The sequence below is a fragment of the Mus caroli genome, unplaced genomic scaffold (assembly GCF_978045245.1).
Source record: "Mus caroli unplaced genomic scaffold, Mus_caroli_1 scaffold_14, whole genome shotgun sequence".
NCBI lineage: Eukaryota > Metazoa > Chordata > Mammalia > Rodentia > Muridae > Mus > Mus caroli.
In genome coordinates, this window is record NW_028227269.1 from 26,504,620 (window position 1) to 26,562,944 (window position 58,325).

The 58,325-nt window shown below is 47.1% G+C and overlaps 2 protein-coding genes across 3 annotated transcripts; both read right to left on the bottom strand.

The window, feature by feature from the left end:
- Positions 1-2,094: 2,094 nt before the first annotated feature.
- Positions 2,095-31,512, bottom strand: Colec11 (collectin subfamily member 11). 2 transcript variants are annotated; one of them, XM_021179058.3, is made up of 7 exons: positions 31,317-31,512; positions 25,421-25,576; positions 21,053-21,124; positions 7,023-7,094; positions 3,914-3,967; positions 3,167-3,262; positions 2,095-2,992 (listed from the first exon to the last, which is right to left on the bottom strand). In XM_021179058.3, the coding sequence occupies exons 2-7, from the start codon at positions 25,551-25,553 to the stop codon at positions 2,583-2,585; spliced, it is 837 nt and encodes a 278-aa protein (XP_021034717.1). In that variant the 5' UTR covers positions 25,554-25,576; positions 31,317-31,512; the 3' UTR covers positions 2,095-2,582. The 2 variants fall into 2 exon arrangements, with proteins under 2 accessions (XP_021034717.1, XP_021034718.1); XM_021179059.3 differs by having other exon boundaries at positions 2,095-2,974; positions 31,317-31,510.
- Positions 31,513-39,590: 8,078 nt separating this feature from the next.
- Positions 39,591-44,838, bottom strand: Rps7 (ribosomal protein S7). Its single transcript, XM_021178999.3, has 7 exons — positions 44,741-44,838; positions 44,465-44,548; positions 44,309-44,380; positions 42,904-43,047; positions 42,465-42,529; positions 40,125-40,275; positions 39,591-39,701 (listed from the first exon to the last, which is right to left on the bottom strand). The coding sequence occupies exons 2-7, from the start codon at positions 44,537-44,539 to the stop codon at positions 39,624-39,626; spliced, it is 585 nt and encodes a 194-aa protein (XP_021034658.1). The 5' UTR covers positions 44,540-44,548; positions 44,741-44,838; the 3' UTR covers positions 39,591-39,623.
- Positions 44,839-58,325: the final 13,487 nt, after the last annotated feature.

Sequence of the window (58,325 nt, forward strand, 5' to 3'; positions counted from 1 at the left end):
CTTGGCCAGCCTTAATAGGAAAGAAGGTGCCTAGTCTTACTGCAACTTGATAGCCACGGCTGTCTCGTATGCTTGGGAGGCCTGTCCTTTTCCGAAGAGAAAGGAGGAGTAGATGGGGTAGGAAGAGTAGGGGAGATGACAGGGAGGGGTTGGGAGGAGAGGGGTGAGGGGAAAGTGCAGTGGGGATGGAATAGATGATAGATAGGTAGGTAGGTAGATAGAAGATAGATAGATAGATAGATAGATAGATAGATAGATAGATAGATAGATAGGTAATAGATAGAAGATAGATAGATGGATAGATACATACATACATGATAGATAGATAGATAGATACATAGATACATAGATAGATACATAGATACATAGATGATAGATACATAGATGATAGATAGATAGATACATAGATAGATACATAGATGATAGATAGATACATAGATACATAGATGATAGATAGATAGATAGATAGATAGATAGATAGATAGATAGATAGATAGATAGAAGATAGGTAGGTAGGTAGATAGATAGGTAGATGATAGATAGATGAATAATTAGGCCTATAAAAGTCTGAGGTGCCCCCTTCCAAGCCACCATGTCAGCCCTCTCAGCATCATCATTGCCGACAGGAAGCACAAGACTCCTGGAGACAAAGGACTTCATTGTTCACAGCCACACTCCATCTCTATGAGACTCAAGTAAAGCACGTAGAACTAGCACTCACGGCACCAATATTCAGGGGGGTTGACTCTAGGGACCTGGACCCACTGTAATGAGCAACAGCACGCCTACCCTTTCCCCTAGAAGCAGACGACTCCTTTAGGACACAGCAGTGGGAATGCACTCACGGGCTCCCAGCATCATTTCTTCTGTGCCTGTAAGGTGAGATACAAGGGAGACACCAATTTCATCTTCCAAGTTGGCTTGCTATACAAACATCCTTCATGGAGCAGTCTAAGTCTGCATGGATCAGGCAAAGCCTGTGTAAGGCCCTGGGTTCAGGAGCAGGTAAAGCCTGTGTAAGGCCCTATCATCCAGGAAGCCCCCCACCACCACCTGCCCACACATGCCAACAGAAGAAAATTATCCAGCTTGGCTGTGCTTTTAATCCCAGCACTTGAAAGACAGAGGCAGGGGGATCTCTGAGAGTTTGAGGTCAGCCTGGTGTGCAGAGCAAGTTCCAGGATGGCCAGGGCTACACCAAGAAATCCTGTCTTGAGAAATCCTTTCATGAAAAAAAAAAAAAAACTCAGAGAGAGAGAAGAGAAGAGAAGAGAAGAGAAGAGAAGAGAAGAGAAGAGAAGAGAAGAGAAGAGAAGAGAAAGAAGGGGAGGGGGAGGGGGGAGGGGAGGGGGAGGGGGAGGGGGAGGGGGGAGGGGGGAGGGGGAGAGGTGAGAAGAGAAGAGAAGAGAAGAGAAGAGAAGAGAAGAGAAGAGAAGAGAAGAGAAGAGAAGAGAAGAGAAGAAGAAAGAGAAGAGAATTATACAGAGCGTAGAGCAGCAAGGACCTCCCTAGAAGATTCAAAGAAAGACTAGCTCCCTCCAGGAGCCTATCACCATAATTCACTCTATTCTCCATCCCAAGTTGGGTCCCATGTGATGATTTATTTTCTCTGGGAAGTGAGGGGTTAGTTGTTGTTTGTTTGGTTGTTTGTTTACTAAAACTTCTGACATATAAAAGGCGGAAGCGAAGGTTATTACTCAAGCTCCCCAGAGCTTCAAGGCCAGGTCAGGATGGGTGTGGCTTTGGTCTCTAGGGCTCCATCTGGCCCCTCCCCTTACTGCTCTGATCACTGCTAGTGCCATGTTGAGCCATGCCTTAGAGAGACCTGCACCTAGCAAAGACTGTGGTGGCCTCTGCTCCCCATCAGCCAGTGAGAAGCCAAGGCTCTCCACTCTATAATTTGAGAGGCGTGGAACCCTACTAAATCAACGGTGTGACCCAACTCTCGCTGTGACAGACTGGCTAAGCTTCACATGAATCCCTATTCTACAGACTCCTGGTCTAGATCACTGTATGTCAGGGTGATTTACTTTATCCACATCAATAGATAACACAGCTAATGAAGGAGCTAGAACAAAAACAGCACACATTCCATAGCAGAAATCAGAGGATTTATTTGTTTTCCTGAAATATGGATGTGAAGCAGAACAGCAGTCTTCCTACCCGGATAATAGTGAAAGGAATCTATGTGATAGCGTAACCTATAGAAACATTGGTCACCACCTGGGCAGTCTTTGTGTACTTTATAGGGTGGGCGGCAACTCCTGCCCCTATAGCCAGTTTGATGACTGCTGCAACATTTACTATGCTGGACCAAGACAAGAGCTTCACAGCATCCTTCCGAGTGGTTAGCCATAATGAACGTCTGACAAAGGTGATAATACGCCACCTATTCAGAACAGCACCGGAAGAAAGGTTTCTTCCCCTCCTACGGTTCAAACAGCCCTTCCAACTGTCAATGAGGCCCGGCACTTCCATGCAGAGAGGAACCCGCAGACATGGCGACTGGTGCTCAGGGTTAGTTTGTGGCCGCTGGTGTCTATAAAAGGTGGGGTTCAGATGGCCATCTCCCCTGTCGGCTCTCACAAGTTCTCTTTGTCAAACTCGCACATGAAGTACATGGTAATGTGGCAGGCCACATCATTCCAGCCACCTGAGGCCACCATCTCCACACAGTCCTCCTCATCATAGGCGTTGTTGGGCTCTCCACTGCGCCACTTGTTGAAGGTCTGCATGGGGGAGCGGTCCGAGTACACGAAAGCACCTTCTTTCTCCAGGTCATTGATACCGATGAAGACCCGGGCCAGGCCAGCCTGTGCCAGGTATGAAGCCATCAGGCCATTGGCTGCCTCGTCTTTGGGCATGCTCAGTGTGCCGCCTCGGGCTTGGCAGGACAGCTGGGCATCTGCATACCGCTTCTCCTCCTTCACCAGCAGGTAGATCTTGCTCTCAGTCTCACGCACACCAGCAACAGCTGCAGGGGAGGGCAGTGCTGAAAGCCAGCACTTGCATTTCTATAAACAAACTCAACGCACTCCACCACACCACAGCCACAGGCACGGCAGCGGTGGGCGCTGAGCAGCAGAACATGGAAGCCACTGCTGTCCAGCTGGGGAGAAGGGGGGAGGGGCGGAGTAGGGAAGGGAAAGACCCCAATCCAACGTACCATTTTTTATGAATTTTAGCTCAGTTGTCAGTTGAGTGACCTGGTTGTCCATCTCCCCAATAGCCTTCCTCAGCTGACTGCACTCACATGGAATGCCTAGGAGAAATAACCTGTTATGTTATAGTTTTGGAAAAGAAGGATGTACACACACACACACACACACACCAGATGCATATTCTTCTGAGAGAAGGATCAGGAGACGAGTGTCACAACCTTTAGGGCAGGTACACCTGAGCCTGCCACACCGAATGATGCCTTACAGATCAATTCCAACCCTGAAAAGGTGTGCTTGTGTTTGGGTATTTTGCCTGCATTATGTCTGTGCACCACGTGTGTCTACAGTAACCCAGAGGCCAAAAGAGGGCATCTGATCCCCTGGAACTGAAGTTACAAAGTATTGTGGTTGCTAGAAATCGAAGCCAGGTACTTTAGACAAGCAGCCAGTGCTCTTAATCTCTGGACCGTCAATCACCCCAGCCCCACAGTTTATGTTTGTTTGTTTTATTTTGTTTGTTTTGGTTTTGCGGGGAGGTTTTTTTTTGGGGGGGGGGGGGTCGAGACAGGCTTTCTCTGTATAGCCCTGGCTGTCCTGAAACTCACTTTGAGGACCAGGCTGGCCTCGAACTCAGAAATCCGCCTGCCTCTGCCTCCCAAGTGCTGGGCTTAAAGGCGTGCACCACCACGCCCAGCCACAGTTTATGTTTTTAAAGTATAAACTTAATAGATTTTAAGTCCTTTATGTCGTACCAGGTTCTCCACTGGGGCCAGGGGGTCCGATATCACCAGAATCTCCTTTTTCACCTAGAAGCAAAAAGAAAAATTAAAGTTAGCATTTGGAAGGGGGGCAGGTATCCCTTGAATTAGAATGTGTCAAGTTAAAAATTGTATTTACTGAAGCTGAGGGTGTGGCTCAGTATATATTTATTCAGTATGCATGTCTGAGACTCTGGGTTCAATTCCCATCACTCTCCATCACCATACTCTGTAGACAGCTCTCCCTGCTCTTTATGAATATGGGCATTTGCATTTTGTGGGATTTGGGGGAGCAGCCAATGCCATAAAGGAAGTCAGCTCTGACTCCTCCCCTCGGGGAGTGCTTTACAGGCAACACTGTGTGATTAATTAACACCAGGAGCAGATGAGAGTAGGCCAGCTTTATGTCTCTTAGCACAACAGGAAAATCCAGATGAACATAAAATGGGAGTATGGTAAGCTTGTGGATAGTCAGGACCAGAAAGTTCTCTTTGTCAAACTCACACACTGATCATCCCAAGCTGTAACCCAAGTTCCTCTGAATCCACTCCAGATAGTAGAGTATCACAAAAGGGCATAAACACCAGGACTCCTGACTAGCCTCTTTGTAGGTAGGTGAAGCATCTCTTAACCCTAGCCATCAATCTCAACACACACACACACACAAACACACACACACAGGTATAGAAAACAATGAGAGCAATGGAGCTATCCAGCCACTATAAGATCAAGCCACATGAGTGTGCGCACGTGTGTGCGTGCGTGTGTGTGTGCGTGCATGCACGCACACACACATGCCTATATCAGTCATTTTAGAACCACTAACATACAGAACTATCTCCATGAAGAACTCCACATCTTTAGATTCACGGTCCATGGGCATAGGAAGGAAGCATTTAGGCAGCCCCCCTGCCCATCTCACTCCTCTGTGTTCTGTCAGGAGCTTGAAGACCATCAGACTCTCAGCCTGACCAGGACTCAAGAGGGCAGCCCTACCCAGAAACAAAGCCAATCAACTAATCAAAGCCAAATCAAGGTGGTCCTGGTCCACATATGAGACTTGGAGATGTGCCCAGCACACATGCTGTGTGGAAAAGAATACGTATCCCTTCTGTATTCCTCTTGCTCATTATAGCACTGTCCACAGCAGCCAATGGGGACAGATGGCCTGAATGCCCACAGCCTGGGAGACTGTAGCACAGAACACAGTCTTCTGAGCAAATCACCCACCCTCTTCATCATACCAGTTGTGCCTACTTGCAAGATGCTATCAGATCATGACTAATGGGGGAGTGGGGAGGGTCATTGGACCCTGCCAGCCATTTATATATAGTTCTTCCCTGACTTCATGTGACCTTGGGGTCTCAGGAGTACCAGAAAATGTAAGCTAGCAAAGGTTAACTTTTCATAGAAGTTGGGGGGGACTTCATCACTGTGACTCTCCAGTGTTACTGCTTTGGGGTCCCCCACAGTTCTGCAAGTAACCTTGTCCTATAAACCAAATAAATCCAGTTATCCTCTAGGTTGGACTTTGGTAGGATGGTACGTTGGTTTGCTGTTGGGACCTTAGGAGGAAGGGATAGACATTATTTATGTCTCCTCAGGGAAAGAATTCTCAGAATACTTAGAAAAACAAAAATATGGTTTATCTATGAAGTAGGTGTTATTCAGTGTTAAAATAAGGGAATTTGACAACTGCTACACGATGGATTCGGACAGCATTGTACTAAGAGAAACAAAATGACCACAAAGGGCAAAGCCCATTGTACAATATGGAGGATGGGCAAATTCAGAGACAAAAAGCAGAGTCTGGGTTGTCAGAGCTGGGGAGGAGGGAAGGAGTTACTGCTTAATGGTGCAGTGTCTCCGTGGGGCGATAAAAGGCTTTTGGAAGCAACGGGCACAGTTGCATCACATTCCGAATGTGTTGGCACCACTGAACTGTGCAGCTGGAACAGTTGAAATGGCAGTTTTTATGAGACTTATCCTTTATCTTGATTCTGTAAAGGTTTTGTAGCCTGCAAGTTCCTCAATACTCCATGCTTATCAGGAAGATATCCCTCAGCACACCGACTTGTCCATGATGTCTGATAGCAGGTCCTTCCCAGAGAAGGGACAGCCGAGTGCCCACCTCCCAACACTCTAGGTCAACGGTCTCTTTCTGAAAAGTCAGCACAGGGCTGCAGCAGATCCATGGTGTGGGTCACAACAATCCACCCAAAGCAGCTCACAGCTCAGACTTCAGACCAAGACTTCTTAGGGCCAAGGGTCAACCTGCTCCAGTCCGAGAACCCAGTGGACAGAGCTGAGAAGACCACAGCCAAATTCCTTTATTGCCTCTGATTGCCAGCAGAGCTCTTCACCAGCTATTGGCCACCAAAGCTCAGTCTTCTCCTGGCCAATCCACAACAGGACCCCAGGCCGACCTCAATGAGATCACACAGGAAGCTACATGACCGTTTTGTCCCCCTAGGGTCCCAGTGCTCAGAACATGTCTGCTGACTAAAATGCAGACCAAAGGACATAAAACAGGACAGACAGCATTCAGCTATCTGTTAACTCCCTTGTACCTGATATCCTGGCCACAGGGAGGGAGTCCTAACCTGCCAAAGTCACAGGAGTCACATGCAGCATCAGGTGCTGCCGGACACTGGAGTTTCCTATCTCAGACTTGCTGGTGCCACCTTATGCCCTGTTCAAGCTGAGAGTCATTCTACAGTCTCAAAAGACTGGCAAAATGAACCTAGGAAGTGGGATGAATTCATGACCCAACCTGTGGAGTGAATTCCTGACCACATGAGTCTCTCATCATTTCATCGTGCTTCCTAGGGGAGGAAAAGCTGAAGATTTGAGATCTGAGTCCAGCATCCAGGAGGTTAAATAGTCTGCCCTGTAAGTGCTGCAGGCTGGTATGACTCCACCCACCCTGATGCTCACAGAGCCAGAAACCCCTTTGGTTTCCCTGGAGTGAGAATCCTGTGACAGAGTTTATCAGGGTGACACATGAAAACAAGAGCCCCAGGCAAAGAGGCACAGCCAGTGGCTGTTCTCAGACATCCTGAGCCTAGTGGGGAATATAGGGAGAGATGTGTGTCACAAATACCTTTTGCGCCAATGGGACCAATTTTTCCATGGCGGCCCACAGTGCCTTTCTGTCCTTTGTCCCCCATGTCTCCTGTAGAAAAGAATAAGGTCAAAGTTGATTGATGCACTATTGATCTTACATGCCCCTTCATATCTCTCTCTCTCTCTCTCTCTCTCTCTTTCACACACACACACACACACACACACACACACACACGCCTCTCCCCTTCTCCATTACAAATGCACAGGCAATCTGCCACACCTCCTCATCTCTATCAGATAGTGTGCACATGTGATCTGGCATGCCTACTCCTCCACATCATATATGCGCAGATGATCTTATGTGCTTCCTCCTCACCATCACACATATGCACACACGCACACAAGAAGAGACATCACAAAATACAGGCTCTTCAAGGGCACACATATTACAGTCACAGGATGACTCCTCACAGATAGCCTGCTGGTTTTGTTTCCAAAGGAGAAGATAAGTCACTCAGGTGGCAGAAAGGAGGCAAGCAGCACTCCTGAGTCACTCAGTTAAAGCCAACTCTCCTCTGAGCCTGGTCAGGAAGAGCAGGTCCCTGCCCTGTATCCTAGTTCAATTGTGTCTTCCAAGCTTGTTCTCACACCCAAACTAAAAGCATCCTGGGCTGGATGCTCTTGGGAACAACAAAGCCCTAGGCACCTCTGGTTGCGTTTGAAGGTGGCTCTGCAGGAGACAGATACCACAGGAAGATGCTACTAGAATGTTCTCTACATGCCTCAAGACTGCTTCCTGTCAGCAAGGATTCGCTCCAGTCGCACAAGGCCTCCATCCCTTCTGCTACCCCTCATCCATTGCAAGATGGAGCAGTAGCTGGCCTTACCTGGTCCCAGAGAACACTAATCACTGGACTAAAGCTACACATCTAAGACCAGCTATTCTCTCCCAGCTCCACCACAAACCAAGGCAGAAGACATTTCTCAATGCTGTGTCCTTCCCTGAGTACCCTTGCTTCCTCTGTGGTGCCCTCATAACCTTCTGGGACTCTCACTGGTGAGACACCAAAGCACAAGTAGAAAGCAAGCACACAGCGAAGCGCTGAGGAAGAGACAGGCACCAACTTCACCATGGAAAGGTTCATGGGTAGTCAAGATGCCGTGATCTTTTAATCTTCTGTTGCCCCTAGGGTCACAAAGACAAATGGAAGCTCTCTCAAGACAGACAGGAGGGAGAGCTGTGCTGTGTGCTGATGAAGCACCTGATAGCCCAGCACTTCCCAGAGGGCCTGCTCATACAGAGTGGGTAGAGTGTTCCCTCAGTATAGATCAGAGGGAGTCCAGAGGACAGAGCACTGGCTCCATTAAGCCACAGCTGACTAGAAAACACACCATCCATGGGAAGAGCATGAGAACAAAGTCCTTGCCTGCAGAGCACATCCATGCACACAGATTCTCCTTTACCGCTTCTAAAACCGATTCGTTGCACAGAGGCAGTTCCAAGATTAAGTGACTCGACCAGGTTGGACTCTGAAAGTCCAGCAGAACCATATCAAGAGCCATGATCTGCTGATTTGAAAACCATTCTACTCTCCTGATGCCAGGAGGTGATGGGTAAAGTCTCTGTGGGTGGAAGAGCAGAACAAGCCACTGATCCAGCAGGGTACAGGGGACAATCCAGCAATTGCAACCTAGGGAAGAGGTACAACTGATACATAGGAAAGAGGCCCTGAGGTGGCCCAGGACAGGGGCCCTGACCCATCTGGAGGCTGTGGAGGGGATTTGAGAGGCTATAATGCATCCATGAAGCAGTGGAGCCCACTAGAGAGTCAGGAGGAGGGGGGAGAGAGAGATTCTTGCTTGGGAAACCTGGCCGTGATTGAGAAAAGGACAAGGCAAGCACAGAGGCCAGCCGGTGGCTACCTAGACAGCATCTAGGAGACTGAAAAGAATCTTCCTAACTGGCAAGTGTCTGGGAGTTGACAGCACCTCAGTGTTGGGATATGAGGTGAGGTCAAGTCTTCCAGCCTGGGTACTCAGGTGCAGAGTGGGTCATCCTAAAACCAGGAAAGCCAGAGAGGGTATCCTGTGACCTCTCTGTGGAAGAAAGGCAGTGGGTGTAACATGGGGGCAGAATACGGCTTGACGCTGGTAAAGAAGGAATATAGAGGGATCAGAGGGCACCAGAAAAGATGGGAGGCAGGCTCAGTAGCAACTCCGTGAAGCCCTACAGGGGGCACGGGGAGGGCATTCAGAAGGGAGAAAGGCTGAGACCAGGGAAGGCAACAGCAGATCCATCAGGATATCAGTCAGCGCCTTGATCAATGAGTTAAAGAACAGGAAAAGAAGGGGAGACTTTAGCAATTGTGCCCAATCTCTGACATCAGTGTAGTTCATGCTAGACCATGCAATTGGGTTTTTAAGGAAATCACACACACACACACACACACACACACACAAACACACAAAAATAGCTAACGTTTTAATGAAGTCTTTGGCTGCATGGAGCATGGACGCTACAGATTGGACATGTCAGAATGACCCACTGAAGCCCCACCGTGGAGGTGGGGACAGAGCAGCTCCCCACATGCAGGAGCTTACCCATCTGCCACCTGGGGACTCTTGCCCCACCCCAACCCCACTTCACTGCTCTTGTGTATAAAGAACAGACAGGTTTGTCATCCCAATACACAGGCTTGCCACATGTCTAGACAGACAGAGCCTGGGAAGATGGATCCTAGAAAGTGAAAACCAAAGATCTTACCCTGGAAAGACCACCTCCCACTAAATGCCCCAAACCTTGGGAGATCTGTTGCCTACTACCACAAGGCTGGCGGGATTGAGGCTTCCAAGTGTGCATGCTGAATCTGTTGTGTGCTGTGTAGGGAAGGGTGGGAAGGGATCCAGAGGTCTCTGGACCACTGTGGGGCTGCTTCCCTTTAAAGAGTCTAACTGGTTCAAGGCTGTGGTAGAGGAAAAGTTATACCACGCCTTTGTCTTCTCAGCCTTCCAGCCACATAAGGGATAAGAAAGTTGGGTCCCTGAGGTAACAGGCAGACAGGAATAAAGAGGCTCAAAAATCCCTGGAGGAGAAACACCTGCATCTCAAAAGCCCCAGGGTGATTTTTTTTTCTTTCCAGCAACCCCCCCCCACCTTAACATAACAATCAATTAGCACTCTATTGTCCAATTCAGTCCACCGACTGAGTGCGTGCAGCAGAGTCCAGCATGAGTCCGGCTCTCATAAATCAGCCACAACCTGAGGCTGATTTGAGAACACTTGGCTTCAGCCCATCCCTAACCCTCACAGCCCAACAGGAGCAGGGATTCAAAGCTGTTGCTGACACTTGGCTCCTGATACCAGCTGGCACCACACTCAGCTCCTGTCCTTGGAGAAGTGCACGTGCCAAGCCCCTACCATCAGGGAACACAGGAACTAAGAGCAAGTGTGGAGAATGGGGCACGGTGGAGCCAGCAGCAACTCAGCACAGAGGATGTGAAGGGCACAGTGAGGCAGAGTCTGGAGCCCTAGAAAGCAAACACTGCCAGCTGGCCTGGGTAGGCAGCAGCTTGCAGCCTTTAGGGGGCCCCTTGGGCCCCTGAGTGCTGGACAATGCACATAGCATTGATGCCATTGGTTTAAGATGTGCGGAGGTCTGGGGAGAAGAGGAGTGAGACAGCCCTAAGTCTGCACATCCTCTCTGACCTTACAGAGCTGAGTAACCCCGGACAAGTTGTTTAATCTCTCTGAGTCTTTGTTTCCACCTCTGTAAACCTGGAGTCTGGGGCTGGGGTATAGATTAGTTGAGAGAGCACTGGCTAACATGCTCAATGCTCCAAATTCAATCCCCAGTATGGTGTAAACTGGCATAGTAGCACATGCTTGTACTCCTAGCATTCGGGAGATACGTGTAAGAAACCCAGCAGTCCAAGGTCATTCTAGACTATATATAACTTCAGGACCAGCCTGAACTACATGAAACCCAGCCTCAGAAAAATAAAAATGTAAACTGGATATGGTGGCCCACATCTTTAATCCCAGCACTTGGGAAGCAGAGGCAGATAAAACCCTGTGAGTTCAAGACCAGCCTGGGTCTTCATAGTTAAGATTCAAGTTAGCCAGAGCTATAGAATGAGATAGAATGAGACCCTACCCCAAAATATATACAAGAGGTTGGAGCGATGATTTAGTGGTTAAGAGCACTGGTTGCTTTTACAGAAGACCTGGGTTCAGTTCTCAGAATCCACATGGCAGCTCACAGCCATCTATAACTCCAGTTCCAAGGAATCTGATATTTTCTTCTGGAAACAAGCACACATATGGAATGTAGTGTGTGTGTGTGTGTGTGTGTGTGTGTGTGTGTGTGTGTGTGTGTATTCAAGAAAAATACTTAAATACATAAATTAACTCTTTTGTAAAATAAGAAGCTGAATCCTGTGGTAAAGGATTTTGAAAAGAAAACACCCACAAATAAGTCATTTGTCCTCTCCCCCAGTGACCACCCCAATGCCTGACAGCCTTGCTCAGTGGCTCTATGCCACCACAGAGCTTGGCTCAGTGGCCCCTGTGCTGGGTCTACACCTATGAAACAGAGTTGGCAGCATGCCTCTAGTTGGATGCTAGAGAAGCAGGCACACCACCCAGAACTGCACCTGGCACATAGCAGGTGGGATACACATGTCCCCAGCAACAACCATTCATCATCACATGCAGAGTCACTCATGTGTCTGGATGTGTGGCAGCCTCTATAGACAGCCCCAAGGGCCAGGTGCACATGCACCTGCAGGTTAACACAGTCCCAAGTGATTGATGGATACCAAAGCCAGCTAGGACGGGCTTAGACATGGCTTCTTTCAGTCTGCCTGAGATTCCACCACCACTCACCACCCAATCCTTGAAGGCAGAAGGAACAAGTGAGGGGCTACAGTGAGGTGTATGGCAACCCCAGGTAAGGTCTGTTCCCTTCTCCATCCTTAAGGAACAAATGCAGACAATTCTCGTATGCCGTGCCAGGATAGTACATTCAAATGGGTGACTAAGTCCAATGCTGTGTATATATATTCGTGTGTATGCATGCATATATATATATACACACACATATATATATATACTTACACACACACATATATATGTGTGTATATATATATACATACATACACACATACATACATACATATACACACATACACATATACATACTACATACACATTTGGCTAGGCTGACTATGCATCCTCAGCACTGGACTTACACATTGGCACCACTGTGCCTGACTTTTTCACATGGGTTCTGGGCCTGAACTCAGACCCTCGAGCTTGCATTGCAAGTGCTTTGCTGACTGAGCCACATCCCAGCCCCTCACTTCCACCTTTTGATGAGCTAAGCAGTCATTCTAAAAAGTCTGTGCTGAAGTCCTGCTCTGCAGGACCTGAGAATAGAATCTTTAAAGAGGCCCATGGGTATTCACTGAGGTCAGACCCTGATCCAACAGTGCCAGTGGCATTCGAAGAGGAAACACTGGGTATGCACAGAAGACAGGCTGCATGGGGACTCAGGGGAAAGAAAGGGCAGCTGTCTGCAAGCCATGGAGAAAACAGCCCTGCCCTATCTAGACCTTGGATTTCCAGTCTCCAACACTCAATGAAACAAATCACCATAGTTCAAGTCCTAGTCGGTGGCTCTCCACAGCAGTATTAGTGTAGAGAAAATATCTTGTTTCTGTAAGGATGTGACACCTGTCAACTATAAATCTTTAGTGTATAGGCAAGAAATAGAAGGTGGAAGGCAGGCGGGATTCTGGGATAGTGCCAGGCAGTAGATTTACCCGGAAGATGTGATGAGACAGACACATGGTACCTGAGCTCAGGGAACAAGCCACAAGCCAGTGGGTAGATTAGAATAAGTGGATTATTTTACGTTATGGTCTAGTCATAGAAGAGCCTAGCTATATGGCCAAGGTAGTTGTAAATGTATTTTGAATCTGAGTCTTATTTCTGGGAACACGGGGCAGGTAGAACAACCTAACTTCTACAACAAGATGACTGACCCAGTTGTCTTTTGCTTCAACACAGAAGCAAGTTACAAAATGGAGGTGACTTCCACAGGTCACACAGTGAACCAATGAATACCATTGTCCCGTGATTCCAAGCACAAACTACATGCAAACAGATCCAAGTCCCAGGTCTCCATTCACAAGAGTTCTGGCTGGCTTGGAACTCACTGTGTAGACCAGGCTGGCCTTGAACTCATGGGGATTTACCTGCCTCTGCCTCCTACGTGCTGGGATTAAAGATGTGAGCTGCCACATCCAGCTTCACTTTCACACAGAATTGGATAAGTTGTAATCATCCTTAAACCTGTTTTCTCACCTGTAAATGATGTCCTATATGTCCCCACAACCCCAGGTCACTAGATAAGGAAGCCAGAGTGACATGCATAGATCATAGACAGGTACCAAATGACTGGATTCTACCAAACCAATGTCACCTGACTACATCAGGGCTCCAAATGTGCCTCAGCTCTTGTACAGGGGACTTTACCCAAGTCTGCCTCTGTGGTGGTACCCACAGGGTACCCCCAAGCTTACTCCCCACTGGCCCAGGAAGTACTGGAGGGTACACTTCTAAGAACCAGGGCTGAAGGTCTTGTGCAGACTCATAGTCTTCTAGGCCTATAGGAAAGCAAGCAACGGCCTCTTGAGGTCGTGCTGTAACCGTTGAGTATGAGGGCCATTGGCCAGTGACAGTCAGACAACCCTACCTTTCCTGTCTAAGCACTTCATTCCTTCTGTCCCAGCCTGACCACTAGGCCCCAATCATGGCACCTCAAGTATGAGAAGACTGGGTACACTCACAAGAGGGCCTCTGTGAGACAGTCTGGGCTAGGCAGACAGAGCCATCGCCTCCCTGAGAACATCTCTGGGCCTACCCCAGTCCTTCTCTGACCCTCCAGAACGAGAGCAGCCGCTGAGAGTAGAACATCTGCTAGGGTCGGGTCTGGAGCTGAGCAATCCAAACATACATACACACAGCATACACACATGTATATTAGACACAGGTGCACACACATGAACATGCATACTATAAACACATCAATGTATACACACTGTCCTACTTTACTTTGTCAACTTGACACAACCTAGAGTCCTCTGAGAGGAAAGCCTCAACTGTGAAATTGCCTAGATGAGACTGGCCTACGGACCTGTCTGTGAGGCATTGTCTTGATTTGTTCATTGATGCATGTGAACCCAGCCCACTGTGGGCAGAACCATGCATAGGCAGGTGGTTCTGGGCTATATAAGAAAGCCAACTAAGCATCCGTCTGTGAGTAAATGGGAGAACAAGCCAAAATACAGAATTTCTCCCATGTCCCTGCCTCCAGGTTTCTGGTTTGAGTTCCTACCCTGACTTCCTCAATGATGAACTGTAACCTGTGTGCTGAAATAAACTCTTTCTCCTCTAAGTTACTGTTGGTCAAAATGTTTTAGCACAGCAAGAGAAACAAAACTAACTAGAACACACATATACAAATATGTATACACAGAGTATACATATGCACCACACATAAGCTTGACTGTACAACTAGATGCTTCATAATCATACATACATGTAATGCATGTATACAAACATGCATATATACAAACACCTCAAACCTATTCACATATGTATATGTAAATATGTGTGTGCACATATATAAAATACATATAAGTCAATTCATTCACATACATATGTGTTCATACAAAGATATAGTGTGCTATATACCATACATACACACAAATGTACATGTGAATTCAAGCATATATACATAGAACATTTGTACACATATACATATGTGCACTTATATGTGGACACAAAAACACATGACACTTTATATATGCATACTTACATTCAGGCATAGAAACATACAAATAGTAATTTTTGTGTGGGCATGCATGTCCACATATAAGCACATACTGTACATATAATACATATGCATGTGTATGAATATATATGTTATACATGTGTGCAAGCACATGTGTATAGGCATACAGTTGATCCTCACACACCCCAGAACAGTGAAGTTATTTAGCACTGAGTTAGTTTACCCAAAGAAGCAGAGGGGACTGTTTGCTACCTGACCCTCTACCATCATAACTTCACATGGGATCAGTCGCTGTTGCTGCTGATGCTGATGCTGATGCTGATGCTGATGCTGATGCTGATGCTGCTAGGACTATACTAGCATTTGGGAGTGTTGAGGAAAAAGAAGGGATGAAAACCTCTGTGACATCTAGACTATCTGCCCATCCTCCATTTGGTCACAGGCTTGTTTTAGCTCCATGGGCAAAGTGGTGTCCCAGTTACAAAGCTAAACTTCCTGCAGGAGGAGATTCCCACAAAAGCTTGCACTTCCTTCCTACTTCCGGGAAGGTCTTCTGGCTGCTCCACAAGACCACAGGACATTAAGCTTTATGCAATATACACACTAGGTCAGCTGTGCCGAGACATGTTTAGAGCCTGTGCCTTTAAGCGGAGAAGCTCACTGAGACACTCAGGATGCCAGGAGCCATTGTGACTTGCCGTCCTTACAGCCCATTACTCTAACGAGAAGTGGGGTGGCTCCCATTTGTCCTCCAGACACGCAGGAGGATAGGAGCGGGCGGGCAGCTCACAGCAGGTGCGTGATTCTTATTAATTTTAATGAAGATATCAGCGCCCTTTGAAGTAGAGATGGGGCAAAGGGGGCACTTGCAATTCAGCCTCCTCAGCGATTTTTATGAAGGATGGCGTGTGCGCCACAGCTCATGACAGCCCAGCGCTGGCACAGCTGCCCTCCACTGCCTGTGCCAGGAGGGGCCTCAGCCTCTATGGCAGGGGAACGCGGTGGCCACCCGCTCTTCTCACAGCATAAGTCTGGGAACCAGACAGAAAAATCTGGGACAGCACACACATATCAAGTCACATCAGCAGAGCCACTCTGCGCCTGCCACACAGCACGCTACTCAAAAATGCAGATACTGTTCTTGTCTCAATAAAGGGCAGATGACAGCAGGCAATTCTGCTGGCACCACTCTGCCTGGCTTTGTTTCAGAAAACTGGATTCACCAGCAGGCTTTCCCTTGGCAGGGGGCTGCTCACTCTGCAAGTCAGCCACTTCCTCCAGACCAGCCCACTGGGTGGGCACAAGTTACATCTGGTGAAAGCTGAGCTGTCCAGCCCAGAGTGGGGAGCCCACCGCCCTGGGAAATGCCGCCTGCAGCAGCAGCACCTAGGCCTATTAGTACAAGCTAACCTCAGTGCCTTCCACAGGTTGTGGGGGGGGGCCCACAGGGGGTACACATAGACAGGGCCCTCAGCCAGAGCTGAGATTACCCAAGGAGTTCAAAGAGACTTAAAGATATTAAATCTCAAGATATATTTCAAACATCTGAAAAGGGCTTTCAGGGTACCAGTGTTAGGTTGAGCCCCAGGCACACAAAATTTAGGGCAATGTAGATCCGTCCTCATTGCCCACATGCTGCAGGAGTGTCAAGGAATAAGAAGAAATGGTGACATGCTGCTCAACTGCAGCACTCACTGAGCACCCGTCACAGCATGTTTTGAAGGTACCAGTCACTAACAGGTCCACCTCCTGGGATCTCCAGTGGATCTTGTTTCTATAAGATCAGGCTATATAAGTAGTGGTGGGTGACAGAAGAGCGGCTTCAAACTCTGCCAGTGTGAGAGATGACAGACTTTAACCTCTAAGTGTGAGTGGAAATAAATCCATTCTAGAGTTGCTTTGGTCAGAGTGTCCTCTGTCATGACAACAGAAAAGGAAGCAGCCAGTACACTGGGTGTGGTGCTGCCCACCCTTTACCGCAGCACTCAGAAGGCTGAAGCAGGAGAATGATTTCAAAGCCACCCTCGGTTGCATAGCAAGTTCATGCCCAGCCTGTGATACATGAAAGCCTGTCTCAAAGAAGAGAGTCAGAAAATTCCACGTTAACAATCAGACCCCAGTAGCCTGTGATGCTCACACACACCTAGAGCCTATGCATCTCACCCCACATGGCCCAAATCAAGAACAATGACTCCTGCTGTAACATTTACTTAAGATAACAAGGTGCCTGCTTGTCTATCCAAATATAAGCCCACTCTTGGACACAAGGTTAAACCATGTAGCTCCCCTTAACCTGTATAAAAAAGTCTTTCTTAGGGTCTCTTCCCTCCCATCTCCTCCCATTCCATCCCATCGCTTCCCTTCTCTCCTCCCCTCCCCTCCCCTCCCCTCCCCTCCCCTCCCCTCCCCTCCTCTCCCCCTCCCCTTCTCTGAGTTCAGCCCCTGCATCTGTCTCCTGCAGTGCATTTCTTCATTAAACCTTCTTGCATCTGTTCTGATCTGGTCAATGCTTTTACCCCCATGCCTTCAGCTGCCCTTCATTTCTGGCACAATACTACAGTTATTATCACAGTTTGGAATATGCTGCTTTGGTTGAAGTGTCATGTGTTGTATTTTGTTTTGGTTTTATTTTCAATGGGAGGGGGGGTTGGTTTTGTTTTGTTATGGTTTGTTCTAGAGACAGTATCTCACTATGTAGCCCAGGTTGGCCTCAAACTCACCACCCTCCTGCCTCAGTCTCCTGAGTGCTGGATGGTAGGCATGCATAACCACATTGACTGTATGTGGAACACAGCAAGAAAAAAAAAATACAATAAATGTGAAGGAAGAAAGAGAGGAAGTGAAATTCCTTGGGGAGGCAGAGCACAGTACTAACATGACAGGAGCAAGCAGGGAGCACAGGCTTGCGGTTCTATGTAGGCCTCTTCAGGGGGACGCTGAGGAAGAGGCACATGCCTGGACCCTATATGCAGGTCCTAGGGAAGCAAAACGCCAGGAGTCTTAATCCCCAAGAATCCTCAAATCAATAGGAAAGCAAGGTCTCAAAGCCACACGTTAGAGAGATTGTCCACACCTCCAGGAGGTAATGGGGAAGAGCTGGACCATCCCCAACAAATGGGTCGAGAGGCCCCAGCAGGAGCCACCCACAGCACATACCATGCAGATGTCTGTAAAGCATGCAACCTTATGGAGAAGGCAGCTCACGCCTCACCTTGTGGGCCTGAAAGCTAGCCAGGCTGAAAGGTAGGGAGCAGCAAGGCCAAGCCCAGCTACAGATATGGGTCATGTTTGCAGTTGTGAGACAGAGGGCTCTGGGCAGCCTTGGGACTGCTTTAAGGAACAGAACTGTTGGTGCTGCATCTACCCAGGGCAGGGGAAACCTACCACCTTCTGGACCTGGATTTCTCCACAACCCAGCAATAGTTGGAATTAAAGCATGGTGAAACAGAGCTTTCTAGAAGGAGTCCAGCTGTACCTCCTAGCACCGTGGCAGAGATATGAGGACACAGCCCAGGAGGCCTGGAGTTACTCATGATCTCCCTGCCTGTGCATTACCACATCCACCCAAACTTGCAAATGCACACTCAGTCTAATGAGCAATGCAAGATCAGAGTACATCTTGAAGCTACACACACACACACACACACACACACACACATACACACGCACACAAACAAATACACACACATACATACATAAACAAACACACATACATACATACTCACACACACACAAACATACATACATGGCTGCAAACATCCAAGAAAATGTGAACCTTAGGTAAGTCAAAATAATCACACAGCTCAGCACAGCAATTGCTGAGTAAAAAGTATGAGGAAACCTTTGCAGCCTCTCCTGCAGCAATCCCCAAGATGTCTTCTGCAACTGTTTGCACAAAAGGGGTGAGACACAGAAACATGTTTGCCGATCCATAAGATCTCTCTGTGAAAATGAGTAAAACGTTATCAAGGGCCACGGAGACAAGTGTGGACCCCACAGCAAATATCTTGGTACATTTTGACCTCTGAAATGTGATAATATCCCATTCATCATTTGTGATTCATTTCTAAGAGTAACAGGAAAAAATAAGAAGTAACAGTTAGTGCTTGGGGTTGACGGAGGGGTTTGATGGTCAAGTCTCACCTGACAAGGGCCTCACAGTTCACGAGCTCAAAACCACAGCCTGTGCCCTTGACCAGGAAGAGTCCGTAAAACACTCTTCAAAAACTTTCAAAGATTTTCTTCTGATAGTTTTTTTAAACAGAAAGAGACTTTCCAGTGTCCCAAGATCGGCTGTGGCGCTGGCCAGTGCATGTTCTCACAGGTGGGGCACACAAGTTGGGAGTGCTCTCCTTTCTCTTCTTTATTCATTCACTTGTTTTCAAAGACAGGGTCTCCTGCTGTGTAGACCAGGGTAGCCTGGAATGCACAGAGATCCATCTGCCTTTGCATCCAGAATGCTGGGATTTAAGGCATGCACCACCACACCTAGCCTGACAATGCTTTTCTTTACAGACTTTTCTTTCCTTTTCTTTTTCTTTTTCCCAAGACAGGGTTTCTCTATATAACCTGTCCTAGAACTCAATGTGTAGGCTGCCCTCAAACTTGAGATCCATCTCTAGCTGCCTCCTGAGTGCTGGGATTAAATTTGTGTGCTACCTCTGCTTGGCTATATAGCTTTTAATAATGATTTTTTAAAAATGTAAACTAGACAGAGGTAGACAGAATTATGTGAGTTCAAAACCATCCTGCTCTACATAGCAAGTTCTAGGCCAACTAGAGCTACATAGTGAGAGCCTGTCTCAATCAATCAATCAATCAATCAATAAAAGGCAACAAAGCCTTGGGACCAAAGACATGGCTTGGTGGTTAAGAGCACACACTGTTCTTCCTGAGGAGCAGCAATATCAGATAGCCCACAACTGCCCGGAACCACATCTCCAAGGGAATCTGACATGTCTTACTTCTGTGGACCCTTGCATTCATATGTATATCACACACACACACATGCACACACACACATACATACATACATACATACACACATGCACACACACACACATACATACACACACAGGTACACACACGTACACACATACATACACACATACATACACACATGCGCACACACATACACATACATACACACACACATAATTGAAATAATAAAAATAAATCATTTTAAAACTAGTGATTGCTGCTTTTCAAGAAAGCCCAATAGACACTGCAGATAACTCCAGCTCCAGGGGCTCCATCACCCCCTTCCGATCTCCATAGACACTGCACTCACATGCACAAACCCATACACTGACTATCACAAGGACAAGTTTGGACCACATTAGTGCTACGGGATGCCAAAGACCCCAGGAGACCAGTTTCCATGAAACTTTTTGCCTCAGGACTGCAGCCAAGCTTTTGGGTGTGGCACATAGACACTGCACTCACATGCACAAACCCATACACGGACACATACATATGCACATAATTTTTAAAAATAGTAAAGCATTTTAAAATTTAATACAAAATAGTCAAGATGATGCCATCCTATAGATGACAACCATACACACTGAGCACCTGCTGTTATGGAAGTCCTTTCACACTTAAGTAATCATGTATGTTCAAATTCCATTACATACATGTACATAAACTAGAGAAGGTCCACCCTCTAGCTCCTTCCCTTGGACATCTAGTTCCTGAGTGTTCTGATTCTTTCGATGCATATCCTGGCTCCCCGCTTTTGTGAGTGATGTGGCTACCCAACATCCACAGCCTGGTTCTCTACATGTGTACCTTCATTCTTATACACACATGTTCTTATCCCTGTGCGTGCGTGTTCTGGTTCCTTCACACACAGACTTTACCTCCTTTCCACAGGCAGAATCATATTGTTATATTTAAGTGGAAACCACTTCCACTCAGCCATGTCTGCTCGCTCTGTGTCTGCTTGCTCCGTAGGTGTGTCAGCTACTTTTGCCTGTGCCCTACCTCCTTCCACCCTTCCTTCACGGCTGCACTCTCATTTAATACAGCTGTGATCCTGAACCTTGGCATTCAGGGAGTCACCACTGTGTTTCCAGAGCACAGTGTTTTTCTCAGGGCCCTGCAGGCCAGCACTGTGCCTTTCCCTCGATAGCCTCTGCCTCAGTTGATCTCTGCCCCCTCCCTCTTCCAGCCACCTCCTCCGCATGGAGGCTGGAACGGTGAATACCTTTTTCTCCTGTAGGGCCGACTCTTCCTGGCCGTCCTGGGGCTCCTTTGTCTCCCTTTTCTCCTGCATCCCCTGTGGAAGAAGTCATATCTGTTTAGGCACGGTCTGTCTAGGACAGGGCTAGCTATGGTGTTATGCATCCATACAGAAGTACTAGAAAGGCTCTCACACATAGTACAGCCAGTCTGGCCCGACTCCCTGTCCACCCTACTGCATGCCTAGACCAGCATCACCAGGGAGAGCTCTGAGTGCCCAGGTCTAAGCTTAGGATGCTCCCTACGCTGCTTTATTTTTGGGGGAACAGATTTTTCCCTCCCTCTACTGTCCCTTCTGGCCTGGTTCCCAATCTTCTTCCCACCATACAGGACTCTCCACAGCACTCCAGCCATAAGGATAAGTGAGGAGGAATGTATCAGGTGGCCCCCAGGGAAACATCATGTAGTCTGGTGACATGCTGGGAGAACAGACCAGGATGTCCACTGGTCCTCTCAGCATGACACATGGAGCACTCATTCTGGCCTTCCATGCGGAATTCCTGAGATCAATAAAGTATGCTGTTCATGTCTGGGGGTTCAATGGCCAGGTACAAGAGACAGAGGTGTAAATAAGCAGTCAGCATATCTGACAAGGTGAGTCTGTGGGGGTGAAGGAGCTGGGTCACGGAATCAGAGGACCATACCTATTCTCTAACCCTTACCAAATGACCTTCCTACAACACAAGTTTGATTCTTCTTTTTCCTTCCTAAAAGACAGAAAGTCACCAAAGGATAGATATACTGAGTTATAGACTCGTCTGGCCTCAAACTCACAGAGATCTATTTGTCTCTGCTTCTTGGTCTACACATCCTTGTCTATATAGTGAGTCCTAGGCTAGCCAAGGAAGGCTACAGAGTGAAACACTGTCACAAAAGGAAGAAAAAGGAAGAAGAGGAAGATGAGAAGGTGGTGGTAGAGGAGGGGGAGGAGGAGGGGGAGGAGGGGGAGAAAGAAGAAGAGAATGAAGAGGAGGAGGAAGAGGAAGAGGAGGGAGGAGAGGAGACGGAGGAGGAGGAGGAGGAGAAAAAGAGACAGAGAGACAGGAGACATGGCTGTGTACGGCAATGAGCATGACAGCAAGCCCACTGGGACCCTCTGATTGAAATTCACCCTCGCAGCTAGAAAACAGTGGCCAGAAGAAGGGGCTCACTCACTTCCCATGAGAGAAAACATTAGCGTGAGGAGTTCTCCTCGCTAAGAAACGGTCATCTGCGAAGCCCTGATGGTTTTGTTTTGAGGTTATCAAATTGAGGTTGAAGAAAAGAAAAACCAAAACCGAAACAAAACAAAAAAACCCTCATAAATGCCCAAGCCCATCTCATAGGAACTCCAGGGAGCAGAGAGAAAGAAAATGTCTGAGAGTCTGAAGAGCTGCCAGATGCACTTTCCAAGGCTGAGATTGGGGGGCGGGTGGCTGGGGGGGGGTGGCGAGAAAGCAAGAACACAATAAAAGCCTGCAGAGACCCACTCGGGAAAAATCCGGGCCAAATAGCAAAGAAATGTCAGCGACACTGCAGAAGAAACGTCGCCGACAAAGAGAACATTCTGCGAGCTACCCAGGAGGAAAGATATTTTAAGTCAAATTGACATGAGAAGTCTCATTAGCCACATAGGGTATAAGATGGGATGAGGCACAAACTTCAGCCAAAGTGACATGGGATTATTCAGATCAGATGTCTCCCTAGTGAAGTGGCTTTTAAGCTGAAGCTGTGCAGTGAGCAGGAAGCAGCCAGCCAGAGCAGAGGAAAGAGACATGGGTCAGCACAGGCTGAAGGGAAGCAAAGGCTGTCCAGATGTCTGCCAGGGATAGACTGAGGGGCTGGACCACAGGGGACAACATGATCACCCATGAAGGAGCAACAGCAAAACCCACTGCTGCAGAGACCCACCAAAGATGGGTAAGGGTGGAGACATGTTTCTTCCCTAGTACATGCATCACAGTGTGTGTCACAGTAAGCAGCTACCACGGCCCTTCTCTCCACGGGGCTGAAATCTCTGGTCACCCAGAGCAGCTGAAGGAAGGCCTCCACCACGGGAGAGGCATTGGCACTGTTCACTGAGAGGCAACCCTAGGCACACCTTCCAGCTTTTCTGGAAGTTTTCTAGCAAGCTCCCAGAGTTTGCGCATGGCTCTCACTCATTTGAGGCAGACAGTTGGATGTGCATAAGTGAGAACATGGCCTGTGAGAGCTGAGTGACAGGCCAAGGACAGGCTCTGGGCCTGACCACAGCTTCTTTGGTCCCTAATCCCTACCTGGATTAGGGTAAGGCTGGGTGAACTAGACTATCATCCACCACATTGTCACTTACCTGACAACCCTGCCTCTTAAGAAAAGAAGGCAAGAAGGTCACTAAGCTCACCACACAACTTCTACCCGACCTCCCCTTTCATCCTGGGTCTGATTTTATTAAAAGCTGTTCATCTTGATTCCCAACTCACCTCCTCTCCCAAACAAACCAGGAACCTCTCAGCTCACGTGTTACAAGAATGTTCTCCCTGGTGTGAAGGGGAAGCTAGGGAATGTCTAACCCATCCAACCCCCATGCCCCATCTAAGATCCCGAGGCAAAGTTCAGCTTCACCCAAGGTCATGCTGGAGAACTAATGAATTTAATGGGTGAGGGGTTATGTGCAAGAGTAGGAATGAGAAATAACACACCAGTGAGGACATTTAAAACATGATGCATGGGGTTGGGGTGATAACTGTCAGTAAATGCTTGCCCCAGCAAGCTTAGGACTGGAGTTGATCCCCAAACTCCACATAAAAGGCCAAGCAGGAGAGTCCCTGGGGCTCCTGGCTAGCCAGACTGAGACTAATTGGTAGGCAGCAAGTCAATGAGAGACCCTAGCTCACAAACCAAAGTTGATATGCCTGAGGAACAATACCAGTGACTGATCTCTGGCCTCCACACACAAGCATACACCTTTGTGTATATACACACACACACACACACACACACAGGACCTGTAAATTATATATATATAAATATATATCAGAAAAGTTTCTTCACTCAAGTGTTTTTCTCCTGGAGAACCTTCCCATGTAACCCACAGTGGGTAGAGGGGGACAAGACCCCTGAGCTTCCCACTACTGACCCCAAAAAACATGCCCAGGCTCTGAAGTCCCCCCTAATGCAGTTCCTCAAATCTATCCATGATTACATTATGTCCTGAAACTACTTTATCATAAAAAGTTGTTTTTGCTAGCTACGATGGAGCACACTTTCGATCCCAGCACTCCAGAGGCAGAGGCAGGCAGAGTTCCGTGGTGATTCTAATCCAGGCTAGGCTACATATCGAGTTCCCAGCTAGCCAGGGCTTCAAAGTGAGATCCTTTTTATCAAGAAGAAATTTGACCTCTGCCTCTAAAGGTTTTCCACCCAAGATGGTGGAAACCTTCCCAAGAAGCTTAAGTCTAAATCCAGCTGTTCCTGGAGGCCTTAGAAAGAAACCCCCAAGCGGTCATCAAGATCAAAGATGTCTCCAGCACTGCTCAGAGCTCAGGGGGGTGGCAGGGGCTCCTTACCTGTGTTGATAAACAAACCCTGGAGAATGGCATGTACCTAGGATAAGATTTCTGTGACCCTCTCCACTCACACAGAGAACCCAGCTACACAGACCTCTTTTTCCCCCATGAGTTCTGAGGAGGCATCTTTCTATCCGAACAGGTTGACATTCCATCTGCCATCTCAATTTCTACTGTCAATAGCACTGTTTCCTTTTTGCTCATAGCACTGGTTTACCATTTGCATCTTCTCGAATCAGATCTAGATCTGTGAACACAAAACCTTCAGCCAGGTCAAGCTTTGGCACTACCTGACCCGACTATGAAGGGGTGTGTCCATCATTTTCACGTAGTGCGTGAAATAGTTGGATATACTCATTGTCAGTGAAGAAATGCCACAGGCATCCCTGGACTTTTGTCCTTTTTGCAAATGTTTCTGCAAGCAGAATTCACCCCTTCAAGCCGTGAGATGTAAACACTGGCGTAAGAGAGAAGGGAAGAGGCTGGCTGACCTCAGCAGTCTGGCTTATGCAGGAGAGGACCACAGGAGTGGGCCTTAATACAAGGCTCCTGAAGAGAAGGCTGGGTTGCATATACATCGCTAACCAGAAATCCACAGTTTCTTAGCTGGAAAGAGTTTAAATGTCATGGAGCCTTGGTCTCCTAGTCAGAGAATCCCAAGGCCCAACAGATGGGCAGATTTCCCAAGGTGTACCTGGTCCAGAGCCAGTCTTTGTGAGTGTGTGCTGAAGTGCCAGGCCATGCAGGAGACCGAGACACCCAGAGATGTGAGCAAGGCAAAACCAGAGCAGCAGAGAAGCCATTACCTTTGAGGCCAGGGACAAGAATCTGCACAGAGCAGGCGTCCTCTGTGGTCTGCTGAGGACATCCAGATGGCAGCAGGGACAGGAAAGCCAGGCTAATCAGCATGCCTGCAAGAGCCAGGTCCCTCATCATCATGAGTGCAAGCAGGACACCGACTCCTGGAAGAAGGAAGCCATAAACAGTGACGGGCTCTGACCAGACAATGCATTGCAAGCAGCAAGCCCTAGTCATGTGATCTCCACTGAGTTTTGATGCCTCTCTCTCACTTGCTCAGTCACATACCAATTACCAATCTCCACTGAGAGTCTCTGAAGTTCCCAGGCAGCTAGAGCACCATGTGTGCTCAGACCTCTTTCCTTAAGCCTTGGCTGGAGGTCACTTGCACTGACCAGCCTCCCTTAGAGAACAAGTCACTGAACACAAGGCCTTCCCAGAAGTTCCAACGTATCCTAATGGCAGAGACTCAGGCTCAAAGAAGACAGTGACCCCTATGCAAGACATGAACCTCCTGCAGAGCTTGGAGCATGACTGGGGTCTTTGGGGGGCCAGGGACAGCTGAGTACAAACAGAGATTCACACTAGATGGCTTGAAAGCAGAAAAGGAAGAGGGAATGAGAAAGGCCAACAGTAGTGGCAAGAGAAAAAGAAAGAAGGATATATTAAAAACTGGGTCTGGAAGCTGGGGGAGGGGGTTCCCCTTGGTGCATCAGAGCCACACAATGGTATCAGCACTATCTATGCTAGAGGATCGCTGATGCTTCCCAACCCCTATCCCCTGGGTCAGTCAATCACTTAGCAATATTTCCAAGTGCCAAGCTTCTGCCAGGCATGGTTCCAGGTGCTGGGGTAGAGAAAAAGTTCCTTTCCAGTTGTACTGGCTGGTTTTGTGTGTCAACTTGACACAGCTGGAGGTATCACAGAGAAAGGAGCTTCAGTTGAGGAAATGCCTCCATGAGATCCAACTGTAAGGCATTTTCTCAATTAGTGATCAAGGGGAAAGGCCCCTTGTGGGTGGGACCATCTCTGGGCTGGTAGTCTTGGTTCTATAAGAGAGCAGGCTGAGAAAGCCAGGGGAAGCAAGCCAGTAAAGAACATTCCTCCATGGCCTCTGCATCAGCTCCTGCTTTCTGTCCCGTTTGAGTTCCAGTCCTGACTTTCGCTGGTGATGAACAGCAGTGTGGAAGAGTAAGCTGAATAAACCCTTTCCTCCACAAGTGCTTCTTGGTCATGATATTTGTGCAGGAATAGAAACCCTGACTAAGACACCAGTCAAAGGAGACAGACAGGGGCTGGAGACATGGTTTGGTGGGTAAGAGTACTCTGCACTTGCAGAGGACCCAGGTTCAGTTTCCAGGACCCCCATGGTGCTGTAATCTCCCACTCCAGTGGGACATAATGCCTTCCTCTGGCTTCTGTGGGCACTGTGCATACATGCATAGAGGTGTGTGCATACAAGAAAACAAAGAAATCTTTTTAAAAAGAGGCAAAAGGATAGACAGATAAACCAGAGGCAGCAAAGAAGAGCAATCTTCCCCTGGAAATAGAGGCAGGGCAAGATTGCCTGGACAGGCATGTGCTGCTATCCAGAGACAGAGTGGGGGATGGGGAATGGGGGGTGGGGAGGTGGGAGGGGTGTCCTGGTGAAGCATCAAGAGGTGCAACCTCTGCACGAATGGAGCTTGGGAAGAAGTTGCCTGGCCTTGTGAGCACAAAGGAGAAAAAAAACCCCACCGAACTATGCATAGAGTGACTATGCAGAGCTGATGTTACTGTGAAACCTTTGGGGAGGGGGTCCCTCAAAACAACATAGAAGTTTTTGATCAGGGCATAGCTTTGTAAGAGAGCCACTTGGCTCCTCTTTGGAGACTGTGTTTATTGGAATAAATGGGAGTGAGGAGGCCAGACTAAGGAGACCACAGTATGCAGGAGCGTGGGCTTGTGGGGACACCATGGCAGAGACGAAGAAGAAAGGCATAGTTGGGGTGTGTTGTGGAGGCAAGGCTGGTTGTTTTTCACTGGATTCCATGGGAAACATGAGGTCATGGCCAGCTACGGCTCTGGGGAACAGTGTTGAAGCTACCGAGAAGAGAAAGCGGGGGGGGGGGGGGGTCAAGGCTAGATTTGTCTTTCCAGTCAAAGAAGCCGGTGGCGCTCCCATGGCTAACAAGCTACAAAACTTGGGTGGGCGGAGAAATAGTTTAACTCAAAGCTCAAGATGCTCTGCAGCCCACCTTGACTAGCCCGCCAGCCGTCCAGTCATCAGAGGCAAGAGAGGAGCATACACAGCCAGTGAGATCATCCTGTTCACCTCTCCACAGAGAACAGAGCAAGGCAGTGAGGGCACAGATCAAGTCCCAGGAGCCTTTGTGACCTGCAGAGCCCCCTATCTGCCTGTGCTGACACCCATTTTAATAACATCAAGGCCCTACTACAGTTGCTCCCAACCATGAGTTATCCCCAAAATCTGTGGAGTCAAGATCTCCACAGACATACTGCCACTATTGTGTGAGTCAAGGAAAGCTGCATCTGGTGATGTATTAACTGTCCCTGCAGTGTGAATGGACACCATCTGAAACTCCTCCTTGGGCTCTGAAAAGAGTCCCCACAAGAGACAATGTAAGAAAAGGTTCAGTGACAGTAGATAATAACTGCCCACCTAAGTAGAGGTAGGGCTTATGAATGGGGGGGGGGGGTGCAGTTAGCATTGAAGGGTATAGCATAAGCAGAGGTGAGGCTTAAGGATAGGGGTGCAGGATTGAAGGATATAGTACTTATGGTATAAACCAAGAGGATTGCACTCACTCTCGCTGACTTTATGCCTTGGGACCTTGCTGAAAGTCCAGAGGTATCTAATGGAAAGCCACCTCCATCCTTCAAGGACTCAGGGGAGGAAGACCTTGTCTAGTTCAAACCACAAAGACAAAGTCCTGAACCTGCAGAGCACAGGCTCTGCTGACCTCAACACTGCTCTGGTCTTAGGAGGATGGGGTTTGAGGCTCGGCTCCCACTCTCCAACCTCCCTCACTCTGATTCTGAGCTGTTGGTGATTGACAAGGTCGTTGGTCCTTGGCATGCATACCCATGCTTGGAGGGAGGTAGCAAGCAGCTCTGGCAGTCAGAGGTTAATTAATGAGATGCTCACTCCTGCAAGAATCGAATCCTCAAAAGCTACGAGGAGCCAACAGGCTGAAAACCTGACTGTATGGAGAAGGGCTTAAGGGGAAATGGTAGCCTGTGACAGCACCACGCTCCTACTGATCTTCTGCTTTTATTTAGAAGAAAAACAAATCAAGGCAGACTACAAAATCAGGATTGGGAGCAGAGGATGGCACACAGGGCTAGGCTTGTGGGATGGGGTGAAAATACACATGCCTATGAACAAGAGGGGGAAGAGACAGAGGGAGGGAGGGAGGGAGGGAGAGAGGGAGAGAGAGAGAGAGAGAGAGAAAGAGAGAGAGAGAGAGAGCTCTCTGAGGAAAATCACCATGAACAGGAACCAACACTCTCCAGAGAGGCCTGGGTACCCACGGCTCAGCTCCAGCAGGGATGCGAGTGCTGGAACACTGTCTAGACGCCCTTCTAGCTTCTCATTTTTAAGAGTTATCTACACATGGCTACATGCATAAATGCATGAGAAATATAATGCTAAGCTTACACGGGACTCTGCAGACCCAGGGGTTGTCACACATGGATTATTGCTCTGCTGTCACTGTCCTGAAATTTCCAGCAATTTAGGAAACAGGGGAGTGCAAAGCCTGTGGGTAAGCCCGCTTCCCCCACAGTGCTCTTAACTCAACAGCACTCCGCTGTTACCCAAGCAGCTTCCTTTTTTGTAGAGCTACAAAGGTAATAATAAGCTGGGTATGGTGGTTCACAGCCATCAGCCCAGCACTTGGGAAGCAGAATATGAAGTTCATGAGTTCAAGGCCAGAGATACATAGTAAGGTCCAATATAATCAAGCAAAAAGGTCAGGGGCTGGGGGGTGGAGAATGGTGCGAAAGAGATGGCTCAATGTTTAAGAAGATGCACTGCTCTTGTAAAGCCCCTGAGTTTGTTTCCCAGATGCCTGTAACCCCAGCTCCAGGAGAGCCGCTGCCTCTGACCCCCCACTGGCACCTGCACACACATGCACATACGAACAGACAGACACAGACACACATACATAGTTTTTAAACAACTCAAAAGGCTGGGCATGGTGGCCCCTGCCAAACACATGAGAGGCAGAGAGGATTCCTGTGAGTTTGAGGCCAGCCAAGGCTACAAAAGGAAACCCCCTGAAAACAATCAATCAATCAAAGCGATGCTAACCCTTGCTGCACCCTCTGTCGGTTAGATTAAAAACTGCTCAGATGTTTGTTTTTCTCTGTGCTCTGGGATGGCACAGGAATGTATTCCATAGAAACAAACGCTCCTCCAGAGACAGCAGGCATCCAGCAAGACAGTCATCACTTTCTATCCCATGAAAGTCCTAAGTGTGGCTTTACAAAAGATCAGGCCACAGCAGACAAGCTGTGGCAAGGAAGAACAGAGATGAAGAATACCCCGAGCTGGCTCCTCCTCCTCTCTCACTGACTCTCCTGCCTGTGTATCCTTACCCTCAGTTCTATCTAAGCTAGCGGGTGTGATGGGGCCCTGTCCTCCAACTTTCTCAGATTCTGCCCCAGACCTGGCCCAGAACAGGGCAGGTGGTCACATAGGGGTTGGGTGGGGGGAGGTACCATGTCCACCAGGAAGTACTGGCTTGTGTTCTGGTCCGTTGCCTCTCAGGAAAGGAATTTAGTTTTATAAACGGAGACTATGCAGCAAGCCCAAAATCTTTTTTAAAACAACATCCTTATCTCTTAGCCAGGGCCCAAAGACTGGGGCCTCACTTCCATCAAAGAGACAGCTTTCTGGGGAGAGATTAAATGTGGAATTCACAAAAGAAACAAGAATGAACTGGCAGCAGGCCAGGGGGAAACATAGTAGCCAAACACACATCTTGATGTGTCCATTAAACACCTACAGTGAAGCCCTGGATCTCGCAGACTCTGAACTATCTGCTGCGAACGGTACTGTCATTCGGAAGCCTCCTCTGTCCTAAAGTGACACTCCCACCCCCGCCATGAGGCTACAGGGAGGATCTTACCAACACCATGGTAAGGAGACATCTGCCTGTTCTCCTTCGTCTTTGGCACAGATGTCTCAAGATTGGAGAGAAAACCAAATGTGAAGGTTTGGAGCTCTGCTCTCCCAGGCAAGAGTGCTTGTCAAATCAAGCTCCATTCTGCCATGCAATGGTTTACAAATTTGACCATTTTAATATGGAGTTGCTATCTGGGGCCACTCAGACACAGCAGCTAGTCCCAAAGCCTGGTGTCAGGGCACAACAAGCAACTGCCCTTTGGAGTTACTCCCCTTTCCAGTGTTGGGAGGCTCTGTCCACTGTTAGATGGCTCCTCTGAGGGAAGTGTACCTCCTGGTCCCCTCCCTACCCCACCTAAAACCACAGCTGAGTATGCCTTGGTGATGTAGGTCCCTGAACAGGGCTTTCTTAGCTATCAACCCATAAATGCTGCCCACTGCCAGCCTGAAGTATGTCACTCCCCCAGGTTGGAGTTAGAAATGATCTATGCAAACTCCATCTCTTAAATAACCTGAGTAACTGTATTTCCATCATTCTGATTGACCAGAATCTGCCTCTGCTGGCTTCTCGAAGATTCCACCTTTAACTCTGAGCTAAATAAATTTTAGAAATCTAGCGTCTGACTTACTGATCAACTCCAGGATACTGAATCCCACTTTGCCAAATTCCACAGCCTGGGTCTACCCTCCAGCCCTGTTTGGAAATTTGCCCTCCTGTCTGTGCTCGACACCTGTCCAGTCCTGGCCTAGTGTCCTGGGGCAGCATCTCTTACCTGGATGCACACTAGGCGAAGGAGCTGTCCTGACAGTCACCGGCTGGCAGAGACACTGCTCCAAGGAGCCTCATGGCTGTTATTTACAGAGACCAGCTGCAGTCCAGCTCAGAGAGAAACCCTGCCTGGGATGTCAGACAGCCCAGCGAATCTGCTGGAGGCTGCAGCCTTATCTGCAAGAGCTTCCTGCCTGAAACCATCAGCTGTCCTGCAGGGCCCTGTGGAGTGTGGGAACTCGGCCCCTGCTGCCAAAGGGGTGTCTGGGGAGCCCAGCCAACCCCACCCCAAACATTCTCTCTCAATTTTGGTTTTCTTTCCTGTTTTTCTTTCTTTTCTTTTTCTTTGAATAAGTGCATGTGCCAAACATGGTGGTGCATGCCAGTAATCCCTGCATTCTGAAGACTAAAGCAGGAAGATTGGCCTAGACTATGTAGTAAGTTCAAGGCCAGCCAGGTAGGAGTGCATACTGAGACTGTGTATGAATCTCTGCATACACATGCACCCGCTTACACACACACACACACACACACACACACACACACACACACACACACACACTACAAGTCATTACCACACAGCAAGCTGGAGAGATCAACAAGAGTTCTGTGCTATAGCAAAACAGACTCCAAAAGCTACCCACTGTGCAGTTCCATCTATAAAATACTCCTGAGAGAACCAGGCGGTGGTGGCGCACACCTTTAATCCCAGCACTTGGGAGGCAGAGGCAGGTGAATTTCTGAGTTCGAAGCCAGCCTGGTCTACAAAGTGAGTTCCAAGATAGCCAGGGTTACAAAAACAAAAACAAAAAAAAAACCAACCAACCAAACAAACAAAATACTCCTGAAGGCCTGTGAGGAGGTTGATTGGGGGAGCACAAGCACGCTAACACCCTCAAAGAAACAACAGTCCTCCTCCATCAGGGAAGCTGTACTGCTGGCGTGTGCTTCAGGACAACTCCGTAGATCCATGAGGGAAGAAGCCAGATCAGTCAAACCAACTTTACGATCAATGGAGTGTGTGATGTTGCAGCCATATTGCCCTTACAACCTGTTCATATAAGACTCTTAAAGTGATAAAACTATAAAAATCAAGGACAGATCAGTGGTTGGCTAGGACACTGTGTGCCTCAAGGGTGACATGGCTTGGCCTGCTTATGTTGGAATCTGGGTTGCAGTGCTGTGCCAGACTTTCCACTGGGGAAACTAGGCTCATGGGAACTCTCAGAACTGTTTCTACAACTGCATGTCAATCTATAATCTCCTCTAAATAAAGCTTAGCTTTTATGTTTTGTTTCTCAAACAGAGTCTCATGTAGCTCTCTTCAAAATCAATAGAAATGGCTTTAGTTCATTCACATTTCCAAAGTTCACAGAAGTACACAAAGCTAACCAAGAGTTCCAAGAATCCTTCCTAAGACCTACCCAAGCATTGAGCGATGGTAGCATATGCTTTTAATCCCAGAAGTCAGGAGGCAGGGGTAGGCGGACCTCTAAGTTCCATGCCACCTTGGTCAACAGAGTAAGTTCCAGAACAGCCAAACCAAGGGTACACAGAGAAACCCTGTCCAAAAACCAAAACCAAAAATGCCCCCCAAAGCACCCCAAAACCTACCCAAGCAAACTGTCAGACACCCCCTTTTGCCTCAAGGTGGTAGAGGGCCTAGAAAGCCTAGAGATTTTTTTTCCTTCCAAGTCATATTTTTTTGTTTGTCTGTTTTCCAAGACACAGTTTCTCTTGTATGACCCTGTCTTGAAAATTGCTTTGTACACCAAGCTGGCTTCAAATTCAGAGATCTGCTTGCCTCTGTCTCCCAAGCACAGAGATTAAAGTCATGTGCCACCATACTCTGCTATAGTCTTTTTTTTTTTTAAGCAACATATTCCATAACTCAGGCTGGCCTTAAATTTGAGGCAATCCTCTTGCTACAGCCTCTTAATATTGGAATGACATGAGCTACCACTTCTGAATCTTCAGTCCTACCCTGGTACTGGTATTAGACTAGGCCTTGTACATACCAGGCAAATACTGTCGACTAACCTATGTCTCCAGTCCACCCTTAGGGTTTTGGGTTTTTTTTCTTTTAAGTGCCAACAGTTTCAAAAATACTCCCCACTGCAAAAATGGTGCAATTTAACTTGCCTGTGTTGAGTAGATTGTAAGTTAGGACTCTTGTATTATTAAGCGTACTCTGGTGTCACCAGGAAGTACTGTCCACTCCTCCTCTGGAGGCGGACCACTGCTTTCCTCTGCCCTGACCCCACAGACCATCCATTCCTGACCAGAACAAGACTGGCCCAAATCCAGCGACTATTTACATCTCTCTGAGATAACCATGGAGTTTGGATAGTGGAGTCACATGAAACCCACTCTGCTCTGGATGGGAAACTTACTGGGGGTCACATTGGACGTGCTGCTTTATCTGTGGGACACTGTCCATGAGGACATTAACCACGGCCACCTCCCCAAAGGCCCTCATCACTGAGTTCCTGGAGAGTGCACAGCACTTCCATCACTTATCCTAAGCCTAGTCACTTGGGGATACAGAGGAGCAGAAAGACCAGGGTGCGGGGATTGAAAATCTCTCTTCTTGCCAACTAGTTAAAAGGTCTTAACCATTTAAGATATCTATCCAGTGTTAAGATTCTGGATTATACCTTATGCCAGTGGCATGGGAAAGGGGACATCATCAGATGCCCAGAGGGCCTGCCCAGATGTTCTCACAAGTAGCCTGCACTAGAGGTGCCTACAGGTGCCAGAAAAGGACATCAGATCCCCTAGAACTGGAGATACATCCTGGTGTGGACTGCCATGTGGATGCTGAAATCAAAGTCAGTCCTCTGCAAGAGCATCAACTGCTCTTAACCACTGAGCCATCTCTCCAGCCCCAGAGCCTAGGTTTTCTGACCTAATGACTGGGCAGAGGGAGCCTACTCATTTGTATTAAATTCTCAAGGTTGAGGCACTTTGGGAACCACTGCCAGTCTCACAGTGGCTGCCAGGACACCACTGAAAGTCTACTGCAGTATCTCAGCAGCCCCATATGGGCTTCGACTGGCCTTACTCCTCAACCTTCAAGAGCCCTTCACACTAGCCTATGCTTCTAGCTGCTTTACAGCTCTGGGGCAGAATCAACAGACTGATTTACAGAAGAGAGGACTCCTTGCTGGGTGTAGTGACTGTCCTAACAAAACTGTCACCCAACCAGTGACCACTAGGAATAAAGAGCAAACAGAGAAACATGATAGCATGTCACAGGCATGACAAACCACAGGGTGGCTTCCTCATATAGTCCGAAAGTCAGACTAAAATGAGCTCGGAGAGCAACTGGAAAGCGGACACTGTCCACTGAGTCACTGATAGACTTATCTTTTTTTTAAAAATTACTTAAAAGTTTTTCTTTGACAATTCTGTTTCAGAAACTCAAAACAAACATCTACCCTTTCCTCATAAGGCTCCCTAGAAAACCCCAAAGTCCAGCCTGTGGAGCCCATGGATATATTAGGCTCACTGAGATTAGAGCATGAAGTGGCCTGGGTGACAAAGCCATCACTGCGTCAGACAGTCACACCAGCACAGATGATAGCTTCCCCATAGAGGCATAGATGAAGCTCCTGTCCATTAGCCTACTACTTTCTATAATATTACATTTTTCAGCCCTTATGTTGTGTACAATTATGACAGAATTATATAGCCGGCTGGGAGGTTGTATGTGACTGATATCAGGTGAAGGCCCAGTCCCCATCCTCCACTTCTGTGAAAAAACATTCACAGTGAATAGGCCTGATCCTCAGGGTCTCTTGGTAGTCTCTGCTGCTCTGATGAGGGTGGCAGTCATGCTCAAGACGATAATTCTGTACAAGTCGCATGTATTTTAATCACATTCGTCATGCAGGACCCTCTTACTCTTCACACTCCTGCCAATTCCCTTCCCACCAACCAATGCCCCACTGCTTCTTAAAGGTTTTTTTGTTTGTTTTTTTGTTTTTTAATTTTGTTATAGGTGTTTTGCCTGCAGGCATGTCTGTGCACCTTGTGTGTGCGATGCCTTAGGCCAGAAGAGGAGGGCAGATCCCTTAAACTAGAATTACAGCCAGCTGTGATGTGCCACATGGATGCTGGGAAGTGAACTCCCACCTGCAAGAGCAGCCGATGCTCTTTACCCATCGGTCAACTAGCTTAGTTGGGGTTACTACTGCTATGAAGAAACACCATGACCACACAAGTCGGGGAGGGAAGTTTATTTGGCTTGTACCTCCACACCACAGTCCATCACTGAAGGAAGTCAGGACAGGAACTCAAGCAGGGCAGGAACCTGGAGGCAGGAGTTGATGCAGACGCCACTGAGGGGTGCTGCTTACTGGCTTGCTCAATCTTCTTTCATATAGAACCACAACCACCAGCCCAGAGTTAGCACCACCCAGAATGGGCTGGGCCCTTCCCCCATCCATCACTAGGAAAATGCTTTACAGGTGGGTCTTTTGGAGGCGATTTCTTATTTCCTCTTTTCAGATGACTCTCACTTGTAACAAGCTGACATAAAACTCTCTCCAATCTTTCCATTTTTAAACATAGTTTACTTAGGGTTGCTTGCATGAGCTTGGGTGGCATTGTATCCTGGAGCATGGTTAACTTAGAAGTGGCTCCAAAACATAAGACGATCCTCATACCCAACCAACCGCTAATTGCCAGAAGCTCGAGGAGGGGTGAGACTTCAAGAACCCAATTTTTGTGGTTTGTTTTTCCAGACAGGGTTTCTCTGTGTAGTCCTGGCTGCCCTGAAACTCACTCTGTAGACCAGGCTGGCCTCAAACTCAGAAATCCGCCTGCCTCTGCCTCTCAAGTGCTGGGATTAAAGTCATGTGCCACCACCAATTTTTTTTAAAGATTTATTATTATATGTAAGTACACTGTAGCTGACTTCAGATGCACCCGAAGAGGGTGTCAGATCTCATTAGGGATGGTTGTGAGCCACAATGTGGTTGCTGAGATTTGAACTCTGGACCTTGGGAAGAGCAGTCCGTACTCTTACCCGCTGAGCCATCTCACCAGCCCAAGAACTCAATTTTATGATCAAAGTAACAAGTTAACTGTGCTTCATATACTTTCCAGTGTGTCCTGTGCACTGTCAGGGGGCTCCTGAGGTTCTCACTGGGCAGTTAAAAACCACAAACAGCGCAAACAGCTTCTCCAGTATATGGTAATGTCTTTCCTAAAGATAGTGCTTGCCTTCATGATGTATGCCCCTTCCATGTGTATGACTGGCAGCCACTGAGGCTAGGACACCAGCTCCCTGGAGCTTAGGACAGTTGTGGGCCAGCCAGTGAATGTTAGGAATTGAACGTGAGTCCGCTGCACATTCCTCTAGGGAAAAGCCTCCATTAGATTTGTTCACATAGTTTCTGTAACTCTATTTGTGGTATTTCAATCCTTAGTTTGTAGGAACAGTGTGCTGGGAATCAAACCTAGGGTTTTGCATTATAGATACCTGTATTTTTATCGACATAACTGCCAGTAATAAAGTTAAGTCAGTGCTATGGACACAGGCAGTTGATCTACATGGCTTCAAGGCCAGTCTTGCTTACATATAAAGTCCTTGTCCCACAGAGCTCAATAAGCCACAAAGATGACTCAGCAGTTTTGAGCATTACAAACCCACCCACAAGTGGACAAAAGATCAGCTCCTAGTTGTCCTGACTCCACACCAACGCTGGGACAAGAACACAACCGAATGCCATTTTGTTTTGGTTTTCAAGACAGGGTTTCTTTGTATAGACCAGGCTGGCCTTGAACTCGGGAGATCCATCTGCTTCTGGAAAGCTGGGATTAAAGGCATGTACCACTACCACCCAGCTTTTTTAAAGTGTTGATGGATAAAAGTAGTTATCACTGGGCCTCTATTTTTGGTTTTTCGAGACAGGGTTTCTCTGTGTAGTCCTGACTGTCCTCGAACTCACTCTGTAGACCAGGCTGGCCTTAAACTCAGAAATCAGCCTGCCTCTGCCTCCCAAGTGCTGGGATTAAAGGTGTGGGCCGCGCCACCACCAACGGGTTTTTGTTTGCCTTTATTGACAAGAGGCTAGTTTTGTTTTGTTTGGTTGTGGTTGAGACAGGGTCTCATCTGTAGCTCTAGCTGTTCTGGAAGGATGTAGATCAGGATGGCCTAGAACTCACAAAAATCTGCCTCTTAATATGGTTAACCCTGAAAACTGTTACAGCAATGTAATGTCCAGATGTTTCAAAAGCTAATAACTTGTTAATCTCAAATCAGCTCAGCTAAGAGCATTCTTGCTTTTGAGATAGGGCCCCACTTTGGAGCTGGCTGGTCTCAACATGTACATATACCTCTGCCTCCAGAGTAATGGGCTTGGTATGCATCACCACACTAAACTGGTTCTGAGGACTCAAACTTTTATCTTGGAGATGACCTTGAACTGTTGACCTTCCTGCAGTTATATTCTGGGACTAAAGCCCAGGTCTGTAAAGCCTATGACCAGATATTGGAGGCAAACAAGGCCAGCAGGCTACAGAGTAATACTTAGAGGCAGAGCTGAGCATGGCGGCTCATGTCTTGAACCCCAGTAGCCACTGAAGCAAAGGCTAGCAAATAAAGAGATTTCGCAGAGTTCCAGGCCACCTGTAAAAAGCAGAGGCAGGTCAGTGAGGTGAAGCCCGTCTGAGCTCCATTAGTGCTGGAGGAAACTGAGGGGGATGAAGGATGAAGCTGGAGGTTGGGGACACAAGGTACACAGGGCTTCCCACTGTTTGTCATTCTGTAACTGCTTCTCTTCAAGCAGAGAAGTCTCTGCTTGACAGTATTTACATCAACTGTGAAGAAAAAAGTCACAATATTCTTGAGGCTTGTATTATTACACTCACATCCTGTCTTACTAAAAATTTCCACTTAATAACCCAAACATCCTCACAGCTGTTTAAAACTGCAATACTCCCCAATACTGCCTTTGCCAGTTCCCAGATAACTTTTGTCACCTTCTAAAATATTTATAAATGGATCTATCTCAGGGGGCACAGGCTCCTGGTTCAAAGACTAAGATGAGCTCACCTCAGCTTCTAGACTAACAGCAACATTCATCAGGCACATTCTGCTTGGCAGTTGCTCTTTTTTTTTTTTTTTTGAACTCACTCTGTAGACCAGGCTGGCCTCGAACTCAGAAATCCGCCTACTTCTTGCTGGGATTAAATGCGTGCGCACCACCACACCCGGCGGTAGTTGCTATTTTTAAGACTGCTTTGTCTGCATGTATGTGTGAGCAGTTATGATGTACCTGGTGCTCAGAGGCCAGAAAATTAGTCACCTCCCTAGGAACTTGAGTCGGAAGCAGTTGTGAGCCATGTGATCACTAGGAATAGAATCCAGGTCCTCTGGAAGAACATCCCAGAGACCCCAAGCACTGAGCCACCTCTTCAGCTCCATTTTGGCTTAAGACCTTTTATGAACACTGGCTGGCCCCAAATTCACCCTCATGCATGTACACCCTTCCGTAGAACCATGAGCAGTGTCGGCTGTGACTGTGGTAAGCTGAGGAGGTGATGTGTCATAGCAGAGGAAACAATACCACAGTTGCAGCTCCCATGGCAAGGAGGGCAGACGACAGGAATAAGCCAGAGAACAGAGTCCTGTACAGATGCTTTGCACACCCACATATCCACCAGGGACATGAAGCATAGTAAAGTCACAAACCAAATACCTGAAAGCCTGCCCCAGTGCACACAGGAGCTGCTCCACATAAAAGGTGCCCAGGGCCACGCACAGCATTCAATGCCTCCTGTTCCTTTTTTAACCAGCCACAGCTTAAGGCTTGAGAACGGCGCAGCCACCTTTCTACCCACAGCTCTGTCACCTGTATCGGGAGCTTCCTTACTCAAGGCCTTACCTTGTGGAGCACACCTGTTTCCATTTACCCCGACGGGGACTTACTAATCCTAACTTGCTGAACTTGTGCAGAATCAGACAGGGGACACAGGAATGATGAAGACCACGGACCATAAACCCAGGAGACCATCTTTAGGCCAGCTTGCACTACAGTGAGACCACATTCCAAATAAAGGGGAAGTTGGAGGGCAGTGAAGTTCTAATCCTGCTAGGTGCGTGTGAACCTCAGTCTGTTTCACAGCAGCAGGGATGCCCCCTTATCAACATGACTGGCTTCGGTGTGTTTTTCACCTCCAGGCATCTCTTGAAAACTGCCTGAATGAAGGAAGCTACTACTGTCATGCACCCATGGCCCTGAGATTTTGACAAGCTACTACAACCAAATACTATGAATGACACTTTATTCAGTCATTTTCTTTACAACTGAAACTCTGGGAATTCAAAATTAACATCCTTGCCTGTGAGCTTCTTGTACACACCAGAAAAAGTTTCAACCTGCAAGAGAAGACAGAATTCATCACTACCTTTTGAATATGCAATAGCCCTGAAAGCCAGTGTACTGTGTGCTTTTCCTCTTCAACAACCCTGCAATGTTTGACCTGGGTACAAGCCGAATCCCAACACTGAGGTACGACTTCTACAGCCTGATCCTTCTCAAACCAAGCTACTTGGGGACCCAGGGAGTGTATCAAGACAGCTCCCTTATTCTACTATACCACTATTCATCCAAGTTGTCATACCATCTGTCCTCCCTGAAACTGGAGACCACAGTTTGCTTGCTTATCTCATAGTAAATTATAAATTGTTCCAGTTTCTAAAGGAGCTCCAACATAAAACTGACACAGAGTCAGACAGGGGACAGAGAAATGATGGAGACCATGGACCATACATAACCTTCCGTTGAATATTATGACCTACCTTGTGTTCCACGTTGTTCTGCTGTGCTTTGTCTAAGTGAACTTTTATGAGCCGGCTGCCATCCAGTTTCACACGGATCCTCTTACCCACAATTTCACTTGGGAAGACTAAGTCCTCAAGGATGGCGTCATGCACTGCTGTCAGGGTGCGGCTGAAAAAAAATGACAAAAGTAAGCTACCTGGCAGAAGGCACCCTTGGAATAAAAAGGAAAAACAGTCCAGATTCCTGAAATCAAAACTGGGGCCAAGTATGATGGCTCACACCTGTGACACAAACACTTAAGCAAGTGAGACAGGATTTCCTATGACTTCAAGGCCAACCAGGAGTCCTTGTCTCAAAACAACACAATTTGGTTCCAAAACTGATAGCTATTCTTGTCCCAGAGACTAAAAGCTTTGAGTGGCAAGCAAGCCATGACTTATTCCCAAAGCCATGCTCACCCTGGCAATCCACATACACAAGCCACCTAGGGGAGGAAGGGGGCTAGCTCATCCTTTAATACCTTACTATTCTAATCTGCAGTAAGCTCTTTTTAAATCCACACAGCTGAAGTATTTAAAAAAAAAAAAAGCTGGCCATGTAATTCACCTAATCAAAGCCTCTCAAGCTCTTTCCCTGGCCTGCAGAGGCCACTGACCTCACGTATCAGGATCAGACAAAGCCCCTCCAAAGACTGCTCTATCACAGCTCTATGACACTGGCCCTGTCGTTCCGAACAAGGTCCAACGGGCTCTTGCTTCTCAGAGCGTCCCAACTTCCCCAAGGCTGGGCAAGCTCCATGACTCCCTGACTTATTATCACAGGTGGAACTATCCCAGCCTCAGATTTAACACACCTCTCCTACCAAGTGCCCTAGTGTACCAAGAGATCACCATGGGTGCCAGCAGTTACAGTCAGTGACTGCAGCATGGCACCTGGGAGCTGTGGCTGTTCACGATGACACAGCTTTGGCCTAGAAAAAGCACTAAACTCAGAACCCAACTAGAGTCTCCAGAATGCACGCCACTTCACCACCACTGAAAAGCCAACCATCCCCTAGTTAGGAACCACCCATGATTCCAAATTTTGGGGAGACTGGGGTTCTGGCTTTCAGTCTGAATCGCACATGCCAAGGAGCAGACATTCTGCTTCAGCCTGTGTTCACGAGGAAGCGCCATCTGGTCATGAGATGGCTTCTCACTACTAACTTCAAAGCACACTCTTACCACACTAGCAGGTGTACCAACGTGGTCGCTTGCTCCCTAACAGACTCCTCTAAGTAAGTCTAAGAGTTAACTCAAAATTCCAGCACAACAAAGCTGGAATCTGGAGACATTAGTATAGGACCACCACACACTGCCAGGGATCTAGCACTAAGGTCACTGAACACTGCAGCCATGGCAGGCAATCTTAGCCCTGCTACTTCATGTGACCAGGCTCCAAGAACCACTAAGTATCATGGCAAAATCCCACCACTCCAGCAGCTTACCAAAGACTGTGGATTTAGCTGTGACCGTTACCCCTCTCCCTTCTGGCAGACACAGAATTTATCCACATTCCCAAATCCCAGCTATTTTCCAATGGCTTTCAAACAAGACTGAATTAAGGCAAAATTTTCCATTAACACACAGGGCATAGTGATATGCACCTGTATTCCCAGTACCTGACCACAAGACAGGAGTTTAAGGGCAATGTTGGCTACACAGCAAGTTCATGGCTCATCCTGTCTCAAAAGCATCACTTCTCAAGAGTCGATTGCCTTGACCAGTTATAAGGGAAAACCACACTTTTGGCAGTGAGGGTCTGCAGGGACAGCCTGATATAATTACAGCATCAACAGAAGGCCCAAGTCTAATGACTGATGTGTGAAGTGACCATCACCTTTCAAGAGCAATGATGTAGCCCTGTCATCCTAGCACCAGGAAACCCACCCACGCTCTGCCTGCAACACAACAAAACCATCCCAGCACCTCAACTACAAACAAATTTTAATCCCCAATTAAGAACTAAATAGCCAGGTAGTGATGGCGGCACACGCCTTTAATCCCAACATTTGGGAGGCAGAGGCAGACGGATCTCAGTGTTCAAGGACAGCCTGGTCTACAGAGTAAGTTTTAGGACACATGGGCTACATACAAAGAGATATCTTTAAAAAAAAAAAAAGATACTTTCTCCTTTGACCACAGAATAAATCAAGCCTCACCTGTGTGGTACCAGTGACTTACAACAACACAGTGGATGTATGTGAACCCACTTAAACTTTCTATCTAGATGAATCCCAACACACATGTAATGAAGAGACTCCCCACCCTGAGGAACTGTGAGGTGTGGGAGCATGGCTGAGGCAACAGAACACTCACCTTCTGGGGCGCTTCTGCTTATTTTTCGTACGGCTTTTCCGGGTTGGCTTGGGCAGAATCCTCCTCTTTAAAGTGAATTATAATAAAAATAAACACAAAACAATGAGCTAATATAAAGCCAACAAATCTCAACTACTTTAAATACAAAAATACCTATGTCGCCACCTTCACAACAGCCCACCACTCCGCACAATGAAATGCCAGCAGCATTCCTCTTTCCCATCAGCCCTAATTCACCCTGCAGACTGCACCAAAGCCAACCCTGAACTCAGCACTGTCCCTTACCAGCCCCTCCAGCCTGCTACTCCCAAAACCAGCAGACTTCCCACTCTCACCCCAACACCCTACTGAGCTTTCCACCAACAGGGCTGTCAGCATCCTCACCAACAGAACTTAAGCCCCAGGAAATGAGAAGAGAGGCAACCGAGTGGATGGATACCTGAGCAATGAAGACCACGTGCTTGCCACTGAACTTCTTCTCCAATTCACGAACTAGCCGGACTTGGATTTTCTGGAAAGATTTAAGCTGAGGAACTGGTACAAAAATTATGATAGCTTTCCGACCACCACCAACTTCAATTTCCTAGGAGGAAAAATGTCTGTGTCATTTCAGTCCTTAACCTCCATCTTCCTCATTCAAATGGCACCACTCACAGCCAACTATCACCTGAATCAAGGACCCGCCTCCTTCTGAGGCAGAGTCCTTGTAGTCCTTGTGGGACCTTGTAGTCCCAAGTGCTAGGATTAATATGCTCTGCCACAACCAGCAACCAACTCCCCCCTCAAACATTCTCCTATGGTTTGGACATGGCCTAGGGGTTTGCAAGTTAAAACCTAAATCTCATTTTGAGGTGCTGAGGTTCTAAGGTGGAACCTCCAGGATATATTACCTCCCTGAAGAGGTCACTAAAATGTACAATCCCGGTGACTCTACAAGAGACACCAAAAGGTCAGCAGAGAACTATATCCATATGTCCATCATCCTAGCACTGGAGAGGTAGAGGCAGGAGGTCGGAGGTCAAGGCCAGCCTCAACTACAAAGCAAGTCGGGAAGTCTGGTCAGACCATGACTCTGGCCATGTGCCACCTCAGGATCTCCCAACATGATTGAACCATCTATAAAGGTCAACTTTAAATTCACCATGGCCTGGGTATCTCTGATGTAAGGCTCTTCTCCAAATTCAAAACTTTCCAAGCCGGGCGTGGTGGCGCACGCCTTTAATCCCAGCACTCGGGAGGCAGAGGCAGGCGGATTTCTGAGTTCTGAGTTCGAGGCCAGCCTGGTCTACAAAGTGAGTGCCAGGACAGCCAGAACTACACAGAGAAACCCTGTCTCGAAAAAACCAAAAAAAAAAAAAAAAAAAAACTTTCCAACACTATGAAATTGACCAAAATACTCAATAAAAACACTCTCCCTGGATGGCTGAGCAGTGGGGTTCAGAGCACAGGACCCAGGTTCAGTTCCCAGCACTCACAAGCATTTGTAATTCGAGTTTCAGGAACACACAAGGCGCATGTACATTAACAGAAGCAAAATACTAACTTACAAAATAAATATTAAAACAAAAACGAAACACCTGTCAAACGCCAAACTCAGAAACACCCACTGATCCTCAACCGAGTGGTCCTGGGTCTGGACACTTCCCAAAAAGTTCAGGTTAATGTCAGTGGGGAGAGGAAAAAAAAGTCCAGCAATCAAGTGCAGAAGGCAGCACGGACTTAAGCGTGAGACTGGCCTGCACTGGAAGTCCCCTGTCTGCTGCCCTCCCGTCCCTTGCCCCGGGAATAGAGGCTGTCAGCCACCCGTGGGCAGCGAGCGAGCGCACTCCGGGGTCCCCGCTCACCTTGGCTGCGGTGATGTTGAGTTCCCGCAGCTGCGCCTTGAGATCGGAGTTCATCTCCAGCTCGAGCAGCGCCTGGGGAGACAGAGAACGTGGGCGCCATGCCGGGGGTCAGGGGACACCGAGGTCAAGCGCGATCGCGGGGGGCGACAAGCTTACCTGAGAGATGCCAGACTCGAACTCATCCGGCTTCTCGCCATTGGGCTTCACGATCTTGGCGCTCGAGCTGAACATGGCTTCGCCCTGAGGGGAGGAAGGTGCCACCGGTCACCTGGGGCGCGGGCCGCCAGAGCCGGGGCCATCTACGGGCGCAAGGCGGATAATCCGCTGCATCCCATCCCGGGGAGCAGGCTCTGCCGCCCCGGACGCCCCCCAAGAGTCTGTTCCCCCAAACTCTGCGAAAAACCGCGGCCACATTGCGGCCCGCGAACCTACCTGACGGATCGCCGGCTTAGAAAGAGGGACGGCTCTCGCGAGAACGGCTCATATCCGGGTGGCGGAAGAAAAGAGGTGGGGACAGCGGAAGTAGGTGGGTGGAAACCAGGAGCTCTTCTGAAAAGAGTTGGCCCGCCTAGAGTGTACCGGAAAATAGTTCCCTACTGGGAACTAATGCGGGAGGATGAGCGTGCCGGTTTCACTTGTTCCCCGTCGTGGTCAGCGTTCGGCTCCGTTGGTGAAAATTCTCCGCTCCCGTAGTTAGAGACCTGGGCAGAGTGGTGGCGGCCGGACGGCCCTAGAAAAAGAAAGAAAGCAGCTTCCTTCCCCACGAAGAGGGGACGTTTCAAATGTTTCATTAGTCCCCAGCTTTCTCTGCGTTTCCTGCTAACACAATGAAAGGGAACCAGGCTTGCCTAGCATGGTGGTGGCGCACGCCTGTAATCCCAGCACTCGGGAGGCAGAGGCAGGCGGATCTCTTGAGTTTGTGGCCAGCGTGGTCTACAAAGAGAGTTCTGGGACAGACAGGGCTACGTATACAAACCATGTATCAAAAAATGAGGTACGGGGTTGGGGCGGGAATCAACTTGTGTTCAGCTCTTCCTATAGGGAATCAAATTAGTGAGGTAGTGTTAATTAATAGTCACCAATTCCTGGTTTTTACGTATATTGCTTGGTACAGCAGACGATTCTAGAACATGTCCAGGAACCCCTGTCTTCACAAGTATGAAGCTGCCCTGTTGAACATCTGCCGAGAATGCTAAATATGGTGGCTCATGCCAGTTCTCGGGATTCAGAGGCGGGGATCACTGTGAGTGAAGGCAGGCTTGGTCTGCGAATGCCAGAGCTGCAATAGAGACCCTGTCTCAAAAAAAAAAAAAAAATCCATTTACAGAGAGTACCAATAACGGAAGCTAACGGTGGGGTTAGCTGTAGAAGGCCAGGCTTCTGCTGTCTGGGCTACCTGCGAAACAGGGACAGTTAAGCCCTAAAAGGTGGGGAGAGCAAGGAAGCCAGGTCAGTGAGAAACACTAAAACAGAATGAACCTTTAATCTCAACACTCGAGAGGCAGAGGCAGACAGATCTCTGAGTTTGAGGCCAGCCTGGTCTACAAGACAGCCAGGGCTACATAGAGAAACCTTGTCTCGAAAAACCAAAAGGGAGAAAAAAAAAAAAAAAAGAATGAAGAGCACTCTCTATAGTGGAACAATTTCCTTTAGTCAGAACATTGTCAGAAAAAAAGAAAGACAGATTAGAAACAGTAAGTCAGAAAGATCTGAAGATGGGAAACAACAAATTCATCAAAGCAATATTTACTGAAGAAATGCCCACCACTGCTGACTGTCACCCTAACTTCATGTGCCCTGTGAGGCTCTGCTCTAGACAGGCAATACAAGCACACCTGATTCACATGTAATTGAATAGCCTGTTTTAGCCTAGAAGCTGGTTACTAAAACCAAGTGAATCCTTGTCATCATGGAAAACACAGTTTGGTAAAGACATTATGTAAATACATGATAAAATATACAGGACTGGAGAGATGGCTCAGTGGGTCAGAGCACTGACTGCTCTTCTGAAGGTCCTGAGTTCAAGTCCCAGCAACCACATGGTGGCTCACAACCATCGGTAATGAGATCAGATGCCCTCTTCTGGTATGTCTAAAAACAACTACAATGTATTTACATATAATAAATAAATAAATCTTTTTTTAAAAATAAATATACAATATTTTGTTATGGCTTGCCTAACAACAACAACAAAAAAAAAGTGTGAAAGTGTAAGGAGGACAGATGTACACTTTAGGGAGTTAGGAAAGCCTTTGAAAGCGATGATAGAGCTGGGCATGATGGCTCACGCCTTTAATCCCAGCACTTGGGAGGCAGAGGCAGGCAGATTTCAGAGTTCGAGGCCAGCCTGGTAGTGAGTTCCAGGCCAGCCAGGGCTATACAGAGAAACCCTGCCTCGAAAAACCAAAAAAAGAAAGAAAGAAAGAAAGAAAGAAAGAAAGAAAGAAAGAAAGAAAGAAAGAAAGAAAGAGATGATAGTACTACCCTGGGGAATGAAGGAGCAGTTAGGACCCAGTCACTTGGCACCAAATACATTTCACCCTTACACCACATTCTGGAGCAGAGATAGATTATTTAGCCTTTTGGGTTTTACTGTCTGTCAAGATGAGTGGAGGAATTATTACTCAACTACGAGCCAGATCCTTTGTTTTGTCTTTTTTTTTTTTTCCAAGACAGGGTTTCTCTGTGTAGCCCTGGCTGTCTTGGATCTTACTCTGTAGACCAGGCTGGCCTTGGACTCATATAGCTCAGCCTGCCTCTGCCTCCCGAGTGCTGGAATCAAAGGCGTGGGCCACCACACCTGGTTGCAATCTTTCTAATGTTTAAAGGTACAGGCAGAGGGTAGCAGCATTCACCACTAGTCAGTCCAGAGGTCAGGAAGTAGAGACAGGTAGATCCTTGTGACTTTGAAGCCAGCCTGGTGTGTACAGTGACATTCAGGACACTCAGGGTTCTTTGAAAAACGTGTCAAATTGAAGCTTCTTCGATGAGATGTGTATAAATTATACATATATATATTATTTAAAACAAATTTTAACTTTAAACTTATTTTGATTATATTCTTCCAACTCCTTCCAGACTCTATCCACCTCCCTACCCACCCAACTTTAAGTTCTTTCTCAAAAAACAAAACCCTAAATATATCAACAAAGTCCCCTAAAACAGGAAAACAGCCCCCCCCCACATACACACCAAAAATACCAGACTGTAACGAGATAAAAGCACACACAAACTGAGGAGTCCATTATACGCCAACTACTCCTGAACATGAGGCCCATCCTGCAGTGATTAGGACACCCAGTGTCACTTCATTCGGGAAAACTAATTTTCCTCCCCAACAGTTATAAATGGCAGGAAGAAATGTGTATTTGAATCTATAGTCCTGTCTGACCAATCCTGTGACCATGGAAGAACTGTTCCCACTCCCTTACTCCATATGCCTCTCCGCCTGACCTTTGTCTCTGCTCTTCTTTTTTTTTTTAAGACTTATTTATTATTATATGTAAGTTCACTGTATTAGATGCACCCCAAGAGGGTGTCAGCTCTCATTACAGATGGTCGTGAGCCACCATGTGGTTGCTGGGATTTTGAACTCAGGACCTTCGGAAGAGCTGTCAGTGTTCTTAACCCCTGAGCCACCTCTCCAGCCCCCTTGTCTCTGCTCTTATATACTTTGTTTAGTGGGAATTGTAACAGAGACTTCTGGGGGGAAACGATTGGTCTTTAAGGATGGTATTGTTGGTTGAAAGTTTCATAGATGGATATATATCTATAGATAGATGGATGGGTGGATAGACAAATTGATGGATGTTCATTATCAGATTGAGAAAACTCTTTCCTGATGCTGTATTTCCAGGAATTTGTTTTGTTTTGTTTTGTTTTGTTTTGTTTTGTTTGGTTTTTTGAGACAGGGTTTCTCTGTGTAGCCCTGGCTGTCCTGGAACTCACTCTGTAGACCAGGCTGGCCTTGAACTCTGAAATATGCCTGCCTCTGCCTCTGCCTCCCAAGTGCTGGGACTAAAGGCGTGCGCCACCACTGCCTGGCTGGAAATTTTTGATATGCATGAGTGCAGGATTATATCACATACTTTAACGATCAATTAGTATTATTGTGTAGGTTTTCTTTGTAGCTTGTTAATATGGTAAGACGGCACTTGTTAATTTACAAGCATTGAACCAGTTATCCATCTCTAGAAAAACGTAATTCAGTCATGAAGTAACACTGTTTTCTTTTAAAGATTTATTTATTTATTACATGTAAGTACACTGTAGCTGTCTTCAGACACTCCAGAAGAGGGCGCCAGATCTCATTACGGATGGTTGTGAGCCACCATGTGGTTGCTGGGATTAGAACTCTGGACCTTCGGAAGAGCAGTCGGGTGCTCTTACCCACTGAGCCATCTCACCAGCCCAACACTGTTTTCATATTGGCTTATTATGCTCATGCTTGTAAAAAGATATTGGGCTGGGCTGGAGAGATGGCTCAGAGGTTAAGAGCACTGGCTGCCCTTCCCAAGGTCCTGAGTTCAATTCCTAACAACTGCATGGTGGCTTACAGCCATCTATAATGAGATCTGGCGTCCTCTTCTGGCTTGCAGGCATCCATGCAGGCCGAAACCTGTATACATAATAAATAAATTAAAAACAAAAGGTACTGGGCTGTGATTCACATTCTTTCTTCCCCTCTTTTGAGACTGAGCTCCACTTTGTAGCCCCTGACCTGGAACCAGGCTGGTCTTAAAGTTGTGGTAATTCTGACTTCAAGTGCTGGAATTACAAGTAAACACCACCACAGCCCCCTGCTTGCTGCTTGGTTCGTGTTCTCTCTCTCTCTCTCTCTCTCTCTCTCTCTCTCTCTCTCTCTCTCTCTCTCTCTCTCTCTCTCTCTCTCTCAGGTGGCTTCAATATCAGGTTAATTCCAGCATCATAAAACAAGTTGTACAATGTTCCGATTCTTATGTTTTTTGAAAAACACTGGAGAATGGGCATTAACTCTGATCCAAGCATTTGGCTGAATTGTCCTGTGAAATCAATCAGCCAGACCTGAAGATTTGCTTCTAAAGTGTTTTTTAAAATTACTGTTTCTAGCCGGGCGTGGTGGCGCATGCCTTTAATCCCAGCACTCGAGAGGCAGAGGCAGGCAGATTTCTGAGTTCGAGGCCAGCCTGGTCTACATAGTGAGTTCCAGGACAGCCAAGGCTACACAGAGAAACCCTGTCTCAAAAAACCAAAAAAAAAAAAATAATAATAATAAAATAAAATAAAATAAAATAAAATTACTGTTTCTAATCTGAGTGGTGGTGTACCACGCCTTTAATCCCAGCACTTGGGAGGCAGAAGCAGGCAGATTTCTGAGTTCAAGGCCAGCCTGGTCTACGAACTGAGTTCCAGGACAGCCAGGGCTACACAGAGAAAACTTATCAAGAAAACAAAACAAAACAAAAATTACTGGTTCTTTTTTTGTTTGTTTGATACAGAATCTCATATCTCATTATCACCCAAGGTGACCAATAAATGTAGCTGAGAATGACCTGGAACCCCTGGTTCTCCTGCGTTTACTTCCCAAGTGCTGGGACTACAGATGTGTGTGTGTTGTTTTTTTAAATTGGATATTTTCTTTATTAACATTTCAAATGTTATCCCCTTTCCCTGGAAACACCCTATCCCATCCTCCTCCCCCTGCTTCTATGAGGGTGCTCCTCCACCCACCTACCCACTCCCACCTTCCTACCCTCGATTCCCCAACACTGGGGCATCTGTAGAGCCTTCATAGGACCAAGGACCTCTCCTACTGATGCATGGCAAGGCCATCTTCTGTTCATATGCAGCTGGAGCCATGTGTACTCCTTTGTTGATGGCTTAGTCTCTGGGAGTTCTGGGGGTTCTGGTTGGTTGATATTGTTGTTCTTCTTATGGGGTTGGAAACCCCTTCAGCTCCTTCAGTCCTTTCTCTAACTCCTCCTTTAGAGACCCTGCACTCAGTCCAATGGTTGGCTGCAAACATTTGCCTCTGTATTTTTAAGGCTGTGGCAGGGCCTCTCAGGGGACAGACATATCAGGCTCCTTTCAGCATGCATTTCTTGGCATCCACAATAGTGTCTGGGATGTTTGGGTTTTTTTTTTTTAAACAATAATTTTAGTAGTTTTTTAAAAAAATGATCATTTGACTATTCAAATCTGTTTCAGGGCTAGAGAGATTTCTCCATGATTAAGAACACTGGCTGCTCTTCCAGAGGACTGGGGTTCATTACTCAGCCCCTCATATGGTTCACAAACCCTCTGTTACTACAGTTTTAAGGGATCTAATGGCCTTTTCTAGCCTCTCCAGGCACCAGGCATTCACACAGCACACAGACACACATGCAGGCAAAATATTCATGCACATAAAATAAAAAATTATAAAAGCATTCCAATTATCTCTTTCCTATTGGCTAAGAATTGGTTGCTATGGTTCTTTATTTTTGAGGAAATTGACTGATTATGTAAGCTATTGAACATATGCATGTGGAGTTGTCGATAGCATCCCCTTCACATCCTAATACTGATAAAATTTAGAGATACAGCTTTAAACACATTCTAAATGTATTGTATGGTTTTTGTCTGCATGTGGGTATGTATGCGCACCATGCACATGTCTGGTACCTACGGTGGACAGAAGAGGGCATTGGATCTTATATAACTGTTGTTATAGATCATTGTGAGCTACCATATGGATGCTGGAAACTGAGTCTGGTTTTCTGCAAGAGCAGCAAGTGATCTTAATCACTAAGCTACCTCTCCAGATACCTCCTGACTACATCTCACAGGGAGGGAAGCCACTAATGTTCTACTCCTTATGGAAGTCATAGGTATGAGGTACAGGATCACAGGACTGTGGAGAACTGGGTCAAACACATGGACGACAGATGGCAACTCAAGTAAACCATATTAGCAGTGGGGGCCAAGCTAGTCTGGAGCCTTGGGGACACATGAAAACTTATGCCTTTTTGTCCTTTAATGCACACAGTATATAGGGTTGTTTGTTTGGTTTGGTTTGGTTTTTTAAGACAGAGATTCTTTTTATAGGCCTGGCTGTCCTAGACCTTATTGTGTAGACAAGGCTGGCCTTGAACTTACAGAGATCTGCCTACCTCTGCTTTCTGAGTGTTGGTATTAAAGGCATGTGCCACTACTACCCAGCTGCTGAGGTATTTTTAATGTGCCTGTGTTCTCAAATGGTCCCAGCCTACTTCATATCTTTTGGAATAAGTGGTCAGTCTGTGCCTCACGTGGATGGTGTCCACATGCAAGTGTGCTCATGTGTGTGTGTGTGTGTGTGTAAGTTCAGATCCATTCTGCCTGTGCATTTGCACTAAAACGGAGACAAGCGTTGTCTGTAAAATAGAGTTGCCCAGGCAAGGTACAGACTGAAAGGCTGTTGTTCATGTCTAATCCCAGCACTTGAGAGAAAGAGATAGAAAGACTGGAGTTCTTGGGACACATGAAACCCTGTCTCCAGTTTTAAAATGTTATTCTTTACTGTGTAAAATACTATTATAAAGTTCCCTGCAGAGCCAGTGAAATGGCTTAGTACATAAAAGTGCTTGTCCAAGCCGAGGACCAGAGTTCAATCACCCAGACTCACGTGGGGGAAGAGAATGACTTCCACAAGTTGTCCTTTTACACATATACATGCACACATGTGCACTCACACACACATACATACATACACACATACACAAACACATATACACAAAATAGGAAAATGTAACAAAAACTTTAAAATGTCCCTGTGTTGGCAACGTATCATCTCAGGGTCTAAAAAGCAAAAAGTCTGAGGAGCTTCAAAGTCATTTCTTCCCCTCCAGAGCCACATCATAATAAGCTTCAGAGAGGTGGTGATGAACCTTTGCACGGGAGATGGATCTACGCACCTGTCTTTGATCAAAAGTTAATGGACTTCGCTCCCTCCACTCTGGGCTGGCAGGGCTTTCATCACAATCATAGCAGTTTGGGATGAAGATGAAAACCATGGGGTAGCAGGTGCTTAGTGAGCTCAAGGTCTCTGGCCTGTACTGCGAAGCTGCAAGGTCACTTGCTCTGAAAAATGACACGAACAAGTTCATGATCATCAGACACCAGAGCCCATCAGATGGAGGGAGGATAATCACTCTTCAGTTTCCTGTCATCCACTGAGAATCCACTGATCGCTTATGTATTCTACCAAGGGGCACAGTCTCAGTGTGGATCTTCGTGAACGGAGTGAAGGATGCAGAGGCATGTGGCACCCAGGCATCAGAGGACGGCACAAGAGGCATTGCACAGGGTATCTTAGTCAAGATCTGGCCACTGCCAGCATTATTAGCTGCATCTCTCACAGGAGAAAAGGAATCATAAGCAACTCACTGGATTGACAGAGCTGTGCAATGGTGGGCCTGGGAACTGAAGTTGATGCTTATGAACTTTGGAGCTCCTCAGCAGGAGAGCCGAGGAGACTGGATGACAAATGAGCTCTGTGTTTCTTCTCCTGTGCTCTCCTTAAGGGGTTGGCATAGATGGTTCCACAGCCGTCCCAAGGACGGAGTGGTTGGGATACCTAATCTCCATTTCTCCAGTGACAAAAACAAGTATGAGAGGGTAGAAATGAGTCCTGACTGCATGAGGGTAGAGAGTGGGCTGAGCGTTCAGTCTCTGTCTTCTCGACTGGGGACTGTTTCGAGCTCCTGCAAGGACTTTACTATAACCCGAGTGGAATTTTTAACTAAAAAAAAATCTTTTCTTCCCTAAGTCAACTTAGGGTGTTCTATCACAACAGAAAGAAAACACTAGAGGGCTGGAGAGATGGCTCATCTGATAAGAGCACTGACTGCTCTTCTGATGGTCCTGGATTCAAGTCCCAGCAACCACACTGTGGCTCACAACCATCCATAATGAGATCTGACGCCCTCTTCTGATGCATCTGAAGACAGCTACACTACTTAGATATAATAATAAATAAATCTTTTTTAAAAAGAAAGAAAGAAAGAAAGAAAGAAAGAAAGAAAGAAAGAAAGAAAGAAAACACCTCTTCTGGCTGTCATCGTTGGCAAACACTACATGCATGCAGGAACACAGGTTGTGTTCTCACAGACTCAACGGTGCTTGCATGTATCTCTGCAGTCACCCTGCACTTGCCAGGCGTGGTGGCACACTCCTTTAATCCCAGCACTTGGGAGGCAGAGGCAGGCAGATTTCTGAGTTTGAGGCCAGCCTGCCTGGCCTACTGAGTGAGTTCCAGGACAGCTAGAGGAACACAGAGAAACCCTGTCTCGAAAAATTTTTTTAAAAAAGAAAGAAAGAATTCACATGGCTGGCTGGCTGTGGGAACACACAGCTATAAGGCCAGCACTCACGAGACTGGACCAGGAAGTTGTCCTGGGCTACGTAAACATAATGCTTCCCTATGAAGCCCACGCTGGCCTTAAACTTGAAGTCTCCCTAACTTGCCCTCCTGAGTACTTGGATTACTTGTATGCACCATTTTGCTTTATGAAGACTACTTTTTACAGTGAGGCTATTATCTATCTATCTATCTATCTATCTATCTATCTATCTACCTATCTACCTATCTTTTTGAAACACAGTTTCTCTGTGTAGCCTTAGCTGTCCTAGAACTCATTATATAGACAAGGCTGGCCTCAAACTCAGAGATCCACCTGCCTCTCCCTCCCAAATGCTGGGATTAAAGGCGTACACATGCACACACACACACACACACACACACACACACACACACCACTCATTTTTTAACTGTGTTATGCCCCAAATCCTGTGTAACTGGGCTCTTGGAGAAAAGCCCTCAATGAACAGTGAAGTATCTCCACAAACTCTAGGCATGGGGATTTCAAGACCTCAGACCATAACACAGGGTGCCAGGTGATGCCCAATAGTTGGAAGCTGCAAGTCTTCTCCACTGGAGAGGAAGCTGAGGATACAGAAGGACTGTGGCTCTCCGAAGCAGCCTTAACCCAGAGGGTCTATGACATCCTTCCAGCTTTAAGCCGCAGTGGTGAGGAGATCATGGCCTTACTTTAGTCTAGATCAGCTGTTCTCAACCTGTGTTTCTCAACTCCTTTGGGGGTCAGATATCAGATGTGCCTATCTTAGATTGTTGCATCACGATCATACATAACACAGTTATAGAGTAGCAACAAAGCAGTTCTCTGGCTGAGGTCACTACAACAGGAGGAACTGTATAAAGGGCTGCAGCATTCGGAAGGGTGAGAAGCACTGGCGTGCATAGATGGGGCCTTGGGTAGTTCTCTCCAAGCTGGCTCAGTGCAAAGCCCTTCCCTAGAGATAGTTTTCAGAGCCCAGAATTGAATGGCCTCCTTCTGAGGCTTAACCCTCCACTGTGAGATCCAGTCATGGCCATAAACGTTAAGCCCAGACCAAACCTAGAGGTGGGTACCATCTTTCCTGTGCATCCGCTTGGCAGTGTCACCCTCCTAATGTCCCATCCACCACCTGCACCTACCTCTCACCACGACCCAGTAGCTGCGTGGTGAAAGATTCCCTGGCACACACCAATCCAGGCATGTTATCTGTAAAAGTGGTGAAAACTCAGCGGAAAGCCAGGGATGGAGCCTGAGGAGAAGCTGGAGGTGGTAGTGCATGTCTTTTTTTTTTTTTTTAAAGATTTATTTATTTATTATATGTAAGTACACTGTAGCTGTCTTCAGACACTCCAGAAGAGGGCGCCAGATCTCATTACGGATGGTTGTGAGCCACCATGTGGTTGCTGGGACTTGAACTCTGGACCTTTGGAAGAGCAGTCGGGTGCTCTTACCCACTGAGCCATCTCACCAGCCCGGTAGTGCATGTCTTAATTCCCAGCACTCAGGAGGCAGAAGCACCAGATTTCTGTGAGTTTGGGGCTAGCCTGAGCTACATAGCAAGTTCCAAGACAGCCAGGGCCACATAGACCTTGTCCCGAGGAAAAATAATTTTGTTTCTATTGCCTCCCAAACTCCAGCACCTCTAAGGCCTGCTTACATTGTCTGTGATAAGTACAACTCCCAGGAAAAGGTTTCCTTGGTCAAGTGAAAGAAACTACTGTACTTATTGCTAAATTTCAGCTTAAATTAAAGCCTATCATTTCTCCTTTGAGTGATTATATCTGTAACCAGAGTTTTATGGCAAAAGACTGACTCCAGAAACCACAAAAAGCTATGTTTTGTCACCTGACCCAAAGGATCACCTAAAGAAAAGAGTGCCAGGGGCTGGAGAGATGGCTAAGCGGGTGAAAGCACGGAATGTTCTTCCTGGATTCGGTTCTCAGGGCCCTGTAACTCCAGCTCAAGGGATTTCTCACACCCTCTTCTGGGCTCCTCAGACAGCTTCAAGCATACACCACCACCACCACCACCACCACCACCTTTAAAAGAGTACTGAAAGAAAGCGAAGAGAAAAGAGTTAATGAATTTGAATCAAATAGGAAAAACAGATGAAAGGAGTCTAAGGATCTCAAAGCACATCCCAGGGTACCACCATAAGCTTTAGCCAGAGAGGAATAAGATGGAGTTAGTTAGACCAGATGTGTGTGTGTGTGTGTGTGTGTGTGTGTGTGTGTGTGTGTGTGTGTGTGATAGGCATCAAGTACACTGAGTGTCACTAACTGAATCCTTTCCTGTCTACTCTCCCTAGAGCCCACTAGGTAGGAGAATTGCTCACTCTACCCTCTCAGACTATCTTCATAAATGTTCTTTTGTAGAGGAAGGAGAAATACATTGGTATGTTAATAACATTTTTCTTTTTTGATATTTGTTCAAGACAGGGTTTCTCTGTGTAGCCTTGGCTGTCCTGGAACTCACTCTGAAGATCAGGCCGGCCTCGAACTCAGAAATCTGCCTGCCTCTGCCTTCTGAGTGCTGAGATTAAAGGCATTCACCACCACCCTAGCAAGGCAAGCATTCTTAATTACTGAGCCATCTCTCCAGTCCCACCAAGGAATTTTGTCTTCAAAACTACACATATTGGAAAATACTAACGTGTTTCTTGTTTGTTTGTTTTTTGGTTTTTTTGAGACATGGTTTCTCTGTAGCCCTGTCTGTCCTGGAACTCACTCTGTAGACCAGGCTGGCCTAGAACTCAGAAATTCACCTGCCTCTGCCTCCCAAATGCTGGGATTAAAGGCGTGCGCCACCACACCCAGCACTAACATGTTTTTACAGAATAATTACATTAAATGTTAATCAGTCTTTTTTTTTTTTTTTTTTTTTTTTTGGTTTTTCGAGACAGGGTTTCTCTGTATAGCCCTGGCTGTCCTGGAACTCACTCTGTAGATCAGGCTGGCCTCGAACTCAGAAATCCGCCTGCCTCTGCCTCCCGAGTGCTGGGATTAAAGGCGTGCACCACCACGCCCGGCTCGTTTATCAGTCTTTATAGAAAATGTAATTGGCAAGAAAATTAAGTTGAAGTTATAAATTCAAAGTTGGAACACATTTTTGTACATTAAGATTTTTGTTGACTTTTAGTCATTTTCAAGGTCAGCATGTTTTTATTAATGCGTGCTGGCATGGAAGCACATGCCACAGCATTCCTGTGATGTCAGAGAAAGACTGTGATGTCACTTCCCTGCAAAACAAAGTCTTTCTATGTAGTCCTGGCTGTCTTCGAGCTCAACATGTAGACCAGTCTCCCAGAGATTCTCCTGCCTCTGCCTACAAAATGCAGTGATTAAAGAAAGGCTCAAGGCACCACACCAAGCTTCCCAACAACTTTTGAGTTCTGGAGATTCAATTCATGATACCAGGCTTGCTCAGCAAGCTTTTATACCTACTGAGCCATCTAGCCCACAGCCAGCAGTTATTAAGATTTTTGCTCTTTTTTGTTTGTTTTTTGTTTTTGTTTTTGTTTTTTTGAGACAGGTTGTTTTTTTTTTTTTTTTTTTTTTTTTTTTTTTTTTTTTTTTCTCTTTGTAGCCCTGGCTGTCCTGGAACTAACTCTGTAGACCAGGCTGGCCTTGAACTCAGAGATCTGCCTGCCTCTGCCTCCCAAGTGCTGGGATTAAAGGCGTGCGCTACCACGTCTGGCTCAAATTATTTTTCTTGAAAAAGTGTCTTGTATCTTGGCCCCAGTGTGTTATGTAGCCAAGGATGACCTTGAAGTATTGGTCTCCTTATCCCTGACTCGTCAGTCTGGGATGACAGGCAAGTACCACCACACCCGGTTTCCTCGACACTGGATAGATCCACACCCCTTCTCTCTCTCTCTCTCTCTCTCTCTCTCTCTTGTTCTTTTTATCCTTTCTTACCCCTTCTTTAAACTTTAGAATATTGTTGGTATTTGAGGTTTTATTTGAGTTGATAGACATTAATACTTGCTACATAAAAATAAAAAGAAGGGATAAGAGGAAGTTCTGGCAGGGCCTATGCCCAATATATGTGAGACCTTAATTTCAATCTCCAGTGCCAGGATTCACGGTGTAGCCAAGACTGCCCTTGAAATTGCAGTAATCCGCTTGCTGTAGTCTACACAGTACTGGGATAATAGGTTTGAGACACCATGTCTGGCTTCAAATATTAAAAAACAAACAAACAAAAACTCTGGTGGGAGCTGGGCATGTTGGCACACGCCTTTAATCCCAGCACTCGGGAGGCAGAGGCAGGCGGATTTCTGAGTTCGAGGCCAGCCTGGTCTACAAAGTGAGTGCCAGGACAGCCAGGGCTACACAGAGAAACCCTGTCTCGAAAAACCAAAAAAACAAAACAAAACAAAACCCAAAACAAACAAACAAAAAACTCTGGTGGGGCTGGAGAGATGGCTCACTCATTAAGAATAGTGACTGCTTTTGCAAAGGCTTGATTTCCAATTCCAGGGGAGCCAATGCCATTTCCTGACCTCTGTGGGCAGAAAGTATGTCTGTGGCACAGACATAGATGCAAGCGAAACACTCATACACATGAGCTAAAATAATACATAAATAAACAACTGATTTCTAAAGGAAAGAGAAGGGTAGAGTTGCTTTATATTCTACAAACCACACCAACGGCTGGCT

Excerpts from the sequence above, each read along its gene's own strand:
- Rps7 (XM_021178999.3), bottom strand. The coding sequence starts at position 44,539 with ATGTTCAGCTCGAGCGCCAAGATCGTGAAGCCCAATGGCGAGAAGCCG. Across the intron at positions 43,048-44,308 it reads TCAACATCACCGCAGCCAAG|GAAATTGAAGTTGGTGGTGG; the intron begins GTGAGCGGGGAC and ends TTTTCCTCCTAG. Across the intron at positions 42,530-42,903 it reads ACGTGGTCTTCATTGCTCAG|AGGAGGATTCTGCCCAAGCC; the intron begins GTATCCATCCAC and ends TTCACTTTAAAG.
- Colec11 (XM_021179058.3), bottom strand. The coding sequence starts at position 25,553 with ATGATGATGAGGGACCTGGCTCTTGCAGGCATGCTGATTAGCCTGGCT. Across the intron at positions 7,095-21,052 it reads CGGCCCTACAGGAGAAAAAG|GAGACATGGGGGACAAAGGA; the intron begins GTATTCACCGTT and ends TCTTTTCTACAG. Across the intron at positions 3,263-3,913 it reads TGGCCCCAGTGGAGAACCTG|GCATTCCATGTGAGTGCAGT; the intron begins GTACGACATAAA and ends TATTTCTCCTAG.